At 38.7% G+C, this 72,089-nt stretch overlaps 2 long non-coding RNA genes across 2 annotated transcripts; one reads left to right on the top strand and one right to left on the bottom strand.

Annotated features, from left to right (window-relative positions):
• Window positions 1–22,415: 22,415 nt before the first annotated feature.
• LOC131193157 (uncharacterized) lies at window positions 22,416–49,868 on the bottom strand. The gene is made up of 3 exons (XR_009153857.1): window positions 49,841–49,868; window positions 29,387–29,600; window positions 22,416–22,634 (listed from the first exon to the last, which is right to left on the bottom strand). It is a non-coding gene; the product is annotated as an uncharacterized LOC131193157 (long non-coding RNA).
• Window positions 48,696–63,875, top strand: LOC131193156 (uncharacterized). The gene is made up of 3 exons (XR_009153856.1): window positions 48,696–48,862; window positions 62,738–62,787; window positions 63,711–63,875. It is a non-coding gene; the product is annotated as an uncharacterized LOC131193156 (long non-coding RNA).
• Window positions 63,876–72,089: the final 8,214 nt, after the last annotated feature.

Below are 72,089 nucleotides of genomic sequence, written 5' to 3'. Positions count from 1 at the left end.
AACCTTTTTTTTACTTTTTTAAAGCATTTTTAACTACGTGTTCACCCGAACCAGTAGTAAAAAAAAATGCTTTAAAAAAGTTAAAAAAAAAAAACACCCACCCTGTCACATGACTCACCCACCAAGCCATTCCCACCAAGCCATGTCCACAGAACCAGTAGCAACAAATTTTAGATTTCACCACTGGATTATATGCCCCAACTAAAGACAGGCTGCTGAGGATGGAGAGCATACAAGGCTGGCAAAAGGTAGATGAAGGAAAAAGTGAATGGAGAGAAAAGTTCTTGCTGAGTTACCAAAGATGCAATCCAATTTGAGATAGAAGGACTCTGGAAAAATTACAGACTAGGGACACGTCACACGCACAGTTCAGAAATGATTCAGAAGAAATCCTTTGGATTTCAACAGACCGCTTAGAGTAGCCTTATTTTTTTCTGGGTTTCTGTGAAAGTCTGAAAAAGAAGGGCTGTCTTAAGGAATAGCAGGGGAGGCCCCATGGGGTGTGTGAAATGGCGGCCCAGTGTCTGAACCACTTCCTTCAAAATCATTTCCAAAGCTTGTAGGATCCTACTGCAAATAAGCAAATGCTTTACCGGTGTTAAAAACTAAGTCTTTTCCTCCAAACTTTTCTTTTATGAATATTTTTCTAAACATTTTTCTCTCCCTATCTCTTAAATGTTCTTTACATGTCCTATTATGTTCATTTGAATATTTTTAAATGAAGATTATGTACCCTGTTTTGTGAAGTACATTTTTTAATTAATTAGTTAGTTAGTTAGTTAGTTAGTTAGTTAGTTTATTATGGGCACCCATCTCACTTTCCTGTGACTTTGGGTAGTGCACTCAGTTAAAACACAAATAAAATCATTGTCTTCTACCATTAAACAAAAAGAATTAAAAGCTGCATGTAAAAAATAATAAAAAGACAGAGGACAGTGCTCCCTAACTATAGAATATAACTATTTAACATTCTACTCAGTTCCTTGGGGTCACCAAGCCTTCTGGCCCTCTGGAAGGCTGGCAGGATTGCGGTCAATCCAGTGGTGAAATTAATTTTTTTTTTACTACTGGTTCTGTGGGTGTGGCTTGGTGGATGTGGTGTAACTTGGTGGGCGTGGATTGGTGGGCATGGCAAGGGAAAGATATGGCAAAATCTCCATTCCCACCCCACTCCAGGGAAAGAACACTGCAAAATCCCCATTCCCTCCCCACTCCTAGGGGAAGGATACTGCAAAATCTCCATTCCTACCCCACTCTGGGCCAGCCAGAGGTGGTATTTGCCGGTTCTCCGAACTACTCAAAATTTTCGGTACCGGTTCTTCAGAACTGGTCAGGACCTGCTGGATTTCACCCCGGGTCAACCCCCCCCTTGTGAGGGAAAGATATTCCAGAGAGAGGACATCAAGATGCTAAGTTATCAAACTTGGATTAAATGTGGAAATAAATATATTTATGGGACCAGTTGTATTATAAGTTTGGTCCTGGGGGAAGCTTTGGTGACAATCTGAACGATTCTGAAAGGACATGTGTCATGAACCTTATTCTTTAAACAAAAACTATGAAATATTATAGAACTGATGTGTGCGGACCTCATTTTTATTGTTCCTGCTCTTGGAGCAACAGTTTAAAAAAAATAGCTTTCGCAAAGAGATAGACATATCTGTCCAGTTCGTGAGGAAGTATGTATCTCAGTAAGGAAAAACTCTCTAGAATTAATTGGAAAGATTACTTCTCAATGACTCACAAGCTGGTTATTGTCTCAAATTGCATTTGTATTTGTAGAACAGTAATTAGACCCAATGTTTATAGTCCTTTGCATATTGATCCATGAATCATAGATTTATAGTCAAATAGCTTTATTCCTGTTCTCCATATAGTCTAAAGCTAGGGAGATCAGAGAAAGACAACACAATAGTTCAGCTTCTGGTGCCCAACATGGAACATGGAGATGTTTCTTCTGAAGAGGACCTCTTTGTGCTTTTTCAATTTTCGCAATTTAAACAACATTTTAGCAATTTAACAATGAAAAGGAATTTTTCTTCAGATACATTATTACATGTGGGCAATTGGGACGCATGATTGTATTATCATCAAAATAAAAATGGTTAACTAAAATATTTATTAGAATAGAATAGAATAGAATAGAATAGAATAGAATAGAATAGAATAGAATAGAATAGAATAGAATAGAATAGAATTTTATTGGCCAAGTGTGATTGGACACACAAGGAATTTGTCTTGGTGCATATGCTCTCAGTGTACATAAAAGAAAAGATACGTTCATCAAGGTACAACATTTACAACACAATTGATGATCAATATATCAATATAAATCATAAGGATTGCCAGCAACAAGTTATAGTCATACAGTCATAAGTGGAAAGAGATTGGTGATGGGAACTATGAAACGATTAATAGTAGTGCAGATTCAGTAAATAGTCTGACAGTGTTGAGGGAATTATTTGTTTAGCAGAGTGATGGCCTTCGGGAAAAAACTGTTCTTGTGTCTAGTTGTTCTGGTGTGCAGTGCTCACCAGAACAACTTTATTAGTTAAAGGCATGCATAAAAAGCTGTTGGACATTTTTTTAAAGAAAGAAACCTGAAGAATGGGGCTGTTTCTGACGATTTTTGATCATTTCATAATATCATAGGATTGTTTCTGAGTCCATTTCTGCACCTACCCACTTTTTTAGTGTTGTTATTATTGGATATTGTTCAAATGTATTCATGGTATTTGGATGCCTGGATATAATTATGCAGATTTAACATTGTTCTTGACAAACTAAGTTAAGTTAAAATGAAGTAATTTATGGGAAATGAATAAAATTCTTTTGAATTCAATGAAAAATGAAAATACATACTGTGGCATTCGCATACATTAGGGACACCCAAGGCCCCACATATAGCATCTGTACCAGTGGTGGGTTGCTCCCAGTTCTGTCCAGTTCTATGGAACCAGTAGTAAAATTGGCGGAAGGCCCAGATGATGATCTGTGCATCATCTGCAGAAGCGCAAGCACACAAGCGAAGCAAGTGCGCACGCATGCCCCTGTTGCAAACCGGTAGTAAAAGTAAGTAGAACCTACCCCTGATCTGTACCTATAGAAAATTTAATGCTAAAATATTTATTTCTCTTTAAAAAAAAGATAGTAAAATGGATCTGTTAAGTTTCTAGCTTTTTTCCTTTTCAAAATCTCCAATTTTTCTCTTCAAAAAGCAAAACATCCAGATCCTGTCTGCTGTCATTCCTGAGCCACTGCTATACTCCCACAAAAAGAGGTCGCTTCCAAAATATGCTCTTCTCCTCAGAAATATTCTTATCCTTTCTTGCATCTCATAAACATGTGTTCTTCAGTTGTTACACACCAGCACAGCAGTATAATTTAAGATGTGGTGTAAGCAAAGAAATCAACCTCACATTATTTCATATACTAACTACAGCAACACATCTCTTTTATTGATTTGGAATAGCTGTGTGCTGAACATAAGATTATTGTAAAAAAGCTTCCTGGTCCAAATTAATCATTCTTTTAGAAGAGTTAAAAGCTCCAGGAAGCCTACGAGTAGGGTATAAAAACAGCATTTCCCTTCAGGTTTTAATCCTAAGCAATTTGAAATTCTGAAGCATGCTGCTCAGATTTAGAGGTAGCAGTTATAATTAGTAGCTACTGACTACCTTATTTTCTCTAAATTTCATTCGGTTCACTCTTGATCTTTTCCAAATTGCTGAACTTCTCAACCTTCTCATTGTGTGGAGAGAGATTCACTAGATGACGCTAATATTCTGACAGAAAAATGCTCTGTTCATGTTTCCATATATCAAGTTTGCATATTGGATATTGGATTAGTTGCTTTACAAAAACCATTATTATTCTGTTTAAACAGTATTGCAGTATTGCTGTGAATATTGCAGAATAACAGAGTTGGAAAGGATGTGGGGTCTTCTAGGCAACCCCCTGCTCAAGCAGAAAACTCTATACCATTTCAGACAAATGGTTGTCCAATCTCTTCCTAAAAACCTCTAATGATGGAGAACCCACTACTTCTGGAGGCAAGTTGTTTCACTAATTAATTGTTCTAACCAGTGGTGGGATTCAGCCAGTTCGCACCACTTCGGGAGAACCGGTTGTTAACTGTCTGAGCAGTTTGGCAAACTGATTGTTGGAAGAAATCATTAGGGTAGAGAACCGGTTGTTAAATTACTTGAATCCCACTACTGTTCTAACTCTCAGGAAACTTTTCCTTATTACTAGCTTGGTTCCCTCCTTGATTAGTTTCCCTCCATTGCTTTTTGTTCTGCCTTCAGGTACTTTGGAGGATAGGCAGCACCCCTCCTCTTTGTGACAGCCCCTTAGATATTTGGAACACTGCTATCATGTTACCCCTAGTCCTACTTTTCATTAAACTAGACATATCCAATTCCTGCAACTGTTCTTCATATGAATATAGCCTCCAATCCCCTAATCAACTTTGTTGGTCTTCTCTGCATTCTTTCTAAAGTCTCAACATCTTTTTTATATCGTTGTAACCAACATTGGATGCAGTATTCCAAGTGTGGTCTTACCAAGGCAATACTAAACACTTCACAAGATCTTGATTTTATCCCTCTGTTAATACAGACTTGGGTTGCGTTGGCTTTTTTGGAAGCTGAAGCACACTGTTGGCTCATATTTAAGTAATTGTCCACTAGGACTCCAAGATCCCACTCACAATTACTTCTATTGAGCTGGATACATCCTAATTTATACCTGTGCATTTGGTTTTTCTTGCATAACTGTAGAACCTTATGATTTATATTGACTGATTATTTAGTAGTCTATGATTATCACTGAGTGTTGTATCTTATAATTTATGATGACTGTATTTTATGATTATGATCATGATTTATCACTTGTTGCTTGTATGTATGCTGAGAGCTTATGCACCGGAGACCATTTCCTTGTGTGTCTAATCACACTTGGCCAATAAAGAATTCTATTCTATTCTATTCTATTCTATTCTATTCTATTCTATTCTATTCTATTCTATTCTATTCTATTCTATTCTCACCAGTGAATTTCATTTTATTCAAATCTATCGGGATTTTTCAATATCTTGAGCCTATCTTTTGGAGTGTAGGCTATCTGCATATTTTGATGAGTTCCTCTTCCATACCTTAGTCTAAGTCATTTATGAAGATATTGAAGAGTACCATGCAGACAGAGTCTTGAAGTACCCCACTGCATATACATCGAAAAATGACAAAACCTATTATACCTTGCTCAATAGTAGTACTTGTGAGAGGGATCTTAGAGTCCTAGTGGATAACCATTTAGATATGAGCCAGCAATGTGCAGCAGCTGCTAAAAAAGCCAACACAGTTCTGGGCTGCATAAACAGAGGGATAGAATCAAGATCACGTGAAATGTTAGTGCCACTTTATAATGCCTTGATAAGACCACACTTGGAATACTGCATTCAGTTTTGGTCGCCACGATGAAAAAAGATGCTGAGATTCTAGAAAGAGTGCAGAGAAGAGCAACAAAGATGATTAGGGGACTGGAGGCTAAAACATATGAAGAACGGTTGCAGGAACTCGGTATGTCTAGTTTAATAAAAAGAAGGACTAGGGGAGACATGATAGCAGTGTTCCAATATCTCAGGGGTGCCACAAAGAAGGGGGAGTCAGGCTGTTCTCCAAAGCACCTGAGGGTAGAACAAGAAGCAATGGGTGGAAACTGATCAAGGAAAGAAGCAACTTAGAACTAAGGAGAAATTTCCTGACAATTAGAACAATTAATCAGTGGAACAACTTGCCTGCAGAAGTTGTGAATGCTCCAACACTGGAAATTTTTAAGAAAATGTTGGATAACCATCTGTCTGAGATGGTGTAGGGTTTCCTGCCTGGGCAGGGGGTTGGATTAGAAGGCCTCCAAGGTCCCTTCCAATTCTGTTGTTATATTATATTATATTATATTATATTATATTATATTATATTATATTATATTATATTATATTATATTATATTATATTATATTATATTATATTATATTATATTATATTATATTATATTATATTATATTATATTATATTATATTATATTATATTATATTATATTATATTATATTATATTATATTATATTATTATAAAACCTTATGAGAAACACTGCAAGGGTATATACAAACATTCTCTATTTTTATTTGTTACAAGCTGCCTTGAGTGTTGAAATAAATAGAACAAATAGTTTTAGGTCCTTATATGTTTGTTGATTGCCAAAAGAACCTGGGGAGGAAAAGGCTGGATGCCTACTTGCTATTTGGTGGATGTACATCCAGTGAACATCAGAAGAGATTCATAAAGGCTGAAAGCAATCTGGCAATGACTTGCAGAAGTATCTGGACCAAGCCACATGCAGGATGACCTGTTCCTATTCGATCCAGCACACATGATGAAATCATCCCCCGGGCATCTTCTGCACACACACACTTGACATGCTTAATTCTGCTTTCTCTGTGGTAGGGCTCATCTTTTGGAACAACCTATGGTTGGGGTTAAAGTCAGACCATTCCTGATTATGGTTTTGGTGGGTGTTTGAAATATACTTGTTGGAATTTGAATTATTTTAACACAACTTTTAAATTATTTTATAATTATTGTTTTAATAAGGTTAAAGGATGGTTTTAACTGTATTTTTGCCATTACCATCATTATTAATTTATATTTCCTCAAAAGTGAAAGGCAATTTACTCAGAGGCTTCCTTGTAATTCCCACAACAATTTGGGAAGTATATTGGAGCAGGGAAAAATTAATGGTTCTCAGTGTCACTCAGTGAATTTTCAAAGCTAAGGAAGTACCTGCACCTGGGCAGTAGTTAAGATACTTCCTAGGCAGTATCTTAACTACTACATAACACTGGCACTATTTAAGCCACCTTGAGGTATTGAGTACCCAGCAAATAAATACTCTGAATAAACTAATGCAATAGTTCTCAACCTTTTCTTCACCGCCGACCCCTTTAAATACCTTTTGTGACCATGGACCCCCAAGACATAACTCAAGATTTAAATCTTAACATTTCTTCAAGCCTTCCCGCGCCCACTATGATGATATCACAGCCCTCCAGGGATCCGCAGACCACAGGTTGAAAACCACTGAAGTAATGTGCATAAATGTAATAGCTAATATCTAGTCTACGAAAATCTTAGATGGGTTTTTTATACTCAACATCCTGCAGGTCGAATTCAAGGCCCAAAGTAAAACATGTACTTTGTTTCTCTGGGTGTGGGAAGTCCTACAACATGGCACTATTTCCTATCAGCTCCATAAGTACAAATTTTAAATCTATGTATGATCAGTGACCAGAGAAATTCCAGTCGGAAGGATATGAGAGACTACTTTGCCTTCTTACTTTCCAAATCTGGACAAATTGGGCCTCTGGTGGCTCAGACTGCTAAGACAGTCTGTTATTAACACAGCTGCTTGCAATTACTGCAGGTTCAAGTCCCACCAGGCCCAAGGTTGACTCAGCCTTCCATCCTTTATAAGGTAGGTAAAATGAGGACCCAGATTGTTGGGGGGCAATAAGTTGACTTTGTATATAAATATACAAATAGGATGAAGACTATTGCTTAACATAGTGTAAGCCACCCTGAGTCTTCGGAGAAGGGCAGGATATAAATGCAAATTTTTTAAAAAAATTTCACCTCTGAGAATGGATAATCAGAGAATGAGAATTAGGCTTTGAAGGAATATCAAATGTCACTGGTCTCTTTTGTGGACCATTAGAAGCTATGATATTAGAAGTGTTCACCTCATCTCGAAAAGTATATGAAAATCAGGCTTCTCACATGATGCAACAATTTGCTCTAGAACAAGGGTCTCCAACCTTGGCAACTTTAAGACTTGACAAGTCTTAAAGTTGCCAAAGTTGAAGATCTCTGGTCTAGAAAGAAGACTGGATTTCTCTTCAGCTAGAAATTACACTCTGCTGTTTCCAATAAAGCACAAATCTTCTCACCTGATGACTGTTGTGCCATACCTCAAACAAAGGCTGGGCGAGTTCTGTTTACCTACTAATAATGACTCTCTTGAGCAACCAAGCTCTGCTGTTTGTACTGTAATGAAGTCACCAAGAATTTCTCAAATGCAGAAGCAAGTTTCTAAATAAACCGAGTCAAGTCCAGCTAGTAGAAAAACATCAATCCCTGTCTATCACAGCAGCTGCTCCACTTTGATTAAAGGGAGAAATAGCCCTGCTAGAGCAGAGATGAAGAAGGCAGACAAAATCGGGACTGTAAGAGTTAATATTGGGGAGCTCCATTGGCAATGCAAGTGGTGCAGGTTTGATCTCGCCTAGACAATTCTGTGCTGTTCCAGGGCGTGGCCCAATGGGTCTTGCTCTGCCAACAAAGCACAACAGATCGCAAAGCCAGGGGGGAAGTCCAGATCAGTGGTGGGTTTCAAATTTTTTTTTACTACTGGTTCTGTGGGTGTGGCTTAGTGGGCGTGGCATGGCTTGGTGGGCGTGGCAGGGGAAGGATACTCTAAAATCTCCTTTCCCTCCCCAATCCAGGGGAAGGATACTGCAAGATCCCCATTTCCTCCTGATCAGCTGGGACTTGGGAGGCAGAAAATAGATGGGGGTGGGGCCAGTCAGAATTTTTACTACCGTTTCTCCAAACTACTCAAAATTTCTGCTACTGGTTCTCCAGAACTGATCAGAACCTGCTGAATCCCACCTCTGGTCCAGAGTAAGCAGGGTCTTTTCTTTTTAGGAACTGACATACAGACAAGAGTTCAAGCTGTTACATGGAATCCTTTAGAACCTGTCTTCTGAGTTGGAGCTTCTTCAATCACAAACACACACACACACACACACACACACACACACACACACACACACACACACATAGACCTACACAGTAATCAGTTTTCAGGAGGTGGGATGTCTTATTCCTGGCAGGCCATCACTGTCTGCTTCCATGTGGGCAAATAGCCAACTGAGTCAGGGAGCCAAAGTGCTCAGGCTCCTTGGCGAATATTGGGGCAACACATTTTAATTGCTTCCTTCTCCCCCCCCCCCCCCATCAACAAGGGCAACATGTGCAGATTTGCTCCAGGGAAAACAATGGCAAACGAGGGAAAAATAAATCACCACCCGATGCATCCATTCTCACTGCCTTGCGCTTTCTTCATTTGTCATTCACAAGTTTAACTATTGTTTGTATTACAGCAGCTCCTACAGGCAGGCCCATTGTGCTGGATTTATAGGGAGAAAGACAGCCAGTTTTCCTCCAGGACATTTATATGAGAGAACAGAATCAGATAAGGACGGGGCATTAAATGTATGTATGTATGTATGTATGTATGTATGTATGTATGTATGTATGTATGTATGTATACACACACACACACACACACACACACACACACACATACATTTAATGCCCCGTCCTTATCTGATTCTGATCAAGCAGCAGAGTGGTTGGGGAGGGGGTTATTGCTGTACTGAATTAGGTTCAGTGTTATTCTCTTACTTGAATTAAAACCTCCTCAAGGTTTTCTTTATATTAATTGTTGCCTTATTTCTATTTGCTGGACTTAGGATATACACCTTTGACCAAGGACGATCAAAAGAAAAGACTACTATATGAGCACATCCATTCCACCTCTTCAGTTACAATTCATGTTGCCCAGGAATATTAACTTGCTCTGATACGTTCTCAGGCGCACAAGTGCCCCTCCCAAAAGCCATTGATAAAAATGAACCAAAATGAACATTCAGAGTATTGTTGCATTTACTATATTTCATTCATTTCCACCTAAATTAAATCAGATCAAATTTAACTTTGCTTCTCTAAGCATATACTTTTTCATCACTCAACTATCAGAAATGCTGCTGCTCTAGATCTGATCTACAAATACAGGCAGCCCTCACTAACTGACTCCCTGATTTAATGGCTGTTTGAAGTATTATTTTAAAAAATATTTCTGGCTAATTCTAGCATTTATGATTTATGATCCCGCAGTCACATGATTGCCATTTGGGCACTTTGCAACCCTGGGTGCATCTACCATCATCACAGAATGCTGTGGACAAGGAATCACCATTCATATGCTTCACAGCCGATTGTGGCAAACAAAATTAATAGATGTGGAAGTAAAATGAAAGTTGCATTCACCTGATATTTCTCTTAATGACTGCAATGATTCACCTAACAACCGAAGGGGAAGTAAGTCTGTTGCGGTCACATGATTTTCTGTTTAGTGACTACGGTGCTTAGTGATCAAGTTGCTGGTCCCAATTGTTGTCCTTAACTGAGGATTACCTGTAGTTCACATTTTACTGCATAATAGATGGAAGATGCCAGGACTGATTCTAGTATATTAGAGTTTTCTCTACTATACAATCAATCCCTGAAACAATAAGGGAACAGAAATAACAATAAAAGCAACAATAATTAGCAGCCTCTTTGAATTGTACAGGATATAAATACATTTAAAATGTCGATGGGTAACACATAAGAGAAAGACAAAGATAGTTTAATTTGGTTTTCTGCCTGAACTGTTCCCAAGACTTCTTGCCAATTCAGAATTTTGTTCCTTCTAGCCTTTTTTTTTTAAGTTGGGAAAGCAAATAATTGTTAGACCAGTAGAGTGATCAGTAGAGTAGAAACATCTGAGTTCAGTGGACCTTTTTATTCCAAATGCCAAAGAATAAGCCATATATATTCATATAAAATAAGATCCCTGGAATTCTGCCTGGGATTTCCAGGAACATAATAAATATTTTGTTGCTCTTGGGATAAAGGCCAAAGATTGCAAGATTTCAAAGATGAGTTAAATCTCATGTCTTCAGAATCAAGAGCTCTGTGCATAGTAGATAAGAATACACTTGCTGAAGATGGCATGGTGAAAGATAGTTCAGCATATTTTTCAAAGCATACCTATGCATTCCTTCCTTCCTTCCTTCCTTCCTTCCTTCCTTCCTTCCTTCCTTCCTTCCTTCCTTCCTTCCTTCCTTCCTTCCTTCCTTCCTTCCTTCCTTCCAAAGTAAACTTGGACATTCCACATAATTTTTGTCTTTATATCTTCTTCCATTTCCTGTTCACTTTTCTTTTTTTGGAGGAAATCATTTTAAATTTAGGATTGTCCTTCTAGAATTCATGTACGGGAAGCCCACAAGGATAAAGTCATTTACATCCAATTCTGAAAAGTCATTAACTGAACAAACTGATAGAAAGTGCTGTGGTGGTGCAGTGGTTAGAAGGCAGTATTGCAGGCTAATTCAGCATTCTGACTGCCAGGAGTTCAATCCTGACTGGTTCAAAGTTGACTCAGCCTTCCACCCTTCCGAAGCCAGTAAAATAAGCACCCAGATTGTTGCTGACTCTCTAAACCACTTAGAGAGGGCTATAAAGACTATGAAGCAGTATATAGGTCTAAGGCCTATTGCTAAGGAAAAAACTGATAATCACAAAATAGAAGTTCTTAAATTTATTTATTTAATTATTTATTTTTATTTATTTATTTATTTATTTATTTGATTTCTATACCGCCCTTCTCCCGAAGGACTCAGGGCGGTGTACAGGCAAAAATAAAACAAACAGTACAATATATTTTAAAATGCAATTAAAAAACTTATTTTAAAATTGGCCTGAAAATTAAAATATACAGTGAACTAAAAACCCCATTTAAAATTAGTTAATAAGAATTTTAAAATTTGATAAAATACAATTTAAGACAGCCCCGCGTGAATAAAAAGATGTGTCTTCAGTTCGCGACGGAATGTCCGAAGGTCAGGTATTTGGCGTAAACCCGGGGGAAGTTCGTTCCAGAGTGTGGGAGCCCCCACAGAGAAGGACCTTCCCCTGGGGGCCGCCAGCTGACATTGCTTGGCGGACGGCACCCTGAGAAGTCCCTCTCTGTGAGAGTGTACGGGTCGGTGGGAGGCATGAGGTAACAGCAGGCGGTCCCGTAAGTACCCAGGCCCTAAGCCATGGAGCGCTTTAAAGGTCGTAACCAGCACCTTAAAGTGCACTCGAAAGGCCACAGGCAGCCAGTGCAGTCTGCGCAGGAGCGGTGTTATATGGGAGCTACGCGGAGCTCCCTCTATCACCCGCGCAGCTGCATTCTGGACTAACTGAAGCCTCCGAGTGCACTTCAAGGGGAGCCCCATGTAGAGAGCATTACAATAATCCAAGCGAGAGGTAACGAGCGCATGAGTGACCGTGCACAGGGCATCCCGATCAAGGAAGGGGCGCAACTGCCGAACCAGGCGAACCTGGTGGAAGGCCCCCCTGGAGACGGCCGTCAAATGATTTTCAAACGACAGCCGTTCATCCAGGAGGACACCTAAGTTGCGCACCCTATCCTTTGGGGCCAATAACTCGCCTCCAACAGTCAGCCGCTGCTGCAGCTGACTGAATCGGGGTGCCGGCATCCACAGCCACTCCGTCTTGGAGGGATTAAGCTTGAGCCTGTTTCTCCCCATCCAGACCCGTACAGCCTCCAAACACCGGGACAGCACTTCAACAACTTTATTGGGGTGGTCCGGGGTGGAAAAGTACAGCTGGGTGTCGTCAGCGTACAGCTGGTATCTCACCCCAAAGCCACTGATGATCTCACCCAACGGCTTCATATAGATGTTGAACAGAAGGGGCGAGAGAATCGACCCCTGCGGCACCCCACAAGTGAGGTCCCTCGCGGTCGACCTCTGCCCCCCTGTCAACACCGTCTGCGACCGGTCGGAGAGATAGGAGGAGAACCACCGATACACGGTGCCTCCCACTCCCAATCCCCCCAACCGGCGCAGCAGGATACCATGGTCGATGGTATCAAAAGCCGCTGAGAGGTCTAATAGGACCAGGGCAGAGGAATAACCCCTGTCCCTGGCCCTCCAGAGATCATCCACCAATGCGACCAAAGCTGTCTCCGTGCTGTACCTGGTCGGAGAGATAGGAGGAGAACCACCGATACACGGTGCCTCCCACTCCCAATCCCCCCAACCGGCGCAGCAGGATACCATGGTCGATGGTATCAAAAGCCGCTGAGAGGTCTAATAGGACCAGGGCAGAGGAATAACCCCTGTCCCTGGCCCTCCAGAGATCATCCACCAATGCGACCAAAGCTGTCTCCGTGCTGTACCCGGGTCGGAAGCCGGACTGGAACAGGTCTAGATAGACGGCTTCATCCAGGTATTGGGGTAGCTGTCGCGCCACAGCACTCTCTACAACCTTCGCAACAAAGCGAAGGTTGGAGACTGGACGATAATTACCCAAAATAGCTGGGTCCAGGGAGGGCTTCTTGAGGAGGGGTCTCACCACCGCCTCTTTCAAGGCGGCAGGGAAAACCCCTTCCAACAAAGAAGCATTGATAATCTCCTGGAGCCAGCCTCGTGTCACCTCCTGAGTGGCCAGTACCAGCCAGGAAGGACACGGGTCCAGTAAACATGTAGTGGCGTGAAGCCTCCCCAACAGCCTGTCCACGTCCTCGGGAGCCACAGGGTCAAACTCATCCCAAATGGACTCAACAAGACGTGTCTCCTCTCCCTCGCTTGGATCATCCCAATTTCGGTCCAGACCATCCCGGAGCTGAGCGATTTTATCGTATAGATAACCACTAAACTCCTCAGCACGTCCCTGCAACGGGTCATCCCGCACCTCCTGATGAAGGAGGGAGCGGGTCACCCGAAACAGGGCGGCTGGGCGGTTATCTGCCGACGCAATGAGGGTGGAGGCATATGAGCGCCTCACCTCCCTCATTGCCACTAGGTAGGTCCTAGAATAGGACCTAACTAGTGTCCGATCAGCTTCGGAACGGCTGGACCTCCAAGTGCTCTTTAGACGTCTTCTCCGGCGTTTCATCTCCCTCAGCCCCTCGGAGAACCAAGGGGCCAAACGAGATCTGCGCCGGGTCAGAGGTCGCAAAGGCACGACACGGTCCAAGGCCCCAGCCGCGGCTGCTCCCAGGCCGCAACTAGTTCCTCAGTCGTGCCGTGGGCCAGATCCTCAGGGAATGGCCCAAGCTCCGTCAGGAACCTCTCAGGGTCCATCAGGCGCCTGGGACGGAACCACCGTATAGGTTCCGTCTCCCTGCGATGGTGGATGGCGGTTCGGAAGTCTAGTCGAAGGAGGAAATGATCGGACCATGACATCGGTTCTGTTACTAAATCATCTAATTCCAGATCATTTAACCACTGTCCAGAGATATAAATCAGGTCCAGTGTGCCTCCCCCCATGTGCGTGGGGCCATCATTTACTCGAATCAGGTCCAAGGCCGTCATGGAAGCCTGGAACTCCCGAGCTGCAGTCGATAACAAGCCAGCCGATGGCAAGTTGAAATCCCCCATGACTATAAGTCTGGGGGTCTCAACCGCCACAGAGGCAAGTACCTCCAACAGCTCGGGCAGGGCTGTGGTCACGCAGCAAGGAGCCAGGTACGCGATCAACAAGCCCAACTGATTCCTATGGCCCCACCTCACATAGAGGGATTCACAACCGGCAATCTGAGGAACAGTGGCCTCCCTTGGCTCTAGATCTTCCTTAATGACAACCGCCACCCCCCACCCCTACCTTGGGCCCTCGGCTGGTGAAATGAAATTATTAAGCTTCTATGCCATCCATCTTCTGAGGCAACTCTAGGCAAGCTACCCTGAGGCCTATTAAGGGAGTTCCTAATTTCCACTCATCATTCTTTCCTCCTTTTTAAAAATTATTTCAGTTTCCATTTCTGATATGTGTATCTTTTTATTTTAGATCTTTGTTAATCCTTTGGTATGGGGTTCAAGCTTCCACTACCTTCATTGTTTCATAGTGTAATTGCTGGCAAATACATTTTTTAAAGAAGGCCTTACCTTGAGAGTTATTTTTTTCTGTGGCAGAGTAGAAATATCTTCACTAAGTAAGTAAATCAACACCCCCTTTGCCTTCCAAGTGCAGGACAGAAAATAATTTATGTTATAGAAAGGCAGATTTCAACTGAATGTTAGAGAAAACTAAGAACAGTTTGATTGTAGAACCAATTATCCAGAGAGGTGATGGGTTTCCTTTCAGAGAATGTATTCAGCCAAGGACTGCTAGGCTATCAACCTTCTGGGGTGCTTTAATTTAAATGGCTACATTGAATAAAGGGATAGATAGGTGGCCTAAATGGCTCTTTCCATTTCTGTATGGTGTGAAATCAGATTTTCATCTAGTTGAAACAAACATAATTAATTCATGAAAGAATGCTGTGGCATCTTAAAGTCTAATGAATGTATTAGGTGATAATAAATTAGATCATTTATAAAGCGCCATATGACTCCTTGCTCTGTTAGCAGTCAAAGGTTAATGGGGCTACCACATTCTAATCACATTAAGCCACTCTAATAAGCCTGGGTGCTACAGTCACAAACTGCCTTGTTATAAACTTCACAAAAATCTGTTCAGCGCATAAAAATGCAATAATGACACAGTTCCCTCTTTTATTTAATTTGCTTCACTTTGACAGTATGTCTAGCAAATGGGTACATACATCCAGTAAATGGAAGGTGCTTGTTGCACATACCCTGCCTCTTTCAATTCTTTCAGAAGTGCTGGACAAGGCTGGAGGAATAACACCAATTGAATCACGATGGTAATTTTGCTTCATATTTTAGATCAGGGGCCACGATGCTTGGCTTGGTGTGGAAACTTTAAAGATGCTTCACAATTCTGCACTGATGATATTCCAGTTGGTGATTGAAGCATTACCAATGCAAAGGAATCTGTAAAGTTTGGCACAGCCCTGCTTCCTAACATTTCCTCCTTCTCATCTTCATTGAACATAGAATGTGTTCTATATTCTAATGTTCTATGTTCATCTTGAGACTTGCATCCAACATCAACTCCTTAGACCAGGGTCTCCAACCTTGTCAACTTTAAGACTTGTGGACTTCAACTCCCAGAATTCCTCAGCAAAGCTGGCTGAGGAATTCTGGGAGTTGGAATCCACAAGTCTTAAAGTTGCTAAGGTTGGAGAGCCCTGCCTTAGACTGATTGTGTTCAAAATCCTTTCTGGCAACATTTCAGTCCAATCAACAAATATCAACCGCCACAAAAATATATTAAGTAAAAGCCTATGTCCCAGCTATTCAATTTCAGCAAATATTAATTTGAACATCTCTTATCTAAGGCACAAGAGTAAATTAAAATGAATGTTCTCTTAATCTTAGCATCTGATTATTTCTATGGAGCAATTGGAATGAATTCCACTTAGTACTGCTGGTACACCAATAGCGCTCCTGGTTTTGCTTCTGTAGTTAGGGAAACTTAAAAATCTAATAAAGGAGATAGAAAGATAGAGAGTTAATTTTCCATTTTAATGAGAAGGGAAAGCTGTATGTGTGCAGGAGTGGACTGATCTGTACAAATGGACTAACCATTTTTTCAAGAGGAGAAAAGCAGCATGTTTTATTTTACCAACCCCCCCAGTCCATCTGCATTTGGGTAGTAAAAAATACGAGGAACAAGTACATGGCTTGGCAGTAATACCTGTGAAAGCAATCTGGGCATTCTTGTCAACAGATTGAACATAAGACCATGATGTGATACAGCTGCTAAAATAGGAAACTGAAGCATAGAACTGAGATCAGAGGATGTAACTGTATCATTCTGTTCTGCCTCGATCAGATCCATTTGGAGAATTGTGCCCAGTTCTAGTCACTACAATGCAAAAAGGACCATAATCAATTGAAATAATTTCAATGAAAATCACTGAAAATGGTGACGAGTCTATAAACTAAATTTTATAAAGAGTGGTTAAAAGTTTAGTCCTCAGAAAAAATATTGATGATTGAATGATTGCATGTTGAATACCTGAAAGGTTATCATACAGATGAGGAAGTAATTTGTTGTGCCTCAAGTGAGAATTCTGGATTGATTTGCTCTATGAACCATGTATTTCTTTTCTTATTCATGGTGTTTTCAGGACTGTTCTCCAACAAAGCTCAAAAGTGTCAATACTCTTTATATCCTGATTCTTCAAAGTCCAATTTTCATTTCCACTGAGTGCCACATAGAAAACCATCACCTGCATAATTCTTACCTGTGTACCCACGTCATGGAATATGAGTATCTGTTCCAAGAAGTTCATTATTATCAGACAAAGGGCTATGATACAATATCAGTCTTGGCTGTTGGCTCCCTTATGGACTGACAGTCAATCCTAAAAGGCAGAAGCTATCCACCATTTTAAAACTGTCATTACCATTTTTGAGGCTGGTTGCCATATCTATTGTTATTGTTTTGGTCTTCTTTGCATTTAATCTTAGTCCCATTTTTTCCACTTTGCAACTTGACTTTCATTATGGAGCATCCAGTTTATTTGCATTTTCAGCTATGAGAGTAGTATTAGGGTGTAGTATTATTAGTCGTATTAGCATGGGTTATGTTTTTCCCCCCTTAGCAATGTTTTTTTATCATCCTTCACAGAGAAGAGCACAGCAAATATAAGCCATTACTTTTTGCATTAGATTTGGAAAAAGTATAGCTCTTATCTGAGGAAAAAGCAATTTAGTATATCTTGAAAAGCATATACCATGTTGAAGAGCATGGAAAGAAAAGCATCATTCATTTGGATGCCTCTTATACTTAAGTGTACCTGTTGAGGTAAGCACAACTCCAGGACATTACTCAGCCTTTGGATTAGACAGACCATCCTTGCTATGCACTTGAAAAAACAAATTTTGTCCCCATAATATTCCTCAGCTTCAGGTTTCATTGGTTGTCAATTACAGCCAAAATACATGGAAATATTGCAACATAAAAAAAACCCCATGAAAGAATCACTTGTTCTTTTTTGACTTGCATTATGAAAATATGTTTACACATGACGCTTATCCAGTTGTATATCATTACTACTAAACTCTGAAAGAATGTAAAAAGAGCCACACTGGTTTCCTTTCAGATCATTATGGGCTTGTTCTTACTGAGTGTGGGGCCTCTAGATCAGGGGTGTCAAACTCGCATTGTTACGGCACCGTCAGGACTTTTTCCCCTTTGCTAAACTGGGCAAGGGCATGGCCAGCATGTGACACATCCCAGCCGTGGGCCACAAGTTTGACAGCCCTGCTCTAGATGATTAGCCGGCAAACTGAAAATGAGGCATCTTGGTTCAGTAAGATATAACAGAATAACAAAGTTGGAAGGGACCTTATAAGTCTTTTTGTTCAACCCCCTGCTCAGACAAATTTCAGACAAATTGTTGTTCAATCTCTTCTTAAAAACCTCCAGTGTTGGAGCTCCCATAGCTTCTGAAGGCAAGTTGTTTCACTGTTTAATTGTTTCACTGTTTAATTGCTCTAACTGTTAGGAAAAATATCTGGACAAAGTTAGACACACATATATTCCGAAGAACTTTACTTAAAACTTAAGTAAAGTTAAATTGTCATATGATTTCAATAATACTTTAATGCATTTAATATTGAAGGAGCCAATTGACTCAAGTCCCTAGTCTTAAGCTCTCTTGTCTTAAACGATTCGAAGGTTTGCAGACCACATGAAGTTTTGAAAGCTACCTTGAAAAAAGTTCTTTGTTAGGAGCTTTTAATAAGTATTAAAATTCATTTGAACATTGATATATTATTACAAATGAACTCTTTACAAATTATTCCAGTAAGAACATTTTTTAATAGATTTCAAGTTTCTTTATTGGTTTTCTCTTCACTGCAGAGTTTACTATTATTTTTCATTTCACTTTTAGTCTCTTTATTAGCTAGTAATTAACTTCCAGGATTGAAATGGGATATAAATATAACAAACAAATGACAACCCCTGATTTCAAGATCCTTTAGCTATTACAATACAATCCCTTATCTGTAGAATGCACAGTTCACACCACAATTCCTGATACACCAACAACTGCCCCAGTGTGAAACTACCTCTGGTTTTAGTAAAATCTATGGAAATGCTGGAACATACAATAGATTAAATTTCATTATGAGATGAATAAGAGAGGATAAATTGACAGTAAATCCAGGGAGGTGCTGTTAGTTAAGAGAAAACAAAACTCAAAGAGCAGAATCAACTTCTGCAGGATAGGGCAACACATAACTTGGAGAACTGTGTTCTAGGAATCTTCATTGACTATCAGTTGCTACTAAGCAATAGATTTACAGTATACCCCACTTCATAGTGCTTTTACAGCCCTCTCCAAGCAGTTTACAGAGTCAGCATATTGCCCCCAACAGTCTGGGTCCTCATTTTACCAGGTTCAGAAGGATGGAAAGCTGAGTCAATTTTGAGTTGGTCAGAATTGAATTCCTGGCAAGGTGCAGTGAGTTAGCCTGCAATACTGCATTCTGACCACTGAGCCACCACAGCTCATAATATTAAGATTGATAGCAGCAGCTATAACAAGCAGAAAGTCAATCAAATCTATTGAGTCAGATGAAACCACTCATTAAACAGTAAGATTTTCAACAATTAGTCATACCTGACTTCCACTTTGGATACTGCAATAGACCAATAGTCTAAGAACTTATGTTAAAAAATATCCACAGGCTCTACTTGGTGCAAAATTTGGCCACTGGCAACTAACCAATACCTGCTTCCTATGTTGAATATGATATCCATATGAATGGTTTCCAGCAGTTTCCCAGCTATAATTTTATGTTGACCTGAACAGACCTATATAAGACTATCTGACTGACTACTTCCCCAATGTCATCCTATCCAGATGTTAAGATCTGAAGGAGAGGGTCTTTTGAAAATGCTCGCATGTTGTTTCCCATAGAGTGCACCAATGAAAACGTGACACATACAAGATCAGTAAGAAAAGACATAAGGTAAAAGACCTACACACCACTTGTCTTCCTGGTTGGTATGAACTGGAAAGTTTTGTGTGGATTGCCTGCAATTTCATTTTTTCCTTATTAAATCTATTTTCCTCAATTACTGCTTTTTAAACCGTACTTTATTTCAAGAAGGAAAATTGCTATGAAAAGTGTTCTTCCTCTATTTCTGACAGTGACTAAGACTTTTCTTAATTGATCTCAATATTGTGTTTTGGAAACATGTAATGTTAGTTACATTTCCTTCCTGCAGGTTAGAGATTTCCTCTATTAACTCAGTATATGATTTGACTATTTCGTTAGTGAAATAAAAGCACAGACATACTTGATAAAGTGATAGTGAATTATACACTGATGACCAGGAATGAGTGGATGAAAATCCTGACATAATTTATGATATAAATCAAGTTACTGAATTGCAGAGGTGAAGGACTATTGGTGCCCACACAGTTTAACAGGCTTCATACTACACTTCAAAAGGAAGCTCAGATTGTCCATTTAAGCTTGCAGAGCAGAGGTGGGTTTCAGCAGGTTCTGATCAGTTCTGGAGAACCGGCAGCAGAAACTTTGAGTTGTTCGGAGAACTGGTAGTAAAATTCTGACTGGTCCCGCTCCCATCTATTCTCTGCCTCCCAAGTCCCAGCTGATCAGGAGGAAATGGGAATTTTGCAGTAACCTTCCCCTGGATTGGGGAGGGAATGGAGATTTCACAGTATCCTTCCCCTGCCATGCCCATCGAGCCACACCCACAGAACCGGTAGTAAAAAAATTTGAAACCCACCACTGTTGCAGGGGCTTTGAAAATCAGCATGGTAGAAGCTGGAAAAATACAATCCACCACATTTTTGGCCTCTTGAATGAGCACAATCATTGCCATAGAGATTCCCCATATTTCTTGCTCTCTCACATGTAAATTATCAGTCAATAGCAATATTGTATTAAAATACCCTGGTACAACTTCTATAACTGGGTGGAAGAATTAGTAAGGGAAATCTGGAATAAGGCCTTTACAATTACCCATTCAGGCTGAGGATTATGTGTGCGCCACATGACTGACTTTACACATAACAAAGAATCGTAGGAACTTTTCGATGTTTTGGATTTCCTATTATCCTTTCAGATATGCCCCATCTGCCTTTGGATAAAATATGAAAAAATCTCTGTACTTGGCAGAATGAAGATATGATGCACTTTATAAGGATGAAGAATGCATGGCCATTGAACAATTGAACTCATCAATTATCACATCCAGAACTGCTCAAACCCAAATAGGACAGGCCAATTAATAATGCATGACATGGGGTGACATGATAGCATTCTTCCAATATTTAAGGGACTGTCACAAAGAAACCTATTCACCAAAGCACCTGAAGGCATGTAATGGAAATTTATCAAAGAGAGATCCCACCTAGAACTAAGGATAAATTTCTTGACAGTGAGAACAATTAATCGGTGGAACCGTTTGCCTTCAGAGGTTGTGGATACTCCATCAGTGGTGGTTTTTAAGAAAAGACTGAACAGTCATTTGTCTGAAATGGTGTAGGATCTTCTGCTTGAGCAGAAGACTTCCAGAGTCCCTTCCAACTCTGTTTTTCTTTAGCATTTTATTATATGCTGTAGCTTGACTCATCTACTATTTACTCATCTTGATTGCTTTTCTCTCTCGGCCTAATCATAGTTGAGCCTTTGTGCTACTGTGGCAGTATTGAAAGATTTCATATGTAACTTTTGGGGCTTCTGCTCTTTTAACAACTGGCTTGCAGGAAGAAATTCAGCAGAAGAGTACAATGTTGTTGCTCTGCTATGGCAGGAAAGCTTTTTAGGCTTGCACCTTTGGAAGACAATGAATTATGGGTACTGGACCCAAGACACTTCATAAAAACCCCTCTAGAAGCCATTCCAATATCTATCTTTTGAGAGTCTTAAGAACTCAGCTTCCGTAATTCCCATTATACTGATTTAGCACAGTTATAACTTGACTTGACATAATCCTAATTTGCTTCTTAGTCACTTGTTTATTTTTGTTTACTTTCAAAGGCCCATAATTCCAGACCTGCCTGTTAGCATCACTGGTTTTCAGAATTATAATTTAAAATTAATAGCCATGAACGGATCCAAATGTTGCATTTGACAAAAATACCAGCTAGTCTTCAATACTGCATACATTTTAGCCACTCTCTTTCCTTCTTCCCTCTTAGGCAAGTAGACACTATATTGTTTTACAAAGCTTTCAACATGCATATTTAATGAATTTCATGTTACTGTTAAAATCTATGTGAAACAGTTTTCCAGAATTCTGCCTGAAAGAGAAGAGATAACCAGAGACTGCTGTGCTGTAATAAGATCCCTATTTCATTCTTCCAGGACTTGGATATCCTGCTGTTGAGAGCCAAAAAAACAGCTCATATGAAAGGAAGTGAAAACTGTTTTTATTGGCTAGAGTGAAAGAAAAATGAATATTTCTTCACAGTGCAGAAGCTCAATATTTTGGCATTGTACCCCAGCAAAAATTCACACTAACAAAAATTAATATAATTATTTTTATGAGAAAAACGTCATGATATCCAATGTTTGCGCTTGCATCAATTCTGGGAAATATTAGTTTTATTCTTACTTTATAGAGAAAATCTGAGGAAAAAATTTGTTACATCATTTTTTTTTTGCAGATGAGTTGATTAATATAGGATTACTCACAATTTGATACTGAATGCACTCTTTGCCTCATCAGATATCTTTGGCAAACTAAAGAAAATGCAGGAAACTGCATTCATCTTCCACTTAGTTCCCAGAATTCAGTGTCAGGTGATTGCGCCAAATGGGAATTCTAGAAATCTCAGAATATCTGGAAAGTTTCAAATTGAAATGGAAAAGGTTGCTATATGTTAGTCAATTTGCCTTGACCAGACTTTTCCATTTATAGCAGCTGTGACCTAATAGCACTAAAACCATCATATTAGAATTATTAGAATTAGAATTCTTTATTGGCCAAGTGTGATTGGATACACAAGGAATTTGTCTCCAGTGCATAAGCTTTTAGTGTACATGCAAGCAACAAGCGATAAATCATGATCATAATCATCATAAAATACATTCATCATAAATCATGAGATAGAACACTCAGTAATAATCATAGGATACTAAATAAGCAATCAACATAAATCATTCTAGGATACTAAATAAAACAATACAAATCGTAAGATACAAGCAACAAATATATAGTCATAAGAAGATAAAGAAATAGATAATAGGAAAGATACGAAAAATAATAGTAATGCAGCCCTACTAGATAGTTTGATAGTGCTGTGGGAATTAGTTATTTAGCAGAATGATGGCATTTGGGGTGGGGAACTATCCTTCTGTCTAGTTGCTTTGATGTACAATGCCCTATAGTATCGTCTTGAGGGAAGACGTTGAAACAGTTTGTGTCCAGGATGTGAAGGGTCTGTAGGTCCTCAATGGAAGGCAGGTTGGTAGCAACTGTTTTTTCTACAGTTCTATCTATGAAGTCTATATCTGTCTTGTTTGGTTGCAGTGCCAAACTACATTGTTATAAAGGTGCAAATGACAGACTCAATAATTCCTCTGTAGAGCTGTATCAGCAGCTCCTTGGGCAGTCTTGCAGAAGGAACATTCTTTGTTGTGCTTTTTTTAATGACATTTTTGATGTTAGGTGTCCATTTTAAGTCCTGAGATATGATAGAACCTAGAAACTTGAAGGTCTCTACTGTTAATAATGTGTTGCAAGTATTATAAGAGCTGGTAGAGTGGTAGAATAGGAGGGGTTCTTCTAAAATCTACAAGCTGAAGCCATCTGACCCTTCCAAAAGAGCAGGGGACAGGCTTGGCAAAATTATATATCCTAAAAATATTGTTCATCTTGACTTTAATTTTGTTTTCTTACGACAATTAGGAGTGTAATTATATGAATAATTACAGATGCCATGTACCAATAATGTAAAAACTTGGATAACAATATCACTTAACCATTCAATCAACCAATGCAGCAGAAAGAAAAGTTGGGTAGTTTGGTCTAGTTATTCGCTTTTAGTTCAACATATCTCAGAGTGTTATTGTGGGGGGAAATTGGAAGGTGTACTCTATATACCACCTTACCTCTATAAAACGAATAAATGAATTAAACTTTGGATGAACTCATTTTTCCTTTATGAGCATGTAACACTGAAGAAGTTGTGCCATTCTTCTCCAGCCTGTTTCTCTGTTTCATAATATTCCCAATACTTTCTTCATTCTTATTCTTGTTATTAATGTATACCTTCATTCTCTCTCAAAGAGAATGCCCTGCTTTTTCAAACATTTCCAACTTAATATACAGAACCACATTGTATAGTACCCAGTTGTAATCTTTATCAAATACACATGGCTCAAAAGTATCCCCGTTAAAGGTTCCCAATTTTGTCATCTGTAATTATTAAATAATATAATAAGAACCCCTAAATATATTTAGTTTATGAGATTCCTCCCTTCTCATGAAGATGAGATATGTTGACTTGAATAATGGGCCACATGTCTATTAATTATATCCAGGATCTGTAAAAGACATATGAAGTTAATATGAAAATGCCACCCTTTTTCAGCATGACTCAGGTTACCGTAGGCTCAAGGTGAGAATATAATATATAAGCCTGGAATTATATTGGTCCCTAAAACTTTGAGCACATCCCCCATATTTCTTCAAAAGTTATCACTCAGTTGTAATTAGACAAAGACGTATGATTCTTAAGAGTCCCATAGTTTGAGATTTAGACTTCAAACAAAGGGCATTCAGGGAGACTAATAGCAGTTGTTTCAAGCATAGACCACAATGTACTCAAGAAATGCTCAAATTTTAAAAATTGGATTATTAAAATAGATCTGCTCAGAAGAGTGCTTATTGTTTGACATTAGAATTAAATTTTGTAGATGTCCTATTGTATTCAGTTTCAGTTATACTTGACATAGAACATGTATTTGTTTATTACAATTATTTTTATAGATATGTGTAAATAAAAACACAAAGTAAAAAAAAACCCACCTGTTGAAGAACCCATGTTCCTTGTGGTTATAACCCAATAAGTGATAGTGGGGTATACTTTCAGAGAGATTGAGAACTGGACTGACCAGAGGTGCAATCTACCTGATGTATGGATGTGAATGATCTCCATAGAATCGAACTATTTCTAGAAGGTATCTGAAAGAAATTATTTGTTAAGGAAAAATAATAAACTGCTTATGACAAATCAACACATCAAAAAGAAAGCAAAAAAATTATAATCCAATATGGTCCAATATGCAATGCACATTTGCAATCTCATAAGGAACATACATATTAGGGCTGCAAAAATATTGCATAGGGCCATGAGATGATTTTTAAGTTGCTTTGTTGTGCTAGCCTTGAATAAGTCAAAAATGATACTGTGATATCCATGCATATTATTGATTTTGCAAGTTCTTTGAAGAGTAAGCTCACAATCTGCTGAATATCTTGCTGTACAGTTCAAGATTTAACATGGCATCATTTTCAAACATGTTGAGAGGTGAGAGAGTTCACTAAGGGCCTCAGGTTCTGAAGTTTATCATTAACAAGATCATAAATTGTTTACCTACCCATAAGTCATATTCAATTCTATGAGATGCTCACAAGAAATAGTGCTCAAGACACCAGTTGGTAATGATTTCCTCAGCGTTTGATATTCCTGACCCACTGACCCTTTAATTAACATTTCCTAAGTTTCTTCCCCATCCCTCCCAAGTTAGTTTAGGACTAAATTTTTTACATCTGTAAACAATGGAAATCAGCTATCTCAAACAAGTAAGTTCAGTTGTTTACAACTGCTTAGTATCAACCTTGCTGTCTTTTAAATTATTTTCATACAGTGCCCAGCTACCATATAAAAATATAAGCAAAGAGCATGAGACACAGAAGTATTTAAATGTGCAGAACGGAAATTTCTTTTTCCAAAAACAATATTCCACACATTGACAGAACAAAGCTTCCTAGTCCACTAGAGGCTCAGAATTATGACTTTCTATTTGCAATGGACAAGAGGCCAATCCTGCCATGAAGAATCATAGAATGTTGTCTTCAGAGTTCATAGAATGAGGGAATAAAATGAAGGCTGCATTGAATATTGAGCAGGATTATTTTTAAAATTCACAGCCACAATAATGGACATTTCTCCCATCCTTGAGTTGATAGTAAAGTATGCTGCAAAATTGGTGTTGCTTGAACATGTACACTCTCTTCTCCCTCACTGTTGAGGCTGGAGACTGGGGCTCTTTCAGGGTCGGTATAGGACAACAATGGGTAACTCCCACTGGCTGCATTTCCTTTTCCTCAAGCATTGCTTGCTACAGAAAAGAATAAAATAAGCACCAATCATCTTTATGTGTCAAGGGACAGGCTTGGGTGATTAGATGGATGGGCAGTGCCTGAGAGAGAGGCTTTGGTCACTAAAAGAAGGACTAGGGGAGACATGATAGCAGTGTTCCAATATCTCAGCGGTTGCCACAAAGAAAAGGGAGTCAATCTATTCTCCAAAGCACCTGAGGGTAGAACAAGAAGCAATGGGTGGAAACTGATCAAGGAAAGAAGCAACTTAGAACTAAGGAGAAATTTCCTGATAGTTAGAACAATTAATAAGTGGAACAACTTGCCTGCAGAAGTTGTAAATGCTCCAACACTGGAAATTTTTAAGAAAATGTTGGATAACCATTTGTCTGAAGTGGTGTAAGATTTCCTGCCTGGGCAGGGGGTTGGACTAGAAGACCTTCAAGGTCCCTTCCAACTTTGTTATTATTATTATTACTTTCAAGTTGCCTGAACAAAGTATGGAAGTTGGTGGGTCAGGGAAGGCCATGTTTGTTTAAAAATAGATCCACCAGGCTTTGGGTGTAGTGCTAAACCCTCATCCATAAAAATAGTTTAGGGTAGACAGAAGCAGACTGAAATGTGAGGAAGCTCTTCAGAAAGCAATCAATTGGTTCATCCTGCATTCCTCCACTCGTATGGTCTTATAGCTGGTCATGAGCCAAAGTGGAAGGAAGGATCAGTAAGTGTGTAAGGGGATGTCAGCACTAACAATGAGTTGCTGCATTCAACTCAACTCACACTCCTCAACAGGGATTGAAAGGAGAAACAGGCAGGACTTGTTAATTTTACCAGAGCTCCCATAGTCCCAAATTAGCAAATGTTGCAAGGAAATGATGGTTGGGTACAAGTGGAGAGAAGCATACAAAATGATACTACAACCACTCCAGTGTAATAAAACCAGGATGCATTGCAGTGTCTGCAGCATTCCAATGCTTCATTCAGACTTTGAGTTTGACACCCCTGATCAACTCCAGCCCTTTTGGATGTTGGATGTTGCCACCCATGTAGAAAGGGGATAATGCTTGAGCTATGGTGCCACAACACCGCTTAAATGAATCCAATTCCACCGCTTGCCTCTGCTCCTCCCCCCTCAGAAATTGTTAGGCTCATAGAAGCCCATGTCATCTAAAGTAACAGGAAACCTTTAAAACATAATTTTGGGCAGAACTGGCAACAAACAGATCCTGGATTGCTTTTATTGTTTCTTTGTTTAAATTAACCAGAAAATCAGTACTTTTTTAAAAAAAAGGTTATTAAACACATCCTTAAAATCAGATCTAGTACTATTTCAGAAGAGCAATAGACCTATAAATGTAAGGGCTTCAGATCAGATGTTGTGCACATGGATGAATCCGGAAAGCCAAAATGGCTATGAGGGGAAGTGAACAATGGCCATATGGTGGCTCAGGCTGTAAAATAGCCTGTTATTAAAACACAGCAGCCTGCAATTACTGCAGGCTCGGATCCCACCAGGCCCAAGGTTGACTCAGCCTTCCATCCTTTATAAGGTAGGTAAAATGAGGACCCAGATTGTTGGGGGGACAATAAGTTGACTTTGTAAATATACAAATAGAATGAGACTATTGCCTTACACACTGTAAGCCGCCCTGAGTCTTCGGAGAAGGGCGGGATATAAATGTAAATTAAAAAAAAAATATGGGAGGCAAATGCCTACAGTAACCTAAGCAAGCCAATTGGAGCTTAGTGGATCCCAGCCTTTGACTGTAGGATCACCAACATCCTCACTAGGTCACTTCAGGTTGTGTATATGGCACCGTGATGGCGAACCTATGGCACGTGTGCCACAAGTGGCACGCAGAACCATATTGGTGGGCATGCAAGTTCAGCTCTGGCACACATATGTGCACTGGCCAGTTGGTTTTCTGGCCTTCTGGGCCCACCAGAAGTTGGGAAACAGGCTGTTTCCAGCCTCCGGAGGGCCTACAGGGTGAGGGGGAAGGCCCATTTTTCACTCTTCCCAGGCTCCAGAGCCTTCTAGAAGCCTGGGGAGGGTGAAAACACCGGAGGCCGGAAATGGCCCATTTGCTAACTTCTAGTGGGAGGCTGTTTCCATTTCTAGCCTCCAGAGGGCCTCTGGGAGTGGGGAAGGCTGTTTTTGCCCTCCCCAGGCTCCTAGAAAGGCTCTGGAGCCTGGGGAGACGAAAAATGGGCCTACCGGGCCCACAGGGCCCACTGGGCCATTGTGTGCCAAAAGCAGGGGGAGCACGGGGGGGGTCACGCACACATGGGTGGGGGCGCATAGAATTATGGGTGTGGGTGCACATGCGCATGACCCCCCTGCGCTTCCCCCATTTTTGGCACATGATGGCAAAAAGGTAGCCATCACTGGTATGGCATGTGTGCTGGAAGAAGGGACAACTGCTTTAAAACTACAAGAGTGAATGATAACTCTAAATTGCTTCTGCTGTGGGTAGCAGAGGATCTGCCTTCTCAAAATGTTTAGCAAAGTGCCTCCATGTTATGGTTAGCAGAATGTGAGGATGAGCTTTTAGCAGCACCCAGGGTTCCCCCCCCCCGCTATTCAATCATGGCATCCATCATAGGAGCATACTAACTGGAACGCTAATTACTATCAAAATGTTAACACAATTCTGGATTCCCACTTGGCTACTTTCCTTTGAAAGAAAGACAGTGAGTAGAATTCGGCACTGTAGTGAAATCATTACTAATGTGACCAAAAAGCAGTTTCTTCTGAAATTAAGAGGACTCAGAAGAAGCTGTAATGTGCTTGGAGGTACTTTTGACTAATTACGCAGAAACCTCATCTCCGTCTCTTCTCTGCCAACAGAGAGTACAATGCATCTTGAGGTGAAGCCTCTCCGGGTTACCTCCTCCCACTCTGAATTCTAAAAGCAAAAAGAAAATGGTCTGCAATTTCTTGTGTTTTTCAAAAGAGGACTTCTGCTCTGGCAGTTAAATTATATCTCTGGTAAAGTCTTTCTGTTTGAAGTTTTGAAGAACGTTGATGATGATGATAATTGTCTCAAATAATTTCATAGCAATCCTCACATCTTGAATTTGGAAAGGGCATGAACTTGTTGGCACAAAAACAAAACAAGGATCTTGGAAAACTTCAGTGGCTATTAGTATTATGGATTATGAGTATGGAATTGCATCTGAAAGACCTTCACTGTAATTGACAAAGCCATTTCATTGCTGCACAGAGAGAAAAGGCCATCTTTTGACAGGGATCGAGCACCTACCTGTGCTCCAGGTTAGTTTGATTTGTTTATGTTTGGTGTTGAACCTTGCTACACCGGCCTTTTATGCACTCCTGGTTGTAAATATGTCAATCAACAGAGTCCATACAATACTTTTTAAAAGAGCTTAATGCTGGTTTTAGAGATGTATCATTTTTTACGTAGGTTCCACATTTTCCTTTCATCAAGAAGTGTTCTGTTGTGGGCGTTGTTCTTTCTTTAAAAAGAAAAATGCACACACATTATTTACCATGAGTAAAGATCAAACAAGTCATAGATTATAAACCACCTCTCTCAAGTCACTGTAATTTCTTTTTCAGAGTCAACTAGAATCAACAGGAATTAGTAAACAGAACTTGGGTTTGTTTCCTCTTGTCTCAGACTGGGAACTGATATAGGAAAATAAAATATATGTGATTAGCAGGCTGTTGAACGGAAATCATTTATACAATTCATTCTATACTTTTTATTGTGTAAAAAAAGAAATATAGCAGTTTATGTGGTCAATTCTTTATTTATATACAGTCTGCATTTTCCAGCAAACAGAATTATTTCCATATGACCAGAAGGTAAAGCAACCTTCTTTCTATCAATTGGTGGATTCTAAGCAATAAAATTTAGAATTAAGTAGAACGCTGAATCCATTGTTAAATTTTGGAAATTCTAGGTTTGACTTTGAGAAAATGTTATGAGAATTTTAGGGCCAATGTGAGTTCCAAAACAATATGTGCCATTGAAGGTATCAAATATAAGTAGTCTGAATATTCAATTTTTGAATCTACTATGAATTATTTGGGGGAAAAATGAAAATTAATATGTCCACGGTCCAAGATGTGATAATATCTTGGATAATGAGGACAGTCTGTCACCTCTGAAAACTCTGTACAAACTCAATTTTCCCAGTTAAGTTTTCCTTGTAACTGTTTGTGTAATGACTAACAGAAGTCTCATTGTCTCAGTTGGTATCCTTAGGACAGAAATGTTATGAGAAGGAGGCAAGGAATTGCCATCTAGTCCACAAAATGAAAATAACTGCATAATTGTTTCAAGAGAATTTTAATTCCAGGATATCATTCTCATGCAAAAAAATACAAAGAAACTTTAGAGAAAAAGTAGGGTGTGCGCTAAAATAAGTTGTGGTACAGGCACATGATTCATAATATAGATTTATTTGCTTGAGATGATTTGAAGGCAGTCTGATTCATCTCCAAGCCTCAGTTTGAAAAAAAAAATGAAAGGTTTTGTGGTTCCATTGACTATCAGTGGAAGTCAACAAAGGGCTACAACTTCTTAGACAAAATTGACTAACATTTGCAAGCAAAGTACGGAATGGGACAACTCTCCGCTGCCAACTTGCCACAGTTTGCCATGGGGCAATTCCACACAGGGTAAATCAATGAGATAAATATTATCCACTATTATTTCTGCGACATCATTTCCATTTTTATGGAAATGGACATTATGTACTTCTCTTAAAAATAGTTCTCAGCCCTCAGATTTCCTAGAGAATGCAAACATTTTAAAAAATATCTTTCCAAGCCTATTTATCTGGACCAGTATCCTAGCTGATTTTGCAACTAAGGTAAATGTTTAAAAGACAGATGCAGAGTGTGGATGAGGAAAAGGAAAGAAGCATTTGACTATGTTAATAAAACAGTTGGCAATAAACGGAACTGCTGTCAGTCACCAAAATATGTAATGCCCCCAAGGAATACAATTAAAATGTTACACTCCAGGATCTAAACCCACATAAAACCCATATTTCCAGATGGTGACTGGAAAATACGGCATGCAGAGACTTAAATCTGGGTTGCATCTGACTCATTTTAAAAAAAGCAACTTTGAAACTTTAGCAGCGTTCATTAGAACTCCTTACTTGGTTGGAGTAGAGTTGCTTCTCTCTATTGCTAGGAGTAGGTGTTGCTAATGCTTTTGGCATTAGCTATATTTTGATCAAAAATGTCTACTGTGAAAGGGTATTCATATGGAACTGCTAAAAATGCGCCTAGTTTCATTTAATTAATCATACTCAGAAAGTTACGGTGTCCTGGATTATGACAATGCTCTCCGGCCTGGTGCTCACTAGTTTATTGGATTACTACTCCCAGAATTCCCAGCCACACTACATACTTTATTATCTTTTGCTTCTATGAAACTTAGATATATTTTGTGTTTCTTGCTTAAACCAAAGTCTGGAACACCAACATTTGGATAAAATTTAAGCAGCCTGGATAAAAATGAGTAAGTGTAGACCACAGGTCTAACTACAGTTATCTGACATGTCCTAGCAAAGCTGGCTGAGAAACTCTGGGAGTTGAAGTCCACAAGTCTTACAAGAGCCAAGTTTGCATACCTCTGTCCTAGCTGATTGTCTACCCAAAAGGAGAATTGGGTAAATGGGTGACAAGATGCTGAAAGTCCATTTCAGAAGACAAACTCTGTTCCCCTGCACACATATTATTATTATTATTTCTTTTCCAAGTGTCTTGCCCATAAAATTAACTTTTACTAACAGTCTAATAAAACTGTAGTAATATATTATTTACTCTCTGCAGTGCAAGGATGTCTTTGTCCCAAACAAGTTCTATGCTGTTTGTAGTCACCTCCTCAAAAATCCTGATTCTTTTCCTATTTCTTCAAAACTGCCGCTTGTATGTGAAATGGGCTTTTCTCAGAACCATTAATCCAGTGGTGTGTGCTATGATCCATGCAAGCTTGTTTGATAAGGAACATGTTAGTCTTTAATTTTTCATAAAACTTTTATGTGTATCTATAAATGGTATCTATCTCTGGAAACTTAGGCAAATGGAAAAGCAGTCCCTATAGCAATTCTGCAATGTACTGTATACAAGAGCTCTGTGTTTAGCATGTTATCTGGCATTTTGAAAATCTCAAACTTTAAAACAAAACATCCAACTGTTATAGTTATCCGAGAAAAGGTTATAAAATGAATTTGAATCATGGAATCATGGTTGGCTTTACTTTATAAAAGATTTACTGTATAGCTGGATCCACAATAAATTCTACAAGAAATGTATTACAAATTTGCTTCCAAATAAGAAGCAATATTACTCCAGCCATGTTTCCGTAGAGTTCTGATTAGGCTGAGAGTTCTACAAAAGAAAATGATCAGAAGCCTTCTTCAGACCTTGCTGTTCAGTGGAACTAAACCAGGAAATGAGAGTTGAGTTATGGGACTAAACAAACCTGTTTAGTCCACATACGTTTAAACTGAATTTTTCTGTAGGCTTTGGCAAAATTCCAGGCACCAACATAAAGCCCATTTTGCAAAGCTAACATTCTAAGGAGATTTCTATCTACACAGTTCTCTTTAGGTGTGGGAGCAGACCATATTAGAATCAGGGAACTGGGATCCCCTCAATCCCCCCCCCACCCCCAATTAATTACAGGTCGTCCACGTTTAGCTACCACAGTTGGGCTCTGCAACTCAATCATTAAGCAAAGTGGTCATTAAGTGAAACAGCACAATGTTACAATCTTATTTCAGCTTTTCTTTCCTTTACAGGCCAACAAAGGCCATATACATAGTCCTCAATTTATAACCATTTGTTTAATTATAATTCAATTATGATGATCTTGGAAAAAGTAACTTAAGACTGCCTTCAAAGTCACATGATTACAATTAGAGCATTTGGCAGCTGGTTCACATTTACATTTAAGAATATTTATTTTGTTTTATCATAAAAGGTAAAATACAAAACAGAAAAAAAAACCCAAACAAAATAAAACAGAAACTAACAGCACTAACAGTGTACAAAAAACAGAAAAAAATGATCCAAATACTAAATAAATTTAACATTTAACATATGGAATCCACCCTTGCTGGATGCTGAAAAAAAGAAAAAAATCAGTAAATTCTCCTCCCCATATACATATACATATACATATAATCAGAGGTGAGTTTCAGCAGATTCTGACCAGTGCTGGAGAACTGGTAGTGGAAATTTGAGTAGCTCGGAGAACCGGTAATAAAAATTCTGACTGGCCCCGCCCCCATTTATTCTCTCCCTCCCAAGTCCCAGTTGATCGGGAGGAAATGGGGATTTTTGCAGTAACCTTCCCCTGGAGTGGGGTGGGAATGGAGATTTTACAGTATCCTTCCCCTGCCATGCCCACCAAGCCACGCCCATCAAGCCATGCCCCACCCACCAAGTCACACCCACAGAACCAGTATTAAAAAATTTTGAAACCCATTACTGATACATATACATATACATATACATATACATATACATATACATATACATATACATATACATATACATATACATATACATATACATACCGGTATGCTATGTTTCCCCAAAAATAAGACTCTGTCTTATATTTTTTTGAACCCAGAAATAAGTACTTGGCCTTATTGCCATGCACTCAAAAGCCCAACTGGGCTTATTATCAGAGGATGTCTTATTTGGGGGGAAACAGGGTACATATCCATATCCATATACAGATGTAAAAATGAAGAAGAAAGAGCAGTCAAAACGTTAAGCTAAACATTGCACTAATCTTCAATTCCCCCTATTAACTATCTGTTATTGTATTTGGCATGTAAAAAATCCCCAAATGGTTTCCAGTCTCTTATAAAGCTGTCTAGTCCATAGATCAAGGCTTTTAGAATTGTAAACCTAATCTTATGTAGCTTCTTCTCCAGAAACACCACACTACTAACCAGAGCTTATAAAACATTTGCTAGACCAATTCTAGAATACAGCTCGCCTGTCTGGAACCCTCACCACATTTCTGACATCAATACAATTGAACATGTCCAGAAATATTTTACAAGAAGAGTTCTTCACTCCTCTGAAAACAACAAAATACCTTATCCCGCCAGACTTGAAATCTTGAATTTAGAAAACTTAGAACTCCACCGCCTTCGACAGGACCTGTGTTTAACTCATAGAATCATCTATTGCAATGTCCTTCCTGTTAAAGACTACTTCAGCTTCAATCACAACAATACAAGAGCAAACAATAGATTTAAACTTAATATCTTCTTCAATCTTGATTGCAGAAAATATGACTTCTGTAACAGAGTTATTAATACTTGGAACACACTACCTGACTCTGTGGTCTCTTCTCAAAATCCCCAAAGCTTTTAAACAAAATCTGTCTACTATTGACCTCACCCCATTCCTAAGAGGTCTGTAACGGGCGTGCATAAGGGCACAAGCGTGCCTACTGTTCCTGTCCTATTGTTTCCTTTCATTATATCCAATTAATATAATTATTACATACTTATGCTTATATATATGCTTATTATTATTATTATTATTATTATTATTATTATTAATTATATATATTATATATTATATTATATTATATATATTTTCATGCTTATGCTTATATATACTGTTGTGACAAAATAAATAAATAAAAATAAATAAATAAATCAAAGAAGTTAATTTTGCCAGATTTGCTAATTCAGTCAATTTTAAAATCCATTCTTCAACAATCAGCATCTACTTGCAGTCTCCTGCGGTCACATGGACTCACATTCTTTTTTTTTTATTTGCATTTATATCCCACCCTTCTCTGAAGACTCAGGGCGGCTTACACTATGTCAAGCAATAGTCTTCATCCATTTGTATATTATATACAAAGTCAACTTATTGCCCCCAACAATCTGGGTCCTCATTTTACCTACCTTATAAAGGATGGAAGGCTGAGTCAACCTTGGGCCTGGTGGGGCTTGAACCTGCAGTAATTGCAGGCAGCTGCTGTTAATAACAGACTGTCTTACCAGTCTGAGCCACAGAGGCCCTTCATATGATTCGCAACCTTTTTTATTTTTTGCTGATATCCAGCAAAAAAACACCCATTGGGAAAGCTGAATTCACTTAATGACCATGAGATTTACTTAACAACCACAATGATCCATTGAACAACTGCCCTAAACATTATTGTTAAATTGGGTCTGACTCAACTTACGACTGCAATGACTTATGGTGGGAATTCCAGTCCCAATTGTGGTTATGTCAAGGATTACCTATAAATGCAAAGACTGTCGTGAAGTTACTTTTTCATTGCCACCATAATAGTTACTAAACAAAGCAGTTGCTAAACAAGGACTATCTGTATCTCTCTTTGAAGAATGTTTGTTTTTGTGCAAAAGCTGTTCTCAAACAGCTTTTATATTTTCTTTAAGCATTTCTTGAAGACCTGTCCTTCCATACCATTTCCTTCATTAGGCATTTGTAGTTTATTATTTAGACTACATTTCTAGATCTTGTTGCCATCTAGATGTTTTAATATATAATTCCCATCAATCTTGACAGACTGGGAGGAGAAAATATGATAGCAGTCTTTGGATAGCTAACAAGGTGTCATATAAGCCCAGAATGGAACAACTTGGGGGGCCAACTTGCCACAGACAACTCACTATGGCCAACTTGCCTTGGCCAACTCTCCATGGCCCCTCCATGTGGGACAACTCGCTGTAGCCAACTCACCATGGGACAACTCACTGCAGAACAATTCAGCCTATAAACCACCCCTTATAAGGAGTGCTATAGTACTAAGAGGTTAAAATTACAAATTTTGATAGCAGAAGGAATCTAATGAAGGTGTCAACCAGTAGAATAGGCAGAAGCAAGTAACACGTTTCTTTTCAGTGGTGACCTTCAAACAAAAGTTGGCTAACCATTGGTCCAAAATGCTTTAGTAGAGACTGCACAGTTCATTCCAATTTTGCAATACTATGAGCAATAATTGGAAATTATAACCCAAAATATCATAAGGGAATCGATCCTAGAAAGGCTTATTTATAGAATTACATTTCCTCTTTAGCAATTGGAATTTGGGGGAGTTGTACAGCTCACAGGAAGAAAATATTAAACTGCAGAAGGATTCATTAAAAGTTTGCATTGCAGCATATCCACATGAATGCTTTAAATAGTTGCCAAGAAATAAGAATGTTGTTTTCCCATCTGCCTAATCTTTGAGAAAACAAAAAATGTTTGAGCATTTTAAATACATAATGTCAAACTAAACTAAATTAAAATTGAATTAAATTTTGAAAGAAAAATCCACATACGCAGCCTGAATTAACATGAGCATGGCCAGCTCGACATCACTTGTGTCAGGGGTGCCTGTGGTGGCTCTGCCAGCGAAAATGGGCTCCTGAGCCCTCCTGAGCTCCGTTTTCGCTGGAGGGCTGGTCCTTTACTGCTTCCAGGGCAGCCCCGTGGTCCAGATCTAAGCACCCTGTGGGCCAGATTTGGCCTGCGGGCTTTGAGTTTGACACCCCTGATCTAAAGACATGTTAATCCTGTGGATTGCAGTCCAAATCCAACAATGTGACAAATCCAGACTGTAAGAACTCAGTTACTACAGTTGCATCTCCAGCAGCAAAGTGATTGCATCCAGTCTTAAACACTCTCTGAAGTATCCAGTGTGAATACATGCCCATGTACATTCACACATGGACACACAGGCATACACACTTACAGAAGAAACTGTTGCATTAATTGCATTATACGATCAAAAAGAATTAATTTGATTTTCCTGAAGGCTCCTTCCATTGGCTCACAAAACCAGAACATTGAAGTTCACGTAAATAGTTAATGTCAGTTAAATTAAAGTTCTTTTAATTTCTCGCAAAAATGTGTTACCATCTTAGAAGCCTGTGTATAAATTATCTAAAAATAGGACCTTTTTTCCTCATTTGTCTGATTTTTGAGATAAAATGAACTTTATGCCAATTAGATTTTCTTTTAAAAAGTGACATGAAACAGAAATTCTGTTTGGACAGTGAGGTTTTGGATATGGAAAGGAGTGGAATTATTTTTTTGCACATTCCAACTGCATCTAACTCTGATGTTTCCAGCTGAAGAATAGCTGCCCCATATTACCAAGATGAAAAATTGTTAAGACATGATTTTAAATGAATATTTATTAAATATAAGGTTCTCTGCTCCTTAAAGAAGGCAGAGGTATTTCTTCTGAGAAATTTTATCCTTCTATAACCCTGTAAGGGAAATTCACCAGAAAACTACTGACAATCTCAACTTGGAAAAGACACGCTTAATTGACAAATGGCAGGCTATGGGATATTAAGCAATTAGGAAATCTAGCAGGAGATTGTTTCGTAGGCTTTCACCTGTTACCTTATTCCTTTCAAGCCACTTCTATTAGCTGTCCATATTCTTAATGCTGTTATCTAAAGGAACGTGGTGACTCACATGGCTAGGGGACTGTTCTGACAATTGGCAAGCTCATGTCCGAGATCTGGTTGCTGCCTCATGACGGGGTGAGCTCCCCATCACTCTCTCCAGCTCCTGCCAATCCAGCAGTATGAAAGCAGACAACCATAAGTAGATAGATAGATACCACCTCAGTGGGCAACTTAACAGGGACGTGAAAGGAGCCCCTAACTGGGTATCCCCCGGCAATGGTGATATCACCAATTGATCCTTTCACCACAAAAGGACTTCGGTACTTCTAACATGGAAGTATAGGATGTTGTTATCTTAAATTACATTCCAAATTATAAAGAGGCTTCACTTTGGGATGCTCAATAAGAGATATAAATTCTTTAGTACAAAGAAATCTATCATCCTTTATTAGATTGCAGTTCATTTAACATTAAAATAAAGGAAAACAAATGCTGGATTTTAAATTGGGATAGTGCATGAAGAAAGAAAAATATTTCTCCTCTCCTCTCCTCTTTCTCTTCCTCAAAACATCATCTAACCAATATTTCCAGTATCTCCTTATATTTTTAAGAGTTCCTATGGCCAGAAAACATTGTGCCAAATTCAGTGGTTTGCATATTTACTTCATCTGGGGGGCGGGGGGCTTTATAAATGACATTAGTTTATTCTACTAACCAGGATTCTTTTCACCTTCTCAAAGGTTATGGCTTACGGCCATAGGTGTTTAGTTGTAACATGGCTGTCCCTGATCAAGATAGGATGATTTCTTTGCAAATGGCCCCTTCATTTTATTCTTGTGATTTTGCCAGGTTTTCCCCTGTAGGTGACCTTGCATTGAGCATGTTATTTTAAACAGGAAGAAATTCCTCTTTCTATAATCAAAATAGATGACAACCGAAATAGAATAATAAGTAGCATTTTTCTAGACCAAAAGAAAAAATGCTGACAAAAGCAAAGCACAGGAGCGCCTTCCCCAACCCCCCTTTTTTTTAATTCAAGAAAACAACATCTAGTTATATGAATGAGAGGCAGTGCCTCATTTGCAGATTGGGTGAATAACAGATGGGGCAGACAATGGCGAATGGCTTCAGAGCAGCTCCACAACCCTTAAGGGGGATTTAGCTTCTTGTGACTCATCTGTATGTGGCAGATACAGACGCTGTTCTATTAAATGTTAAGGAATTAGAGAGTCTAGTTATTATATTTATGAAGAGTGTGAATGCCTGCAACAAAGACAGAAAGATCAACTCTAGCAAATGTAACTTTCTGAATTGTGGTCAGAGGCTGGGTAGAAAACTCCCTGATCTGTAAGCTGTAAAAAACAATACACACCGCCTTTGATCATTTCCTCTTGTGGCTTGCCGAAATGTGCTGAATGTTAAGCAGGTGAGGAACTCTTTTGATCTCAGCGAGCAGGAAGCAAACATGCTCAAACATTTACCAGAGATTGTTTCAGCTGCATTTTATTAGGCCTGCAGTGCAACTGATGAATGTCCCATAGTGCTAAGCTTATATATAAGACTATGGGTGTGTGCTGAAATACCTTTAATGTTGCTTCTTTCATGAAGGTAGGGCATTTCCACCTTAGCATCAAATATAATGCATGGTAACATATAGTACAACTTCTATGCTTCTCTCTTGGCTAAGCATCAACTGGTCTTTATCATTAGATATATACTACAGAAGTCTACCTGTCTCAGTTCTAGCAAAAGGACTCTAATCTGCTCAAAGCCTTTCCCATAACTTCTTGAAAAATGACAGAGATAAGTGAAATCCTACAAAGGAGAAGAATGAGTTGTTCAAGGGGCCTGTGAAATGGGATTGTTAATGTCCATAGCATGTGTCTGCTTGTAGAAATCCATAGAATCAGTGGTGGGCTACTGCTGTTTCAGACCGGTTCAGGTGAACCAGTGGTTCCGATGATCAGCTGACCCTGCCCATCCACCCCTGCCCTATCCTGTCCTATATTTCCTTCTTTCTGGCTCAGCTGATTCACACGGCACAGTTGATTTCTGTGCCTCCACTGTTCTACTTACTGGGGCTGCCTTAGAAGGTAAGCAGCTGAGCTTCAAATTGCTGTATTTTGAACGCTGCACGCAAGTGCATTAGGCAAGCGCGTGAAGCCCACGTGCACACGCAACGCATGCTCTCACAGAACCAGTTGTTCTATGCAGCCCACCACTGCATAGAATCCATTATCATAATTATGTATACTCTCCAGCTTCCATGAAGTTCTCAATGCTGTTATGTTATGTCATCATATATGAGGTTCACATGGATTTCCAGCCCCACAGAGGAGATAAATTTCTCTATCTTCACACAGTGCATGTCCTGCATGGTGTTTTTATTTTACACTGACTACCAGGAGTTAGATTGTGACTGATTTCAACCTGTATTGGGACCGATCAGATTTATACAGCCAGATCTCTCTATTGGGTTCAAACTCTATGGTATTCTGATCTCTCAGATTTACATAGTTCCATAGGCTTCCTGGAAGGCCTGGAGGAACATTGTCCATGGGGTCACGATGGGTCGGACATGACTTCGCAACTAACAATAACAACAATAGACTTCCCAGAACTGAAGTAGCCCATTATAGTGCTAAGGACAAGTAGATGTAAAGCTGAGTATTCAAAAGAGGTAGCTGAAAGCAGGATAGCTATTTTAGATGAACATTTACTTTGGCTTTTAGAGCAAGGAAACCATTTTGACATATTCATTCAGTCTCAAAATCAACATAATTTCAGACCTTCCTGTTTTTCCTTTCCTTCTTTGTGGAGCCATGCTTCTTTAAATGTATGAATGGACTGCAAAGTGATCTTCAGCCTTAAAGTGTGTGTTTCCAAAATTGGCATTTGCACCTGAGCTTCCAGGAAAGGAATTTAGCTTTGGGGTGACTGTTTACTTTCGTTGAGCCCCTAGCTGAAATTGTGTCACAAAATACATTCCTGGGAGGGAAAGGAAGATAAGTTAGTTCACTTTCCACTTGTTCATTCTACCTGTTCATTCTCTTAGCCTCTACCTCACTTCTCCAGTTCTCTGGAGTTACAGTTCGCCAAAAGAAAAAGAAAGATGTTACAACATATAACTCTAACTCGGACATGAAATTAGAATCTCCCAGTCTTTAACCCAGGGGTGAAATTCATTTTTTCCCCTACCGGTTCTGTGGGCGTGGCTTGGTGGGCATGGCAGGGACAGGATATTGAAAAATCCTCATTCCCTCCCAACTCCTGAGGGAAGGATATTGCAAAATCTCCATTCCCACCCCACTTTGGGGCCAGCCAGAGATGGTATTTGCCAGGTCTCCGAACTATCTAAAATTTCCACTATCGGTTCTCCAGAACCTGTCAGAACCTGCTGGCTTTCACCCCTGCTTTAACCTCTATCCCACAGTCTAGGCCTTGTATTAAAGACAGTCAATAAGCTATGTATGGATGTTAAAGGATATTGTATTAGGGTGGGTGCAAGTGGGCAAGAGTTTGTTTGAAAAAGGAGAAGGAGACCAGGGAAACAGATAAACTAGAAAATGACTCATGCCTGAACCACTGATTCCAATATCACCAACATCCAAGGACATTTACTATCTTTCATATTGTTTTAAGATTGTTTTTAAAAAGTGGCTCAGGATATGAATACAGTTTTAAATGTAATTATAATAAAATATATATATTCTATTGTAACGTGTGTATTGTAACAAGTTAGATGCAAAACTGCTTCTAACTCACTTAAAATATTCTATCAGTCGCTCACCTCATTGACTTCCTGCAGGAATTCCATGAAGACTCTTTAGGAGTAGCTTAATGTGAACACACTAGCTAAGCTAAGGAGCATCACCAAAGCTCCAGCATGACCAGCAACCAACACCCTCCCCAAACTTGTGGGAGTTGTAATTGAAAACATCAAGAGGACCCCAAATCACTTTCTCTGAAACAGCAAATACAAAGAAATGCTCAAAGTTGCTTGGGGGCAGGAAGAGGTAAGGAAGTTTACTTCCAGGAATTGCCTCTCCCACTTTGTGGTATTGAATGTCAACTAAACTGGTGTTTTCATTTGCTATTTTACCAACTTCTACTCAAAAAAAAGAGCAAATGCCCTTCTGTACTCATAAGCCTGCCCACCTGGTTGAAATGGGTTCAAGTTCATATTGACGTTTTGGAATCCTGTAACTTAGGGCAGGGAAAATTATATAATTACTAGTTTGTGGAAGGCAGAAGTAAATTTGGATCACAAATGAAGGATCATTAAGAGATGTGCTGTCAGTGGTGATCTTCATTTTGGTATATGTGGTAGACCTACACGATGGTTACATCTTCTAATTTTGGCTTTGAGACACCAGAGATGGGTTTCCCTTGGCTAAATAAATGAATCACTGCCACTTGGTTTCCTGTAGCTTCATGGGGAAGGGGAAAAAAAGGAAAAAACAATCTTTTTCTGTATTCTGATTTTTTCCCCTAGCCATTTCTCATCCTTAGTAGGTACAGAGCACAAAACCACAGCTATGTAACACAGGTTTTTGGTTTGTTCTTATTGTTTTTGGCGCAAAAACCTCAGATAGCTTTGAATGTTAGTTTAGGGTAGCCAAAAATCAGAAGGACTCTCCTAGCAGTTTTCAGACTAATAAATGTTATTAATACCCATAAGCTTTTGTGTGCTGCAGTTCACTTCATCAGATGCAATGGAGTGGCTAAATTGATGTAGGATTTAAACTGGGATGAGAGTAAGAGGAAAGAAGGAACAAATAGATAGGTGAAGAATAATGTAGATAGATTAATCGTTACAAGTATCCTATCAATTTTAACATTTTTGATGTGTTAAAAACGTATTATGTTTGTTGAGACAATGGATTATTTAAAATCTGCATTAGTTTAGCCATTCCACTGCATTTGATTAAGTGAAGTATTGTTTGTCCCTTTAAAAAATGTCTTAATTTAAAAAGGTACTATCAGATTCCTTGGTCTTGATGCAGTTGGATAATTACTATGAAGTTTGTATGAAAACAGATTTAACTGTGATCCAAATATATGCAATATGATTTTTTATCTGATTTTTTTCTTTATTAAAAAGCAAATGAAATATGAAGCATTTGGTAACATTTGTTTGAAAATATCTAGAGAATATTTATGATGGGGAACCTGAACAGAATTTGAAGTGTATACTTTAGATCCATTTTATAGGATTACATGGTGAATTTGGCGATTTGTTATTGGAGAAATTTTAATATAAAGATTATTGTCAACAGAACAGTGCCAGTACTTTCAATTAAAACATTTTTCCTATCTTGATGCCAGCCAATAAGCAAAGCTGTATTAAAATTATATTGGCAATATGAAAGAATAGTTCACCATGAATCTTTCCAAGATGTCTGGCCTAAAAACACTTCTTAGGTTATGAGGGCAAAGCTAGTCCCTGTGAGGAAGTGTCCTTATTATTAATAATTCTCTTCATATTGAAAAGAATTTTCTCTTCACTGTGTAAGTTCACTGTGAAAGTCCACTGTGTAAAACTGGAGCAAATCAAACATATGCACTTATTAAATATCAGAAAGCTGCTTATTCTAAACCTTCTATTGCAAAAAGATATTGCATTTTGATACCTTGGGACCACACTTAATATGGGAGAATTGATGTCCCAATAAATGGGGCACTGAAGTTGTGTCATGTTTATGACACACAGTATGGGACTTTCAAAGGTTTGGGTTGAGATTTTTGTTAAACTACATTAATCATACTTAGGACCACAAGTTTCATACATTTCTTGTCACAAAAAAGAAGTCAGGAAGGCATACCACTACATTTTTAGCAGTTGCACCACTGAAATTCTGCAGCACAATCAGAAGGAGCTTTAACAGCCATTTCATATTACAGTATCACCTGTGATTTTGAATTTTGAATAGATTGGCCTTCTCTATTCTATTAGATGAAGACTTCTTATAAGTACAGCAGTTGTTAGGTGGTACTTGAACAATTTCAACAATTTATTTCATTTCATTCCAAGTCTTTTTGAGATTTCCTTGAACAGATGGCAGTTGAAACCATCACAAACCATCCAATACCAATAATTTCCATTTTCAAGTGGAACAATATTGCATAGCCTAAAATGATTAAAATATGTTCAGGATTTCTTTATACCCAATAACCTGTTGAATATAAATTGTGATGATATGAATTAAGAGTTGTTCTGTAATTATCCATGGCAATTTAACTCCTATCCATTTAACCAAGAAGAATTACAATTATTTGTAATGAAATTATGCAGTTTCAGAAAAATAAATTCCCTTCATCCAGTGCCTCCTCCTTCTTAGAATGAAATATCTTGGATATGTCTGTGAACACAACACAACCTAGTCTTGAAAAGATAATGTTGCCTTCTCAGTGCAATCAAGAAGTCTTCTTATATTGCTTTCATGAATATGCTTGGAGTGGTACCATTGAAAATGAGGAATATAAGAAATATAGATATGAACTATTTGTATGCAAGCTTAAGTCATTCCCCATTTGCCACGCTTTAGTGAAGTGTATCCTCTTTACAAGGCAATTAATATGGGGAAGGTGGAGTATGTGCCAATGAAAAGCTTTTTTCTAATGTTTAAAGCCATGTGAAATAGGGACTTTCACAAAGATTTGTTTGAAGGTTCTCTGTGCATCCTCTGTGATTCCACTAACTATCACAATACAGAAAGATAGGAGAATCAATATGGTTTCTGCAAAACGGACTCTTACTCGGTGACAATAATATTGCACCTTCAATTCTTGATAACCTCATCAAAAAAATTTATATATTTCAGGTTAAGTATTAGACTTCTCTTACTATGTAATATGATGGAATCAGGTGATCTCCATAGCTACTCACCTCCTTTAGAACAGCTTACCTCTTGATATAAGAATGGTCTTCGCTCTTACACTTTCTGGAGAATAGTGGAAACCTAGCTTTTTGGGAAAGGCCTTCAGTCATTGAGTAGCTGGAGGAAGAGCCATGTCATTGTCAATGTTCATAGTTGTTATTGCTTTTTAAATTATAGTATGCTTTGTATTGTTTGACTTTGTATACTACCTAGAGCTTCCAGAGTACATTGGTTTATAAATGTTATAAATAGGTAAACAAATATTTCATAATATGAGACACAAAATAGGATTTCTTAGTGCTTCATGAAATAAATGCAAAGGATCATACCATAGTCTCTCAATAGTATCTTCTGGACTTCATAATTCATCTTGTTTAATGTTTTCTTTGCAAAGTTTATCTTGCAATTCGTCACTTGCTTTTATTTTATTTTATTTTATTTTATTTTATTATTTTTCTGATTTATAGGGCTGCCCATTTCACATCAATGTGTACCTGGGTATGTAATTACTATAGAGCTTAATGATTTGTTTTAGATTCAGCCTGAATTCAGAGCGGATTATAATGTGGAAATATAGGTTAGCACTGAATTAATAAGTAACTGATCACTCTGTTTTATTATCTAGGTAGCAGTGGGCTAATGTCACCTACTTTAGGCATGGATATATCACCTTGTTGGAAGGAGAGTTCTTATCTAAAGAGATTAGCATGCTCTTATCTTTAGAGATACACTCCATTAATCATGCATTTGTTCTGACCTATCTCTACTTGCCCCTCCAGGCTGTCATGGATGTTTGTACATGGAGGTGTGTTCCACTCAATGGTTTGGACTCTTGGTAGTGGAAAACTGGAGGAAAAATTGAATGGTAAGCTAATAAATCACCAGACAAAGGAAAGGGAGGTGTGCTACTTTACCTTATAAATCTAGTGAAAAGGGAAAGTGAGCAAAGAAAATCTTTTAGTCAATAGCAGTGAATTCCATCTGAGTTGTGAAACCAGAATAAAGCATTTAGAGGATCAAATGAAGAATTGGAACTTTCTGTCGCCACCTTTCCCAATATGGTAGCTTTGAGATGTGTTGATAAGAACTTCCAGAATTCTCAGTCCCAAATTTTGTAAAAGTGTTAGCAGCAACAGTGCATTGGAATATCTGTAAGAACTACTACTTGCCTGCAAGCAAGAACTGGTGGGATCACAAAATAAATAAAGAGAAAATACTGAGGCTAAAGGGTTCTGGGACTTTAGAATTTAAAGTATATGGCACTTGCTGTATAACACCCCAGACATAACTGTTGTCGATGAGAAAGAATAAAAGTCTGGATAATGGAGGTCGCAATATTTGGAAGCAGCAGAACAGAAGAGAAAGACGTGGAGAAAATCACAAAATATAAAGACCTCCAAACAGAATAAGTATGGCAAAAGAAAACAAAGATAATGCCAGTAGTAATATACCCTCAGATGCAAACCCCAAACCACCGGAACATCATTTGAACACCATTGGCATTGACAAAATCACCATCTGTGAATTGCAAAAGGCAACTTTACTTAGAACAGCTTACGTCTTGCGACAATACCTTTAATCAAACAGCAATATCTGCCTATCCCAGGTCCTTGGGGAGGACTCACAGGTGGACAAGAATGCCAAATGCTATCTAAACATCTGGCTGTGACCAACCATCATAACCATCCAAGATATTTGTAGGAATGTGGAAAGATCTGATCTGGATTTGATTTCTCACACAAAATTCTAGAAGCCCTGGCAAGCTATAACAGACCTTTGCTGATTTATAGTGGATAAATTAACAGAGGCATCAAGGTTGATCCTAGAGGAAAACAAGAATGAAGAGACTTATTTCTGATAGTCCTGGACGAGAAAGTGATGGGTGAAGAAATAATCCTTACAGTGAGGTCTGGATGTGGAGGCTGGAGCTGGTTACCAGCTGTATTTTGGCTCAGGCAGAAAATGTTTGGGCAAGCACTGACAGTAGTTGTGGTTAAGCAGAGACTAACATCGAATAACTTTGAAAGAAGAGGGAAAGAGAACACATAATAAACTGAAATATTATAAAAAGCAAATGAAAGAGCAGCTCAGAATCAAATTGTTAAAATGGAAATAAATAAGACACTGAGCTTGTCAATCAGAAAGGTCAGTGGTTCAAATCCCTAGTATAGCTCTCCCCTGCGTGAGCAGGGGGTTGGACTAGATGACCTCCAAGGTCCCTTCCAACTCTGTTACTATAACTCTGAGAACTACACAGTTGCATAATCTCTGTACCATTTTCTATTGTTGATAAGTATAATCTGTTATTTTTAATAAAGTAGAGAAAATTCTTCACTATATGCACTGGATAGTACAATGTTCTTTTTCCCATCAAATGTTAAAAAAAAAATCTACGTTAGAAAAAGGGCTAAATATGTAAAGAGTGTAACAATGACATTTTAAGATCTGGTATCCTCATCTGAATAGGCAGCCCACAATCCCAATTATGTGAATTTCTCCTACAATTTTTTTAAAAAAAATCACAATTCATTTTCACGATCTTTATGAATAAATGTTCATAAACTGTTATTAAATCTTGAATAAGCGGAAGAAATTCTTATCCTAAACAAATCAACTTTCATCTTTTGCCACTGAGAAATAATATTTAAAATTCCATATTAATTTCTTCAGAAATGTTTAAAATATGAACATACAGCTTGAGCCTAATGTTAAACACAGATATTCAAGAGTTCTTCTGATAATTTTTCCTGTAGCCAAAGGAATTTAGTTGTTAACTTCAGAAGCTATAGTCACAGCATTATATTCTCAAAGAAGTATTATTGTTGTATTTTGGGGGTATGCTTCCTACACACTTAGATAAGGAACAATTCCTTGTAGATGTTATAGAGTCTTTGCTCAAATGAAATAGAGAGATGAGCCAGCTATTTGGGAAGAAGGAAACTGGTATGAGCAATGCTTTTTTAAAAAAAGGCTCTTGAGAAAATATTCAGTGCTTCATAATTTTTTGTCTATTGACAGTTATATATAAAAATCCTGGGATGGTGCTGTGTATATAGAATATAGAACTCTGGGAACATGAGATATGTATCTCAACCAGGAATTTGCCTTTTATGGAACAATATTTGGTTAGAATCCCCTTTATTTTTGCACCATAGTCATCATCATCATAGCATTTGCAGAGACTAAAAAGTTAGGCCTGATTGGCTGCAGCTCACTTGGATTTCTAGCCATTGGCCATACTAACTATAGAACAATGGGAGCTGTAATCCAAAAGATTTGGAGAGCACCAAACTGTATCCAGAAAGAAGTAGAGATCTGTCCAGAACAAGCTTTTAGCTTCAACCTCAATAATACACGGACAAACAATCAATACAAACTCAAGGTAAACCGCTCCAAACTCAATTGCAGAAAATACGACTTCAGCAACAGAGTGGTCAATGTCTGGAATGCTCTACCCGGCTCCATTGTTACATCCTCAAACCCTCACAGCTTCAACCTTAAACTGTCTACCGTGGACTTCACCCCATTCCTAAGAGGTCCGTAAAGGGGGCGTGCATAAACACACCAGCGCCTATCATCCCTGTCCTACTGTCCTTATTTATTTGTATTTATTTCCTTCATTCATGTCCATGTTCATATTTATACCTGCTATCTTGACAAACTAATATTGACAAATAAATAAATAAATAAATAAATAAATAAATAAATAAATAAATAAATAAATAATAAAGCAAGCAAGCAAGCCTTTGGAGTAATTTGTTATTTGCTTTCTGGTTTCCACTCTGGCCTGGCAAATGACTGACAGGTGAACAGACTGCAGATTATTATTGTCTGTTCAAACAGTGTCATGAGGTGGGGGAAATTAACTAACATCAAGAATTGGTGTCTACCTGTTCCGATGAGAGCTTTAGGAGTTTTCTCAGGAAGCTGCTGTAGTCCTTCCATGTAGACATTTAAAAGATAATGCCAGGGATTTTTAATGGCAATCTTATGCTCACAGAGAAATAGCCCTAAAATAGTCTCAATTCTTGCGTTGGTAAAAGTGCTAAGTTCAGTTGAAAGCAACAATGGCTAGTTAATGTGTGTTTTCTTTGTTACTGAATTCTTGCAGCAGATCCATTTCCCTAGACATTGTCCTCCTTCCAATTGTCATAACTTATCAACTCTTGTAGCCTGATCTAAGTATTTCTCACCTCCTGGCATTGACACACTGCCTGCGTTGCCTCACAAATACTGAATTTTCTGGCCATTTCCCCAGTGGAAATCTCCGGAGCTTGAAGCAGCTGATAGCCTTCTCTGACCCCCTTCCTCATTTCTCTACCAAGCACTTCTAGGCTCTAAATTTGAACCTTTTTCCTGGAAAGCTGGACACTGAGAGCAATTGAGTCAAGGCCAAAGCCCAGTTCTTCCAGCACCTAACAAGCCTGAAGGCAGCAGCCATTATAATGCACAATTGACAACATGGTAGGAAGTTCTCTGTTTTATACTGCTTTGTGGGAAGCTGTACTCAAGACATCTCTTAGAAAAAAGATGCATGTATTTGTGTTTCTATGTGAATTGGCAGAAGGAAATCTACAGACACCATATGTGGTTGAGAAATAGTAGGTGTTTTGTGTGTGTTTTTTAATCCCTGTGTCTGTATAATCTCTTGTTTCTGGTATGCAGTAAACATTCCACATGCTTAATAGAACCTCCTACGCAGCTCTAGGAAGGGCATTCTTAAAATGAAAGCTTCCTGCCAAAGCACTGGTCACTAGATTTACATGTAAACAAGCTGGTACTTTGCTTCAGTTGCAGTTGGCACATGTGTGCGTGTATGTGAGTGCGCGCACGCGCTCAAGCACACACACACACACACACACACACAGGGAGAGGGAGGGGAGAGAGAGAGAGACTTTCTGACAAAATTACATGTTTTTCTCCAACTCCCACACTTAGTGTTGAATGTGAGGGCGATGTCTCCAGGTGCTGTCTTTTGCCACTGGGAGTCGGGGGCAGGGAGAATAACAGCAGCGAAACATAAGCTACCTTAGAGGGAGCCAGATTCCAGTTGCAATACTTGAAAGTGCTTGAAAGTCAGAATAACAGAATTGGAAGGGACCTTGGATATCTTCTAGTCCAACCCCTGCTCAAGCAGGAGACCCTATACCATTCCAGACAAATGACTGTACAGTCTCTTCTTAAAAGCCTCCAGTGCACTCGCAACTTCTGAAGGCAAGCTGTTCCGTTGGTTAATTATCCTCACTGTTAGGAAGTTTCCCCTTAATTCCAGGCTCCTTCTCTCCTTAATTAGTTTCCATCCATTGATTTTTATCCTGCCTTCAGATACTTTGGAAAGCTGACCCCTTTTCTTTGTTTTTTTCTAAGTCCCACTGAGTTGAACTGCTAGTATAATGTACCCCAGTTTGAAAGAGTTCCATTATATTAAATTCAGCAACTTACCGTACTTCATAGTATAGGCATATTTTCATTTTGACGATCTTGAACATTTAGTTACTAATTAAAATATTCAGCAAGTTTGCTGGCATGGAGACAATTCTGATCCAGCTTTTCACAACAAGCCAGAATTTCACACCCCACCCCCAAGAATACGTAAACATACACAGCAGAGGAAGAAACGATGAAACTGTACATACATGGTATGTAACTCATCCCAAATAGCTCTGTTTTTTATTTTTCATGAAAAATAAACTTCGGGGAGTGCACTTTTTTTACAAAGAACTGGGAAGAAGATAGTTGACACTTCTCTTGCCAACTGATTTTGCTGCCCAAAATTGCCTCCAACCTGCACACGCACAGACACAAGCTGTTCTTTGCATGCAAAAAAACATCTGGATCCCCAAAGGAAGGGAAAACATCTTTTAAGCTAAGAGATAATTTGGAACAAAGAATTAACAACAACAACAAAATTATTCAAGCTTCACTTCACAGTCTTTCCGTGTTTCTAAAAATAACTTTGTTCAATTAATTTGGATATAATGGATACTTTCTTTTTGGGCATCTGTACAGCTTTTCTCCTTCTGCATCTAAACCTGTCAAAAACCTTCTTCAGCAACAGCCTTTATCTGCTGAGTCCCCATGACATTCCCTGCATCTCATTTCCAACATAAATTTGTCAAACCACAGGTCGCCCTTCATATATTGGTATTAAAATAGCAGTTTTCTCTTTAATCCAACACCATACGAGTGCAGCCCTAAGAGGTTTGAAATCAGTTACTCTTTGTCAACTCTTATCCAGAAGGAAAGAAGGAACTAATGCAGGAGAGAAGCAATCTAGAACTAAGGAGAAATTTCCTGACAGTTAGAACAATTAATCAGTGGAACAAGTTGCCACCAGAAGTTGTGAATGCTCCAACAGTGGAAGATTTTAAGAAGAGATTGGATAATCATTTGTCTGAAATATAGGGTTTCCTGCCTAAGTAGGGGGTTGGACTAGAAGACCTCCGAGGTCCCTTCCAACTCTTCTCTTCTCTTCTTTTCTCTTCTATTTTCTACCCTATCATATCCACACAGTCAGAAAGTCAGATATCCCAGTGTTCCAGATCATGTTGAAGACCTTCATAGGTTTGACAAGAACACCCAAAGTCTTTCTCCCTGCAAAGAACTGCAGTGAATGTCCAAATATATGCAAACAAAGCAAGATGGTTGGAGGAGAATTTTGTGGCCTCTGTTACATGCTTCCTTTAATTACACTGGACCTTTCTGGTATTTCCTGATCATGTAAGACTAGAAACTGAGTAGAGAATGAGGCCACCCTTGCAAGTCCCACATCTTAAGTCCTTGAGACCCCTTTGAATTTGCCCTTGTATAGTTTTAATTTCATGGCTGGCTGTGGAATTCTGGGAGTTGAAGTCCACACAAATTCAAGTGGCCAAGGTTGAGAAACATTAATCCAACACATCTGGAGGATACTAGATTGGGAGGTGAAAGTTTGGGTCCCTCAAAAGAAAGGGACCTTAGGAGAGGTCTTAGGAGATGAAAAGGGTAAGGGGAGAGACTGGAACCTCCACGGGCTCCATGGATTCTGATCACAACCCTTCAGAGAAGCAGTAGAGTTAAGATCACACTGCATTCCTTGTTGAATTCACTATTGATCTTCATAGACAGGCAAGGACTAAATGAAGGAGAAAAAATGAAAATTATACCCAGATAAAACAACGATACTACTTGTAAAGAGAAAGCTGGACTCTTTTGAATTGCAATTGGTCTAAATTGTCGCAACTAGATCTGGCTGGTACACAAGATGCACGAACGATATCTATATACTAGAAGATCTGCACTGGGTATCAAAAGCCTATTGGGATTTTTAAGCACCCAAATAGTAGAAGGGGTTGATTCTCTGCAGGACCCTAAGTTCTGCTATGAACTCTGGTGGAAAAATCATCCAGCAAAATGCTAATCACTGAAGAGGATCATGAAAGCATTTTATTATTTCAAAACTAGCAGGTTATAGTGACCTGTACTACAGTCTGACCGCTTGCATTCAGTAAAGTCAAGATCAAAGTTTACAAGATTACATAGATCTTATATAGAATATTGATAAAAGAAAGTTTAAGAATGGACTCATTTTATCAAGATCCTAAATACCGGCAATAATGATATGAGATAACAAGAAGGGAGATACATGTAAAGGGGTCATTCAAAGTACATAGAGCATGAAAGCACATCAGCAGCATAATGCAACATCCAAGATTAATTATTATTCTAGCAAGTTGGTTTTATACAGCATTTAACTATGGAAAGAGGAGAGATAAGAAGTTACTCACTACAGATTCTTGAATTTATTTATTTATTAAAGCCACAAAACCAATAATTAAATCAGTAAAGACCTGGACGGAAGAATCAAAATTAAAGCTAAAGGCATGTTTTGACTGCACTGATTGGAATATTTTTAAAGATACCACTGCAGACCTGGAGGAACTCACAGATACTGTAACATCATATGTCAGCTTCTGTGAAGACCTATGTGTACCTACAAGGAACTTGCGAATATACAGTAACAACAAATCTTGGTTTACACCTAAACTTGAGCAGCTAGACATTCCAAAGAGGAAGCCTACAGAAAAGGTGATAAAATGCTGTACAATCAGGCCAGAAATGCACTAATAAGGGAGATCAGAGCAGCAAAAAGAAGCTACTTTGAAAAGCTAAAGAATCAGTTTTCAGCAAATGAACCAGCAAACATGTGGAAAACTCTTAAAAATATCACCAGCTATGGCAAACCTCCTTCCCAGGCTGAAGGTAATCAACAACTGGCAGATGACCTGAATGAGTTTTACTGCAGGTTTGAAAGGAAACTACAGCCACCTATCTCCACAACCCCCATCTCAGACACACCAACAACAGCCAAGCCTCCTACAACTGACCCCATTTCATTGGGTTCACAACCCCTAGTGATCACAGAAAAGGAAGTGCAGGACCTATTTCACAGACAAAAGCCAGGAAAAGCTCCAGGCCCAGACAAGATAACTCCTTCTTGCTTAAAAGTCTGTGCTGACCAATTGGCCCCTATCTTCACCCATATTTTCAATAAATCACTAGAGATGTGTTATGTTCCTTCTTGCTTCAAACGCTCTACCATCATCCCAGTGCCGAAGAAGCCCACCATCAAGGAACTGAATGACTACAGACCAGTTGCTTTAACATCTGTAGTCATGAAAACCTTTGAAAGGCTAGTGCTTTCCTACCTGAAAACCATCACGGATCCGCTGTTAGACCCCTTGCAATTTGCATACCGAGCAAATAGATCAACAGATGATGCTGTTAATATGGCTCTGCACTACATCCTACAACATCTTGAGTCTCCAAAGACCTATGCAAGGGTCCTCTTTGTAGACTTTAGTTCAGCATTCAATACCATCATTCCAGACACTCTTCTAACTAAGCTAAACCAGCTACAGGTACCTGAACAGACTTGTAAGTGGATCACAAGCTTCCTAACAAACAGGAAGCAGCAAGTGAAGCTAAGCAAGATCACATCAGATACCTGTACAATTAGCACAGGGCCGCCCCAAGGCTGCGTGCTCTCCCCACTTCTCTCTCTATACCAATGACTGCATCTCCAACGATCCATCTGTTAAACTACTGAAGTTCGCAGATGATACAACAGTGATTGGTTTCATTCGAGACAATGAGGAATCTGCATATAGACGAGAGGTGGAACGACTAGCCTTGTGGCGCAACCAAAACAATCTGGAACTGAACACACTCAAAACCGTAGAAATAGTGGTAACTTTAGGAGAAACCCTTCCATACTTCCACCTCTCACAATACTTGACAACACAGTATCAACAGTAGAAACCTTCAAATTTTTGGGTTCTATCATATCACAAGATCTAAAATGGACAGCTAATATCAAAAACATCATTAAAAAAGGACAACAAAGAATGTTCTTTCTGCGCCAATTCAGTAAGCTCAAACTGCCCAAGTAGCTGCTGATTCAGTTCTACAGAGGAATTATTGAGTCTGTCATTTGCACCTCTATAACTGTCTGGTTCGGTTCTGCAACCCAACAAGAAAGACACAGACTTCAGAGGATAATTAGAACTGCAGAAAAAATAATTGCTACCAATTGCTGTCTTCCATTGAGGACCTGTATACTGCACGAATCAAGAAGAGGGCCGTGAAAATATTTGCAGATCCCTCGCATCCTGAACATAAACTGTTTCAACTCCTACCCTCAAAACGACGCTATAGAGCACTGCACACCAGAACAACTAGACACAAGAATAGTTTTTTCCCGAAGGCCATCACTCTGCTAAACAAATAATTCCCTCAACACTGTCAGACTATTTACTGAATCTGCACTACTATTAATCGTCTCATAGTTCCCATCACCAATCTCTTTCCACTTATGACTGTATGACTATAACTTGTTGCTGGCAATCCTTATGACCATCAATTGTGTTGTAAATGTTGTACCTTGATGAACGTATCTTTTCTTTTATGTACACTGAGAGCATATGCACCAAGACAAATTCCCTGTGTGTCCAATCACACTTGGCCAATAAAATTCTATTCTATTCTACTTTATTCTATTCTATTCTATTCTATTCTATTCTATTCTATTCTATTCTATTCTATTCTATTCTATTCTATTTATTTATTTATTTATTTATTTATTTATATTTCTAGACCGCCTTTCTCCCGAAGGACTCAGGGTGGTTTACAGCCATATAAAAACAATATTATAAACATTAGAATAATTTAAAATGAAATATTTAAATTTAGGCTAACTCCATTTAAAACCCATTTAAAATTCCCAATTAAAACTATCAGGCCAGTCCTGCGTGATGAAACAGCCATGTTTTCAGCTCGCATTGAAAAGTCTGGAGATCAGGGAGTTGGCGAATATCAGGTGGTAATTCGTTCCAGAGGGTTGGAGCCCCCACAGAGAAGGCCCTCTCCCTGGGGGTCGCCAGTCGACATTGTCTAGCTGACAGCACCCCAAGGAGGCCCACTCTGTGGGAGCGCACTGGTCGCTGGGAGGCCGTCGGTCGCAGTAGGCGGTCCCGTAAATGACCAGGTCCCATGCCATCTCCTACATTGCACTGAAGACATAAATTCTGCATATATTTATGGGGCAGTGACAGGACATTAGTACAATTATAAAGAATCCTACTACTAAAATAAGTAAAGAATACATGTCACTTTAGTTACAAAATATAAAATTAACTATTAAACCAAACATAACTATTTCCTATTAAATAATATTTCATCCCTTTGCTGAACTTGCACAGATATATAGATGAGCAGACCCTTCTAAAAATCTTGCTGTGCTACAAGAATAATTATGGAAAATTTAGGAAAATACTTTCTCTGCATGGCTACCAAACTACGGATTGTACTTCCTAAGAAGTTTTTGGGTCTCATTCTTCCAATTTAGGAATAGGTTAAAAAAACACATTTATTTTCCGAGTTTTTAAATGTTTACTACTTTTAAGACTAATGTCAATGTTGATTTTAATTTTGTTATTAAATACATTTTCTTCCAGAATATCATCTTATGTATAAACAGTAAGGCAGAATATAAATTCAGCTGCCAGTATTTTTTTTGTCCCATGTACACTCATATGCCAAAGTTCCATTTTCATCAGCAACCCTCGGCAAAATCTGTTTTGAGGGTGCACAAAACTGGAACATGGCCGACTTGGATTGTAAAGTTTCTGAATTTGTAGCACATTTAATTATCTCAGGGACTGACCAGGTGCTCCTGACATGCCTGAAAATCTCAAAAGCCCCAAAGCTTTAATTCTTTGTGTGCTGTGGAATGACAATAATGCACAAAGTGGGCTTGGGAGAATATTTGTGGTCTGGGGCATTGTATGAACAGCATTAATATGGTTGGAGCTTGTTCTGTCTATGGATTCTTTCTTAATTACAAACTGTTCCTGTTTTCATGCCCATGCACACTTGAGAGAACTCAGTAAGTTAGATAGCCATGTTTTATAACAGAAATGCAGCGGGGACGGACAGACTGGGGGCTGGTGTTTAAAAAAGAAGTGTGTTTCAGCCTGCTACTCAATGGGTAGGCACAACAGCCAGTTAATGCTTAATTGGGAGGCCATGAATAAGGGTCAAAGAGTCTTTGAGATCCTTCTCAGTTCTAAGGGGAAATCACTCCAGTTGTAGAAAAGGAAGTCAAAGAGATTATACTTTGTGAGAAGAGTAACATCGTGCTCCTTGGAGTTGATAATGGATCAAATGAAACAGAGCATAAAGAAACCTTTCCCATTCCAATGAGGCAGTATTTGACCCTGAAGCTCTGAGAGAATTGTTCTCAGCTCAAAAAAATCCTTTACCTGTCTACAAGCAGAAGCCATGTGTTGGTCTCAGAGAACCAAAAAATCATGGGGTTGGAGGGACCTTGGAGTTCTGCCCAATGTCCTGGCCGGGATGGAAGTCTTCAGAGCATCTCAGGCAAATCTTTGCTTGAGAATTTTCCATGATGTAGCACCTACCGTACAACTCCAACTTTAATGGCTCTTGCAGTCAGGTAATTTCTCCTGCTTTGAATCTCCCTTTGTCCATTGGTTCTTGTCCTATCCTCAGAAGCAATGGAAAATAAATCAATGTCTTCCTTGTGAGAGGCCTAAAATTACTGAAGTTTTGCTGAAAAGTATTGCTGTTTCTTCTTCAAGTTAAATATACTCAGTTTCTTTCATTGTTCTTCATAAGATTTAGTGTCTGAGCCCCTGGCCATCCTGGTTGTTCTTCTCTGTACTCTTTCCATTCCTCAGTATCCTTCTTATACTGTGATGACCAGACCTGGATACAGAATTCCAGATGTGACCTGAACAACACTAGCATACAGCAGAACTATCACTTTCCATGATTTCAACATGACACCTCTATGGATGCAGCCCAAGATTGCATCAGCTCTTTCAGCAGCTGTAGTAAATTGTTGGTTCATGCTTCACATATCGTCTTCTAGGATGCCCAGATGTTTGTTACAAGCATTACTGTTGAGGCACTTATTGTCTATTTGTATTTGTCATCCTATACCCGTCATCTGGTTTTTCCTACTTAAATGTAGAACCTTTACTTTTCTCACCATTAAGAAATATTGAATAAAGCCAATGTTCCAGTCTATCAAATTCCTTTTGAAACTTGTGGTTGTCTTCAGAAGTGCTAGCAATCTTCCAGATCTGTGTCTTTTCAGATCTGATGCGAACCTGTTCTCCTCACCTAAATCATTTATAAAAATGTTAAAAAGCACTCAGTACAGAATACAACCTTAAGGGTCCCCACTGCATACATTTCTCCTTGTCCATTAAGAACCTCACATTGGTTGGGTATTAAATGACTATAATACTCCATTGTTAATTGTATAATTTGGAATATATTAGTCATGTTTCTGTAAACTTGCTGGTTATTCAAGACTTATTAGTTATCCACTGTACTTTCTATATTCTTTGAAATCTATATTTCTATCAGCATTTTTTTCTTTTTGTTTTCTTTCTTTGAAATTATAAAGAGGGAAGGGAAAGGAAGGGAAGCGAAGGGGGAACTAAAAACTGTTGTGTGAGGTTGTTCCATTCACTGTGAATCCCCTTATTATAGGACCACACATCCAACATTGTTCCACTTTATTAAGAAGGTAACTCTGGTAAGCTTTATGAAATGCCTTATTGAAGTATTCTATACCTATAGGATTCTCTTTGTCTACTAATTTAATCACTTTGTACAAAGAAAGCAATAAGAGTTGTCTGGCACAACTTGTTTATAACAAACACTTGCTAGGTTGCAATAAAGACCTGGTTGCTTTCTAAGTATTTGCAAACTCACGATTTTATTACCTTTGCTAGGTTTTTTTTCCCCAGATATTGAGGTTGAGTTGATTGGTGTCTACTTTTCTGGCCCATTTTTTCCTCTTTTTAAAAGATTGTAAAAATGTTAGCTCTTTTCCAATCTTCTGGTTTTTCCCTGTACTCAAATAGTCCTAAGATTGCATCCTCCAATTTCTTCAATGTCCAGTAATGCAGTCTATCCACGGGTGGAGACCTGAATTGATTCAAAGCTTCTAGGTGATCTCTCACCAATTCCTTACCTACTTTGACGTGAATTTCCCTTCTGCTCCCCACCCTCACCTAATAGTGAGAATTCCGAGGTTGGACCAGATTGTGATTGTGGCTGTCGTCAATTGTCTAAAGCAGGTAACGTTTTGTTTCTTTTATCTTCATAAATGAACAGTTGGCTCATCAGATAGGAATTCTTAGCAGTCCCAGACTGATATTTTTGCCATCAACATTTTGGTGGCAGTTTGCTGTTTGTGCTGCACACAGCAAGACAGGGCAGCTTTTCCATCTGGCAAGCTATTTAATGTGGCCTGGGCTGGGTTGCCATGCTGATTAAATTCCAGCACCGTTCAGCATATGTCTGTGATGCTGCTGGTTGCTTTTAGTGAGCAAGTTTAGTGAGGAGGGAGGAAAGGGGGAGGGGTGGACACTATTTGAAAACTCCTGTTGTTTTTGTTTTTTTATTGTATTGAGGCGGCTGTTCTTGTTCTTGTTCTTAGCATTATCACTGCTGGTAGAAAGAGCAAGTCCACCATCTATCTCAGCAAGCCCACACAACTCAGAGCCATTGGTTTTCTCCATACAGGAGAAGGACCAATGTCAGGCCTGCTACAATTTTTCAACTGATCCTCAGGCAATTCCTCTTTCCTCAAAAAGTCCCATGAATTAATCACTCAATTTTTTGTCTCTTGAAGCTCAACCATTTTTCTCCCAGATATAGCTTTGCTTTTTTGAGATGTGTGGAAAAAAGGTACACCTTTGCTAGTATCACCCACCCCCATCCAACCGTTTAGCTGTAATTTTTCAGATAAAGAACTGGTCTACCATGAAACAGTTTTCAGCATTTGCTAAACCTCTTTCATCCACCACCTCCTCCACCTCCATGTGATCCAACATTCAGAAAAAGGTGTGCATGCATCGCAGCTGAATACAAACAGCCTTTTCAAGTTCTTGACCTAATGGTGGAGAGAAGCTAGGAGAACCATTTCTTTAAATTTCCTCTCAACTGAGCTAGCTTGAAACTCTTTCTAAAGTGCCATGAAGAACCTACATGGAAATGCCTTAAGTACGTTGCATCTGTGAGAATTTCATCAAAACTCTCTTCTCCTTTGAAATAATTTATAAAACGAATTATCTTTCAATCCTATTGAATGAGTCCTCGTGATAGGAAAAATATTCAGAAGAATTTCTCTACTCAGCATTTGCATTGCTTCCAGAAGGCAGGAAATAAATATTTCAGGATGTCATCTCTGTTCATAGGAGAAGAAACAGACTTTATTCAAAACATTTTGCTCTCATAACTTTTAAAGAAAAGCTGCTATCGATGAAGTAAGAAAGGTATATGTAAAGGTCCAAAGCTGTAATTTTCCCCTCTCTACTTTTAAGTGCCAGGGGCCATGTGGTACTATAAACAATTGGAAGTTTATTTTGTCACAACAGTATATATATAAGCATAAGCATGAAATAACTATATGATATATAAGCATAAATATAATCATAAGTATGTAATAACTATATGAAATTGGATACAATCAAAGGGAACATTAGGACAGGAACGGTAGGCATGTTGGTGCTCTTATGCACGCCCCTTACAATGCAACTCTGTCCTGTCTGCTCAGAAACAAATCCTATGAAGCTCAATGGAAGTTAATGGTTGGCAAAGTTGTGAAACATTTCCAGCAAAGATTGATGAAGTTGGAAGGGAAAATGCTATATACAGTTCAAAGCTTCCTTCTTTCCCCAGTGCGAATAATAAGACATTTTAGGCACAATAGCAATTCAGAGTTGTACGTGATGAACAGCTACCCATTGCGCTGTACCCACAGAAGTGCCATTCGCCCAAGGCAGTTGCATCGTTGTGTCCCAGCTATTGGTTCCAACAGAAACACCAGATGATAGGAGGGCAAAATACAGACAATCAACATTCACAACTTCAATCAAGGACCATTGTGTCATTGCCAGATGCTGTTGTCCAAAGAGCAGCAGTACAAGTCTTGGTCTGATGAAGGGAGGGAGGGAGGGAAAAAGGGGGGGGAGGGAGAGATTTCAAAGGCTGTGGATTAGCTTCAAGCACTTTCCCCTCAGACCTAATGCTACAATATTCATTCAGTCTTCTTCCCTGGTAAAATGTTCAAGGGCAGTTTTAGGCTGCACCACAGCCTAAGACACTAATTTCTAATTTCTTCTATATTAGTAAAACCCACCTTGAATACTTGCTCCAGAGCTGAGTATTGTAAAGATCTTATTTCAAGAGTCTTATTTCTGAAGACTAACTGACCCCTATTGATTATATGGTAAAATGATTATTAGATACCGAAGATTGATTGTTATTGACTACCAAGAGTTGGGTTCAGCTTGTATCATCAATATCCATCATTGTGTAAAAATAAGCCCCACTCTTTGGATTGTCTTCAGAAGTGTTTCTGTTAGTGAAATTGGTGGACTTATCTCATGCTAAACTGCTGTCTGATACTTCAGTACAGCTCTACTGAGGATGAGCAATTCATCAATGTCTCTTCTAAGACTTCCTTAACACTAAAAATCCTAAAAATATCTATCAAAGTTTGAATTTGGAATCAAGATGCAAATAATTGTAAAGAATTATATCAGAAATTATGTCAACACTTTCTGTTATAAGAATCAAATAGCAATCAAATCTAAATGTGAAACAAAAAATTAACATTCTCAAAAAAGATACCCAGATTCCTGGAATAAAGAAAAAATAAACAAAAATATCCTTTCCACTAAAAACATGATTTAAAATTTGGTAAGTTTTTTTTTTGTTCATTTCTAACAAAACAGCTTTATAAAATTGTAAGATTTTGTAAAATTGTAGAGATTTTATATATTTTATATATAGTTTAAATTAAAATATATCCTAATTATCAAAAGTCTGTGGCATATATTCTTTCTTACCCGATCCCAAGTCCAGTGATATTGTTTCTTTTGGTTCACCCAAGTTATTTTACCATTTTAGAGAGTTGTAATATCACAAAATCTGAAAAGCTCCAAAGACATTGGAACAGTACAAATGTTACAAAGTTAGGGGCTATTAATGTAGTTAGACGATCTGGAAAGTGCCAAGATGCAGATCATATAGTTAGTTTGCCTCTAAGCTCCTTTTGTGAAAGCCACTATTTCTTCCCACCCCCTTTTTTTTATATGCTGTGGATTGATATTCTGTCTCCTGACAATTCAGAGTCAAAATGTGAGTGATTCTTTTGCTACGACTTGCCCAGCCAGGATAAACATTAGCTTAGTAGACTTACTTACATTTACATTATTTGAATCCACTGTACTACAACCAATAATAGTGCCATCATGGTAATACCCAATAGAATTAGAACATGCATTAGCTAGTAATTGGCTGGTGGGATAATGGTTTTAGCAAAGACTCCAGAGTATCAGCCGCAGTATCAAAATTGGAATAGCCTCTTCAACTGCACAGCAGAGCTGAAGTGCAGTAATATATTGGACAGGACTGATCCAATACTTATCACTCAGTCAATATTTCCAGTGGGTGGGTGTCTATGTTAACAGTAGCAGTCACCCAAGCTGTAATTAAGGGAAAGTAGTAGCTATATCTTCTTTCCATGATTTGGATGGAAATACTATTGTATTTATATCAGCATACGAAAATTTGATAAATATAGGCGTCTAATAATTGCACTTACCAACAAAACACCCATGCGACCCTAAAGTAGTAAGGGCAATAATAATTGTTATTCTTATTTGCATTACTTTAGTGTATGTGTGTAGATACATAATTTGCTACATGTACAAAAGAATATGGAAAATGTAGTTTGGGGGAGAGAAAGGAGGCCTAAATCTTCTTATGTGTAGTGACCCTAATTAAAATTTTAGAACCTTTCACTTTCTAATGTAACTACACACAGTGTTTTTAATGTTAAAGTGTTACATGGCCCTTCTTGAAAACTTTCCCACATGTAAACACAATCTAGATGAGCAGCCTCAAGGAATTATCTGGAAAATTTTCCTGTGGGAACAAATGACAGTGAAAATTCAACCCAAGAGTGGCAGTCAAGAATGAGTCCTCAAATGGGCTTCCCAGCTTTTCTGGAAAGGGATATGGAGCAGCTGTTGCTTCAGAAATTCAATGAAGATTTGGCCAGGAGAATTTAATGTGGGAAGGTACCAGGATGAATAGACAATTAATGGACTCACTAGCACAAACAGGGTGCTTTCTTATCTGACTGTATACCTTTGAGATGGTATATTGATGGTGCTTGAAACCTCTTACTGGAATTATTTTGGATACTTTTTTGGTTAATTCATTGTTAGCTGCTCAATGTTACAGTAGTGAAATCAATGACCATAAAATTTTTAGGTAAAGTGACCAGATTTCAGCGATGGCAAAGCGGGACACCATTGATGGAGGGGGCTGCGCATGCGCGCTGAGTCTCGCCACCTGGCTGAAGGAGGATGAGCGGCTGCTGCTTCTCAGCTCTTCCAGGCAGGCTCGGCTTTCCTCTCGGCTCTTCCAGGCAGGCTCGGCTCTCCTCGGCTCTCCTCTCGGTTCTTCCAGGCAGCGGGCGATCTCGCGCCCCCTTCTCCGCCACTTCCCCTTCTCCGCCTCCTCCTCCTCCTCTTGCACTGCTGCCTCCCATTTTCAGAATGGGAGTGGAAAAAAAATCGGGACTTTTTTGAAATGCCACGGGATGCGGGACAAATTATTAAAAAGCGGGACTGTCCCGCCAAAAGTGGGACGTCTAGTCACTATACTTTTAGGTGTGTATCTACAAATACTTGTATAAATAGGGAACATCATATGAAGCTAATAAAATTTGGCCCTGTTTTGCAGAGCTCTTCTACTACTGACAAAGCACATGGCAAGCCCACAGGGATTTTCAAGTAAGTAACAGAGCATAAATAAATCCCCAATATATATTTCCTTTGAGCCATGAAGATTGCAGAAGACAGGTGTATAATTCTAACAGCAGTATCTATTGTCTGCCTTATCCCCACCACCACTTTTTTTTTTTTGAATGACTACTTTAAATCTGTCTCTGACAAGTGGAGGTGGAGGAATATTTCATTTAGTCTGCTATTTGAAGCCAAGCGCTTTAATTCATGCAAGATAAGCTGCCAACAGAACACTTTTTTTCAGTTTTGCAATTGTATATGAAATGAAATAATAAGAGAAACTGTACACAAAACATGCATTGATTAAGAACGTGTTGTGCAAAAAAGGCCCGCAATAAAAACAATTCATTTGCTAGGGAAAGTTATCTGTGAAAATCACTATAATGCTTAGTGTCTTTTTTCTAAGTAAAGAGCAACAAGGACTGATTTAGAAATTATAGGCACATGATTGATGAAGTTGATTCAGGGTGGAAATAGATTTATTCATCTCTAATATCTATAAGTAATTCAACTCATGAGAAATACTTTGGCATGATTAGCGTGACTTTATTCTGGGCTACAAAAATCCAAGTTTTTCACAAAATGCCAGCAAAGAAATATTGAAACTGGCAATTCTTTGATGCCATCTAGAAAACATTTGGACAATCCCCATATAACAGATTTAGGCACTATTAGGGTAAAGTACTATCAGTGCTAACATTCAAGCTATGCAAAGAAAGTGTGACCACAAGGCAGGCTTGGAGGACAATTTAAAGATGCAGAATAAGCTTGGGAGCAGTCTTGTTCCATCAGATAGCAGACTCAATTCTGAGATGAATGGTACTGAGGCAGGATTCCAAGGCCCATACTGCTGTCTTAAAGATAAAAAATAGAACAACAAGAAGATGAAATTCTATTTCTTTACTTTTCAGAATGAAAGTTATTCTGACGAGGTTCCCTTCATTCAAGGCTATATTCTCACCACAGAAATTATGACTGAATTCGGTGTTCCAACTGAAAGGTTTACTGAAACAACAACCAAAAATGCAACCCGAAAAGCCACCTTGTAAATTGTGAAAATTCTGATGACAAGAATAAATGAGGCAGAGATAATATCCTATTTTTTCTTCTTTATCAGTCTAAAAACAGCACTGAAGGATAGTCATCTATGGTATTTTCTGACAAAGGTGCTGCTAAGGGTTGTTTTGGGGGCAACCAAAATCAGGAGATCATGGTAATACTAGGCAGAAAACTTCCAAATCTCATTCAATTGGATGAAGAAGATTTTGCATTAAAATATTTCAGAAGAGAAGACAATACTTGTTCATCGGGATAATCCTTTTGGAAAGATTTTTTTAAAAATATCTTAACATGATAGCCTATTCTTAACATGAAAGCCTAATCTTTTAGTATCTGAGGCTAATAAAATTTGAATAAAATGTAATGCTGGTATTCAGTAAGACTAATTTGGATTTGGAATATAGTCTGGCCAAAAGGGGGCTAGAAGGATAAGGTTGATGATCCAAGCTTCTTAATATGGATTTCTTCTACAAATATATTTATTATGGTCTTTGACCTGCCTTTACAATAAGAAGAGTAGAGTAAAAAAAGAGAAATAGTGTAACAGAGTGATTTATTATTGAGAAGTGTGGGGTAGGACAATAAAACAACATATCTAATTTAAAAAATTGCAGTTATATGACTTTGTGAAGATATATAGTCATCTGATATTTAAGGCATTAGCATCCCTTAAAAAATAATAAACATAAAAATTATCTGTCCAGCCCTCATATTTGGAAACAACTGGGGCAATCAGGGCATATATTGGAATATTATAAAAAGGAGACTGTATGAGTGAAAGTTTCTACCTCACTGGATCCACAAGGGCAAAAGTCTCCTCAAATAAGGAGTACCATGAAATCTTCCATCCAGTAGAGCTGATGAGAAGGCATCAAAGCGGGCTCTGGAAAAGGCCCATCTATATTTCATTAGGGTTAGATCAGGGGTGTCAAATTCAATCCCATCGCAGGCCATATGAGGTTTTTGTGGGGCTGGGGTGTGTGGCCTGGTCATCACAGCCAACTGGGTGGGCAGGGGCAAGGTGGATTGGGGCTGGGGTGGCACGAGCCAGTCCCTCGCTGTCTCCAGGATGGCCCCACGGGACAACTCTGGGCCTATTGTGGGCTGGATCTGCCCCTGGGCTGCATGTTTGACACCCCTAGGTTAAATTGTATGGGTACCTTGCTGGAGAGGGCTTGCAAATGTCTAATAGAATAGAACTCGGGGGCACTAGTGATATCATTTCAGTGATCAATGATTCTTTCTTTTGCTATTGATTTGGCCTTCTCCAGGGTTAATTGGCCTAAATATTCCGGAGAGAGGCCAAGATTGCAAAAGTTCTGCTATACGCAATACAGTTTCAATAAGGTTGCTAATTGTCAGGCCACAGCAGGGGCATCAGATCTGTAGAGTCAATATGATTCTAAATCCTGAGATTAAAAACTTAGTCTGGACCTGAAAGGTCCACGGTAGACAGTTAAGGTAAAAGGGATAGGGATTAGTGAGACTAGCAACAGGATCAGGTAGAGTGTTCCAGACATTTACTACTCTATTGCAGAAGTCATATTTCCTACAATCGAGATTAGAGTGAATTACATTGTGTTAATATAGTTGAAATTAAAGTATTCATTTACAGGTAGGATGTTTTGGTAAATAATTGTATGAATTGAGCATAGGTCAGAATGTAGATGGTGCAGTTTGAGGCTATCCAGACCTAAAATTTAAAGCCTGGTGGGATAGGGAATTTTATTTCGAGCAGAAGATTTGAGTACTTTTCTAGTAAAATATCTCTCTCTAATGTATTGATGTCTGAAATACAGTGAGGGTTCCAGGCAGGTGAGCAGTATTCAAGTATAGGTCTGGCAAAGGTTTTATATGCCCTAATTTGAAGTATAGCATTATACTTATATAATATAATATATATATTATATAATATATAATAATTATATATATATGTTTTCTGAGGTTTTCGCGGGTGTTTGTATGTAGGTCTTTGGTTATTCGGGTTTTCTCCCACGTAAAATTGGAAGTGTCTTGGTGACATTTCGACGAAGTCTCATTCGTCATCTTCAGGCTTCAGCTTCGTGCTTCTGGGAGCAATGTGTGATCGCAGCTGTTTCTTCCTTTTAACTGCTAGAGGGGGTTTGAACTGATTGGGTGGGAGCTTGGCTGTGCTCTGATTGGCTGGGGGTGCACAACCAAGCCCCCACCCAAACAGGACACACCCCAACAAGAAAGACACAGACTTCAGAGGATAATTAGAACTGCAGAAAAAATAATTGCTACCAACCTGCCTTCCATTGAGGACCTGTATACTGCACGAATCAAGAAGAGGGCCGTGAAAATATTTGCAGACCCCTCGCATCCTGGACATAAACTGTTTCCACTCCTACCCTCAAAACCACGCTATAGAGCACTGCACACCAGAACAACTAGACACAAGAACAGTTTTTTTCCCGAAGGCCATCACTCTGCTAAACAAATAATTCCCTCAATAATGTCAAACTATTTATTAAATCTGCACTACTATTAATCTTCTCATCGTTCCCATCACCAATCTCTTTCCACTTATGACTGTAAGACTGTAACTTTGTTGCTGGTAATCCTTATGATTTATATTGATATATTGACCATCATTTGTGTTGTAAATGTTGTACCTTGATGAAGGTATCTTTTCTTTTATGTACACTGAGAGCATATGCACCAAGACAAATTCCTTGCGTGTCCAATCACACTTGGCGAATAAAAAATTCTATTCTATTCTATTCTATTCAGAGAGAAAACTTCGTAAAATAAGATTGACAACTCTTAATGTCTTTTTTGCAATGATGTTACAGTGAGCTCTGGGACTTAGATCTTTTGAAGTGAATACTCCTAGGTCCTTGACAGAGTGTGGATCAACTTTTAGATCGTTTCCAGCCAGCAAATATTTGATGTTCTTATTTCTATTGTCAATGTGCAGGACTGAGCATTTGTTAGCAGAGATTTGGAATTGCCAATTGCTTGACCATTCAGATACATAGTTTAGGTCATTTTGAAGGGTAGTAGAGTTGTCTGTGATGTTGAATAGTTTAACATTATTGGCAAAGAGGACACAGCTGCTTATAATTTGATCACAAAGGTCATTGATATAAAGCAGAAAGAGTGTTGGATCTAGAACACTGTCTTGGGGAACACCGCTATTAATAGATGCAGGATTTGATAGCTGCCTATTTTGACCACTTGTTGCCTGTTTGACAGGAACGCAGATATTCAATTATGCAGGGGTCCAGAAATGCCATAAGGTTTTAGTTTCAGAAGTAGTTTGTCATGCACTACTGAATCAAATTTACAGAAGTCTATGTAAATTGTGTCTATTGCTTTGCCCTGGTTGAGAGTTCCAGATGTTTTTGTGGTGTATGAGTTACAGATTACAGGACAATTTTTTCCTGAAACCAAATTGTTTATCAGAGAGTAGGTTATTTGTCACTAAGTGGAGGGTGATGAATTGGTTTATGATGGATTCCATGACTTTACACATGGATTCCATGACTTTGTGACACAACAAAGAGAGATTGGTTTATAATTTTCAACAAGGCCGGGGTCACCTTTTTTGAAGAAAGGTATGATTGTTGCTAATGACCATATGTCAGGCAAGGAACACATTCTAAAAGATACTTCATGGATGGTGCTTAGAGGTTCAGCTATGGCGGAGGAAAACTTTTTAAGAAAGAAGGCACATATTCCATCAGGAACAATAGATAGAGATGGCTTTAGTTTGTGTAGTGCCCTTATGATGGTATCTTCAGTAAAATCAATGTGGATTAGATAATTATAATTGGATGGGGTACAACTAGGAAATGAAGGGAACGGCATCATCATTACAATCTTCACAATTCGGCCCTTTTAGAGGGGGAATGGTTTTTGAGTCTTTAAGTTTGGCATTTACGAAATTATAGAAGGCATGATTGGATTTCGTGTGTATCTCTTCCTCCCGTTTATTTATTTATTATTTATTTATTTATTTATTTATCGTATTTGTATACCGCCCTATCTCCCTAGGGACTCAGGGCGGTTCACAGGCAAATAAAAAGGTACATATAAATACAAAGTAAAATATCAATTAAAAAACTTATTCTACACAGCCAAATAGTTAAAAAAGAACAATATAAATAATAAAACCCATTAAAACCCGTATAAATTTAAAATCTAATCCAGTCCTGCGCAGATGAATAGATATGTTTTAAGCTCGCGGCGGAAGGTTCGGAGGTCCGGAAGTTGATGAAGTCCTGGGGGGAGTTCGTTCCAGAGGGTGGGAGCCCCCACAGAGAAGGCCCTTCCCCTGGGTGTCGCCAAATGACACTTTTCTAGCAGACGGCACCCTGAGGAGTCCCTCTCTGTGAGAGCGCACGGGTCGGTGAGAGGTATTCGGTAGCAGCAGGCGGTCCCGTAAATAGCCCGGCCCCATGCCATGCAGCGCTGTAAAGATAGTTTGCAGTGGTAATTGATGAATTCAGTTTTTATTTGGCGGCATATGGATTTGTATCGGTTTTTGAAGTTAGCTACATAGCCAGTTTTATTTTTCCACCAAATTGGTGCAGAAATCAAGAGATTGTGAATTCTAGATCTGCCAATAAGTTGACTTTGGGCCAGTTGCTCTCTCCCAACCCTAGGAAGAAAGTATTGGCAAGTCACTTTCAAAAACGTTGCTGCAATTTCAATAAAACATACAAAAGACAAGAGTCAACAGGCTATCAATAAAGCAGTAAAATAATTAAAGTTGGTATAATTACAACGATCAAATAAAAGTATCCCTTGACTTACAACTATAATTGAGCCCCAAAATTTCTGTTGCTAAGCAAGACATTTGTTAAATGAGTTTTGCCCCATTTTATGACCGTCCTTGCCCCATTTGTCAAGTGAATCACTGCAGTTATTAAGTTAGTAACCCAGTAGTGGTAGTCACTACCAGTTCATGCACTACACTTCTACGCATGCGCAGAGATATCCAGGAGACTGGGCAGAGTCTCCCACTGCTGCCACTACCGGTTCTCCTGATCCGGGGTGAACCGGTAGCAACCCACCACTGTAGTAACGTAGTTGTTAAGTGAATCTGGCTTCCCTATTGGCTTTGCTTGTCAGAAGATCACAAAAGGTGATCACATGACCCAGGACACTGCAACTGTCATAAATTGCCAAGCATCTGAATTTTTATCACATGACCTTGGGATGCTGCAATGCCATAAGTGTGAAAAATGATTATAAGTCACTTTTTTTCATTGTAACTTTGAGCAGTCACTAAGCAAACTGTTCTAAGTTGAGGACTCCCTGTAATAATGCAGCTGGGAAGGCCATCAGTGGTCTTAACTCAGAATTTTGTGTTTTTCCTATCTTCTGGATAAACAAGATTTGAATTGGATCAGAAAGCAGTAACCACCTGCCATTGATGACTATCATGAATCCAAGCAAAACATCTCTATAAGATACTTTCAGATATTTCAAAAACACCACCTGTCACTTCCAAGGAGCCCTTTTCCTAAGAATGGATACTATTTTCATTTCCATTAACAATCTTGTGAAATTTACAAAATAATTCAGTATTGGCAGACAGACAAATTGAGAGAGAGCTTGAAAATACGAAGACACCTACTTACCTACTAAATTGCTGCAGTATGAACAGTGATTATTTCATTAGTACAGCAATTTTCAAGAACAAGAAACTCTGCCCAGAATAACTGGGATACAATGACCTGACTGGAGTACAAAATGTGCTTTCCCTTTCTTTAGTAAAAAAGAAACAAACTGGTTAATGTAAATAACTGCTTACCTAACATATAAAATGATGTATAATAAAAACATTCTATAACATTTGACATTCTAATAGCAAGGATCGTGAGGAAAACCCATAACATTTGAGAAGTGCATTAAAACTGAACAATGATACAAAACAACATTAAACAGTATTAAAAGTCCGGTGAAACAGATCAGTATTTTCTGGTCTTTTATAAAAAGGAATGAAGGACTTAGTCTCACCTCTAATAAACAAAAAAAAAACCTCAGCTGCAACTTTAAGAAGAACGTTAAGAGCTCTGTGTCAAATGCTCATCTTATATTCCTATAGGCTTTATTCCTATATAACCTAGATCTTTTCTCAGTTGGGGTTCTGCAAGAGATTGTGGTTGGGAAAAAACAAACAAACACCTATATACTGCACGAATCAAGAAGAGGGCCGTGAAAATATTTACAGACCCCTCGCATCCTGGACATAAACTGTTTCAACTCCTACCCTCAAAACAACGCTATAGAGCACTGCACACCAGAACAACTAGACACAAGAACAGTTTTTTTTCCCGAAGGCCATCACTCTGCTAAACAAATAATTCCATCAACACTGTCAAACTATTTACTGAATCTGCACTACTATTAATTTTCTTATAATTCCCATCACCAATCTCTTTCCACTTATGACTGTATGAATGTAACTTGTTGCTGGCAATCCTTATGATTTATATTGATATACTGACCATCAATTGTGTTGTAAATGTTGTACCTTGATGAAGGTATCTGTTCTTTTATGTACACTGAGAGCATATGCACCAAGACAAATTCCTTGTGTGTCCAATCACACTTGGCCAATAAAAAAAAAATTCTATTCTATTCTATTTTGAACTTCATGTTCCACATAATACTATTTTGCAGGGTAACTCGGCTGCTAGACTGCCACTTTGCTGTTGTTGTAAATGTTGCAAAGAATGGAACGGAACGGAACAGAACAGAACAGAACAGAACAGAGCTGGAAGGGACTTTGGAGGTCTTCTAGTTCAGCCCCCTGCTCAAGCAGGAGAACCTATACCATTTCAGATAAGTGACCATCTAGTCTCTTCTTAAAAACCTCCAGTGATGGAGCACCCATGATTTCTGGAGGCAAGCTGTTCCACTGGTTAATTTTCCTCACTGTTAGGAAGTTTCTCCTTAATTCCAAGTTGCTTCTCTCTTTGATTAGTTTCCACCCATTGTTTCTTGACCTGCCCTCTGGTGCTTTGGAGAATAATTTGACCCCTTTCTTCTTTGTGGAACCACCTCCAAAACTGGAGTGCTGCTATCATGTCACCCCTAGTTCTTTTATTTAGACCAGCCAGACCCAAAACCCAAAAAGGATGGATAGTATGGTTTAGAAGTGAATTGTAGTGTGAAGTTTTCATACCTTTCTGCCATTGTTATGCAGGAGTTCTCCGAGACCTGAAAAACATTTCAAGAAAAAATAATCATCCAGATTAAAAAGATTGAAAGGGGCCGCTCTAGATTAAGGAATTTATAAGAGGTCTTTCAATGATTAGCCAGACTGATGGAGAAGGAAACACTCCTCTAGCACTAGGTTTGGTAATGAAACGTCTGCATGAAAATAACCAAGGTCAGAGAGCACCAAGGACAAATATTCTCCTTTATTGGAAACATTCCTTCCCTCAGACAGCTTTGCTCAAAACCTTTAGAGTTCTGTATATCAAAACCATCACTTTGAATTGTACACAGAAATGAACAGAAAGGCAAAGAATAAGAAGTCCTCTAGGACAGGTGTTTCTAACCTTGGCAAATTTAAGACTTATGGAATTCAAGTCCCAGAATTCTTTGCTTTGCTGGCTGAGGAATTCTGGGAGTTGAAGTCCACAAGTCTTAAAGTTGCTAAGGTTGGAGACCCCTGGCTCTAGGATGCTGGAAGCTGATAATGATTTAAGGGTCTTCCTGTTACTTTGAAGAGACAGCAACAAGACCTTTAGTATTCCTTCAGTCAGCCAGCTCTCTTCTGGCAACTTTAATGAGCCGTAATGAAAGTATAGTATGTGGCAGAAAATGCACACTACTATTCCTCAAAGCAGCACAAATGGCATCACCCAATCAGGGTGGACAGTAAGGCACCTTGCAGACAGATCACAGTGAGATTTTTTTTAAAAGGCTTCTCCTGATTTCTCTGGGATACAGAGTGTAACAACTTTTACAAGACATACAAAACAATGTAAACAATTTGCTGAGCCTTAAAAAAAGGTGCCACTGTTTTAAGAGGTGTTAACTTTAATGAATAATGAAGCTTGAAAAAATGGGCTCCTTTAATAAGTAGCATGAGTTCTCCATCTCTTGGAATCATATAGTAATCCTCCTATGTTTGCGATCTATTTGTGATAGCAGAATTCTTTTAAACTCAACTACAGTAAAATGGTTGTGTGACTTCTTAAATCCTACAAAAACAGACATCATCCAGCAATACAGGAAAAGAGATA

This window comes from Ahaetulla prasina, chromosome 2 (genome assembly GCF_028640845.1).
Source record: "Ahaetulla prasina isolate Xishuangbanna chromosome 2, ASM2864084v1, whole genome shotgun sequence".
NCBI classification, from domain to species: domain Eukaryota; kingdom Metazoa; phylum Chordata; class Lepidosauria; order Squamata; family Colubridae; genus Ahaetulla; species Ahaetulla prasina.
This window is presented reverse-complemented; position numbering and strand designations above follow the sequence as displayed.